The sequence below is a fragment of the Anolis sagrei genome, chromosome 3, assembly GCF_037176765.1.
Source record: "Anolis sagrei isolate rAnoSag1 chromosome 3, rAnoSag1.mat, whole genome shotgun sequence".
Classification (NCBI taxonomy): domain Eukaryota; kingdom Metazoa; phylum Chordata; class Lepidosauria; order Squamata; family Dactyloidae; genus Anolis; species Anolis sagrei.
The window spans coordinates 139878558-139950646 of record NC_090023.1 but is presented as its reverse complement, the minus strand read 5'-3'; positions in this window follow the sequence as shown (position 1 = coordinate 139950646).

The following is a 72089-nucleotide window of genomic DNA, read 5'->3' as shown; positions in this document are numbered from 1 at the left end:
TTACCACTACATTTTTCATAGTTCTCTATAGAGTTAGCTTCCTGAATTTCAGAGTAGGCATTGAACAATTGAACCTTGTGCTCCTAGGTTTCCATCTGCTTATGATGCTACTGGTTTGAGACTTTCCTGTATGCCTGAATTTTAGAGTGTGTCCCCTCTCCTGTTTTAATGGACAAAGTAGGTTAATCTTTTCTCCTTGTAACTATAAAAGCAGAAGTGACAAAGAGAAGATGACACGCTGGAAAAGCAATCATTTTGCAGAACAGATTGAACATCTCTTTCCTGAAATCTGAAATAAAGAATACCTCAAACTGTCTCCAAGGATGATTAAGATAGTGATGATTCAATATAAAAAAACTTTGTATCATGAACAAAATTTTAATAAATATTGCACAAAATTACAGTTTGGATATGTTCATAAGGCGTATATGAAACATAAATGATTTTCATGTTTAGACTTGTGTCTCATTTCCAAGGCATCTCAGTATGTACATATAGGCAGCCCCTGAGTTACAAACATCTGACTTACAAACTACTCATAGTTAAGAACGAAGGTGAGACAGCAGGAAGTGAGAGACAACTACTCCTGAAAGAGTTATAATGGGGAAACAGAGTCTCAATTGAAGCTTTATCACTAATCCTTGTTTCCATAGCAAGCCAAATTTTTCCAAAATCCAATTGTCACAAGGACAGAAAGTGAGGTGAAATCTTCTGAACAGGGGCATAGACAGCAAAACAAGCACCACAAGAGTGTTAACCCTTCCGTATGCTATCCAAAGCATAGGGATATATACACATACACACACATATATCATCTGAAATTAGACTTAAAAATTCCAACTTACATACAAATTCAATTTAATAACAAACCTACAGAACCTATATTGTTTGTAACTTGCAAATGTAAATTTTCTAAAATATGGGGGAAAAAGAGGTTGTCATCCTTTTACAGCCCTAAAAAGCATGTGTATAGCAGACCTGAAGTACTTTACACAGCAAGCTCCTATAGTATAATGATGTACATTGCATGCAAATTAGGAATTGTCACCAAATTTCTAATGCCTAATTCACAACTCACTTGGAGGATCCTGCTCAGGTGAAACATCTTAGAAATTTCAGAAGGGTGGGAACTGCCTTATATCTTGTTCACCTATCCAGCCTATTTTGACTGGCCGTGATTATCCAAGGTTCTGATTGAGAACCCATTAATGGCCTGAATCTGAGCACATAACTTATTGTCTATCAATGTATTGTTCTATCTTAGGTAAAGGTTGTCCCCTGACATTAAGTCCAGTCATGTCTGACTCTGGGGTGTGGTGCTCATCTCCATTTCTAAGCCGAAGAGCCGGCATTGTCCATAGACGCCTCCAAGGTCATGTGGCTGGCATGACTGCATGGAGTGCTGTTACCTTCCTTCCAGAGCGGTACCTATTGATCTACTCACATTTGCATGTTTCCGAACTGCTAGGTTGGCAGAAGCTAGGTTGGCAGAAGCTAGGGCAGGTTCGATTCCATTCCCCGGAATCGAACCTGTGACCTTTCGGTCAACAGGCTCAGCAGCTCAGCATAGCACCATTTAACACTGCCCTAAGGTGCCACAAATGTTTTCCTGTTCAGGTTAAATTTTTGAGGAATCCTGAGAAACACAAATATTTGGATAGGATTATAGATATTATCATCAGATTTCCCACCCATAAACAGTAGGCTTGGTTGATCAGGTTCGTTAGCTTCTAAAATCAGAATGAATTCGTATTTAAATGACTTATAAAACAATTTCGAGCCATGCTGGAATACGTGTGAGGAGTAATAACAAATTGAAACAATTTACCAATTTTTTGGAATTATTTTTGTATGTCTGGTCAAGGTTTACATTATCTCGCAGTTCCCCTGGCGACAAGCCGCGATGAGGAAGGGCGAGGTGGGTGTGGCCACGCCCAGCTCTTCCTGAAGGCCACGCCCCAGTGGCCATCAAGAAGAGCTGGGCGTAGCCATGCCCACCTCATTTCCCTGCCACTTATCGCCATTCGCAGTCACCCACCCAGGATAGGAAAACTGCGAGATTAGTTTTAAAATCTCGCAGTTTCCCTTCCCTGGGTGGGTGACTGCAAACGGTGATGGTTGGCAGGCAGGGGAATGAGGTGGGCGTGGCCACACCCAGTTCTTCCTGAAGGCCATGCCCCCAGTGGCCTTCAAGAAGAGCTGAGCATAGCCATGCCAACCTCATTCCCTTGCCCTTTGCAGTCACACAGAGAAGGGAAACTGCAAGATTTTAAAAGTAATCTTGCAGTTTCCTTTCTCTGTGTGACTGCAAAGAGCGATGGATGGCAGGCAGGGGAATGAGGTGGGCGTGGCCGATAGATGGCAGAGGGAGGAGGTGGGCGTGGCCACGCCCAGCTCTTCTTGACTGCCACTGGGGGAAACTACATCACTGCTTGTCGCCAGGGAGGCCAGGGAAACTGCGAGATTTTAAACTAACTTGGGAGGGCACCTTCCATTAACAAAGTAAACGAAGCTATTCAGTTTTTTGCTATTTTCGATCTTTTTTTCAAGAAAATTTGAGAAATAATTTTAAAATCGAAACGCCAGTGCCCCATATATACAAAACGAGTTTAGAACCATTTTTTTCCCTTGATCAACCAAGCCTAATAAACAGCATTAGGGGAGATTTCACAACTGGGTTTTTTTTCTGATCAGGTGTAAATATATGTTAGGCAAAAGTAATGGGAAGTTGCTGGCAATATCTTAGTGACTAACCACAGAAGGGCAGAATAGAAGAAAGAGCATGAAAAACAATGTTAAAGGCAAAAAGTAACTGCAGAAATTAAAACCACTACAAGAGTATCAAAAAGATTCATCAATGGCATGGTTTCATTGTAATCAACTTCAACAGAGGCTTAGACTAGACTAGACAAAAAAGGGGTGTACAAGAATCAGTGAATCAATGGAACCAACTACTACAGATAAAAATGAAATAAACTGGAAAACTATGAATTTCTTCTGAAAGATTTTACAGTTGAGGAACAAATAAAAGAACACATGATTCAATGGGCAAAAATTATAAGCCGAGCAATAAACCTAAAAGAATGGAAATCACTAAAACAAACAAAACAAAATCACTAAAATTTACAAGGAGTTACACTATCAAAGGTTTTTCCCCAAAAATGATATATAGACAGTATATAACTCCAGAAAAACTTTCAAAGATATATATAATTAACTTTAGCTTTATAACAAACAAATACACAGAAACTTCAAGAAGAATGCATACCATTTATGGAATTTATAAAGAACCAGAAGAAGATGACCACAGTAGGATCTGTTAAGTAAAAATAATAATAATAGTATATAAATATATTTTGTATTATGTATAATGTATATACTTTACATTTAAGAGACTTTGGATAATTGATGTATTAGTGCCCTTTAATTAGAATATAATTGTTTACAATTTTTGTAATTTAGATATTTAACAGACACACAACAAGTCTGTGTTGTGTAAAAAAGAAGAAAGGATGTCAATGTAAAATAATTAGCTTTCATCAACACAATATTAATTTACTAACAAATGAAATTAAATGTTTAGATTTATATGTCAATCGATAAAATTAGATAAAGAACATCAAATAAACTGATAAAAATAATTAAACAAACTTGTAATGTAAAGATGTAGAAGAGAAGGCAGAAAATGGGACAACATAAGGAGACATGGCTACCAGTTTCAACATCAGATGACAAGAGTATGCTCTTTTTAATTATAGAAGGTATATGGAATTTTAAATACTTTAGACTTTAGACAGCGTGTATAATAGTAATTGAGATGAAGATATAGATGTAATAATTATAACAAATACAAGGCTTCTCTTCTTCCCCTCCTCCAACCCCCTTCCTCTTCCTCTGCGACATAGTAGATATTTGCCATCCTGCATTTGCCATCCGTTGGGGACCCCTCCCCCCAGCACCAACTGTCACTCTGGGCCAGAGCGAAGAGAGGGGAGGCCAGGGGACAGCACCATCTTGTCTCCTGCATTTTCCATCCGTTGGGGACTCCTCCCCCCTGCACCAATCTGCCGCTCTGGGCCGGAGTGAAGAAAGCGGGGCCAGGGGACAGTTCCACTTTATCTCCTGTGCTATTCTAATAATATGTTATAATATAATATATAATATATATAATATATTGTATATACATATAATATTTATAATATTGTAATGTAATGCAATATAATACTACTACTAATAATAATTTGATATAATTATATATTTATATTACATGTAATATTACTAATAATATTACAGTATAATTGATATAGTGCAATATAGCAATATTTAAAACTGATATTGTACTATGTTAATAATATATTGTATGTATATATACCTTGTAAGCTGCTCTGAGTCCCCTTCGGGGTGAGAAGGGTGGAATATAAATGCCGTAATTAATTAAATAAATAAATAATAAATATTTGTATAGATTTAATTTACTAACAAGAACTCCATTACCCTCATCCTCTTTTTCATTTGTTTTCTTTGTATGGAAAAAAAATCTGAAAATGCTCAATAGAAACTTACAGGGGGAAAAAAGAAAAGAAAAAAAAACTGTTGAAGGCAAGGTCCTAAAGGCAGACCAAGATGAATCTCAAATAGTTGATATTAGACTAGATGTGGTGCACTTTGCCCAGTGAAAGGGTTTGATTGCTGGAGAGACTGTTTTTGTATCCCAAGGGCACAACTCTCAGCGGTGAGTGAGTCTAGGCAGGGCTCATGATTTCACAGTGAATCCTCAGCCGAGACAAAAGCGAGGGGGAAAAAAGACAGAGAGAAACAGTATGAGGCAAAATTCATTAATCAATACTAAGATTGCAAAGTGTTTGTTTTGTTTTTATTTGCATATACTAGTGTTTGCAATGTAAACTGGCCCTTTCCTAAAGATGATACTTTAGCAAGTAATCATTTTTATCCAGCACAATCCTTGTATGTGACACTGATCTATACGGTTGCGGTCTCCACTTGAAATTGTGATTCAGTTCATGCTTCCTATTATTTGTGAAGCATCTATTTTTGCAGTAGCAAAAAAGAAATGCTCTTTTATTTCAGGCAATTTGTGGCCTTGATGCGTCCTTCTCCCCAACTCTTCTGCCTTGTTGAGAATTTCAGCTAAAGAAGTACTTTGAGGGTTTTCATTTATCATTTGAGGACTAATATTCAATATTGATTTAATGTACTAATAGGTGGGTTGTTTGTTTCCTTTCTTACAGTTTACATGTGATAGAAAGGAGGCAGAATTTTCCAAAGGCCTCCTTTTCACAGCTTTCTCATGTTGAAGTCATTGAAATCTGTTCCTCGTATGGCATCGACAGCAACTGTTTTGCAGATGAGCGACAGGTGGTGGTGCATTTGCTGGAGTGGACCATTTGTTGTGTTATTAAGACAAACTGCGGCATTTGAACGTTGCATACAAGGTAATTCCAGTTCATGGCTACAGTTCTAATCCTGGGAGCCTTCAGGTTTGGATTCAAACTCACAGCATATGCCAGGTGACTTGAAAGCTAAAGAGAGAAAAATGATGGAAGATAAAAGCATTTCAGCTTCATTAAGCAGGCTTATTTCACCGGAGCAATTGCTGGCATGGTCTGGGGAAATCTTAACAAATGCTTGAGCTTTTTCCAGCAGTCAGACATTTGGTGAGCACATTCTCATGCACTCCTAGTGTTTGAGATGGAGAGACTGAGGCCTGAATCCGAGTGAAATCTAAAGCTGAATCTTGACCGTAACCTTTCAGGGTAAAGTTTATAGCATATTAATGTCCACTGTGTCTTTGCATGAACTAAACAATGTAAAATGTGAACAGAGGTATCAATTATCTAAAAATGCATGCACACTAAAATATAAAAATCAAAAACTCTACTTCTCAAAGTATGTAATTAGACCCACAAGGAGAGAAGAGGAAGATGAGGAACTGAGAATATGAACAGAAAACTTGACCTGTTAAGTACTCTTTGTGTTCTTTTTGACACAATCCAAGAATGACTGGAATTATTTTTTATATAGAAGATTCAAAAATTGATACAGAAAGTGAGCGAGTCACAAGATATAAAGGCCAGGATTGAGAAAACAGTGCCCGATTTGAAGCTAACCAGTCAATTTTTTACTGGACTGAGGAACTCTTGAATTTAGCTTTGATACATCAGCTCACTACAGTATGGAAGATGGTTAATGTGGCACAGTATTTTCCTCCTCTCTCACCACAGAACAAGGAACAAATAGGAATGCAGGTAGCAACATGGAAAAACAGTACCTAAGTATCCACGAATTAGGAAGGTGTGTGGAGACAAGGTGTACTTGTAAAAGTTTGCTACATTTCAGCTGAGCTAAGTGGCTAAGTTATTATAAAGAGTTGTCTGCAGTAAGTGGATGAGGGAAATGATGGAATATGACTATAACAGCAAATGACAAGGAGTGGTCCAAATGAGGCTTTTGTTTGGCAGACCCTTCATCTTGTTCACAGGTATTTAATACTAAGTTTGGGGTTTATTCCTGTTCTATGACAGAAAATCCATTCAGGAAGAAAGGATGGGATCTTTTGATTGGTGGTCCCAGGAGGTGTTGAAAGACTTGTCTAGTAACCTCAATGTAGAAAGGTTACATTGATTCAGGCTCATGTTGCATGCAATTGTGTTCAAATTGAAATCTGGAATACACAGTAATCAGCACAAGAGAAGACTGATCCTAATAACTTATGTGATTGTTTCAGGGAAGAATGCCTACTGACACTAACATTTACATTCATATGGTATCCAACAACAACCAGACTGCTAACTGGGGCTGGCTACAGGGAACGTGCAATTCGACAACTATCGGCCAGTTTCCAATCTCCCCTTCTTGGGCAAAGTCTTGGAACGTGTGGTGGCCTCACAACTCCAGGTATTCTTGGTAGACACGGATTATCTAGACCCAGCACAGTCTGGCTTTAGGCCAGGACATGGTACCGAGACAGCCTTGGTCGCCTTAGTGGATGATCTGTGCCGGGAGCTCGACAGGGGGAGTGCGTCCCTGTTGGTGCTGCTTGACCTCTCAGCGGCCTTCGATACCGTCGACCACGGTATCCTTCTGGGACGCCTCGCAGGGATGGGTCTTGGAGGTATTGTTTTGCAGTGGCTCCGGTCATTCCTGGAGGGTCGATCTCAGAAGGTGTTGTTGGGGGACACCTGTTCAACCCCACAACCATTGTCTTGTGGGGTTCCTCAGGGCTCAATATTGTCTCCCATGTTGTTTAACATCTACATGAAGCCGCTGGGGGAGATCATCCGGAGTTTCGGGGTACGGTGTCATCTGTACGCGGATGATGTCCAACTCTGTCACTCCTTTCCACCTGCTACTAAGGAGGCTGTCCAGGTCCTGAACCGGTGCCTGGCCGCTGTGATGGTCTGGATGAGGGCGAACAAATTGAAATTGAATCCAGACAAGACAGAGGTACTCCTGGTCAGTCGCAAGGCCGAACAGGGTATAGGGTTACAGCCTGTGTTGGATGGGGCCGCACTCCCCCTGAAGATGCAGGTTCGCAGCTTGGGTGTGACCCTGGACTCATCGCTGAGCCTGGAACCCCAGGTTTCGGCGGTGACCAGGGGAGCATTTGCACAGCTAAAGCTTGTGCGCCAGTTTCGCCCATACCTTGGGAAGTCTGACTTGGCCACGGTAGTCCACGCTCTGGTTACATCCCGATTAGACTACTGCAACGCTCTCTACGTGGGGTTGCCTTTGAAGACAGCTCGGAAGCTCCAACTAGTCCAACGCTCGGCAGCCATGATTTTAACAGGAGCGGAGCGCAGGGAGCATACAACCCCCCTGTTGCGCCAACTCCACTGGCTACCTATCTGCTACCGGGCTGAATTCAAAGTGCTGGCGTTGACCTTTAAAGCCCTAAACGGTTCCGGCCCAAGCTACCTATCTGACCGCATCTCTGCCTATGAACCCACCAGGAGTTTGAGATCTTCCGGGGAGACCCTGTTCTCGATCCCGCCTGCTTCTCAAGCTCGGCTGGCGGGGACGAGAGATAGGGCCTTCTCGGTGGTGGCTCCTCGGCTGTGGAACACCCTTCCTACGGACATTAGACTAGCACCATCTCTAATGGTATTCCGCAAAAAGGTGAAGACCTGGATGTTTGTGCAGGCGTTTGAGTAATTTAGTGCAATTTGGTAATGGAACATAGGAATGGAACAATGGACGACGAACCTGGACTACGCTTGGATGATGAGAAGATTGGGTACGGTTGTTTTTTGTAATAATTGTGCATTGTAATTGCTTATTGGTAATTTATGGATAATGTGTTAAGTCAATTGTTATATGTTGTATGGAACCACTGCTGTTTCTACTGTTTTTACTGTTTGTGAACCGCCGTGAGTCGCCTTCGGGCTTGAGATACAGCGGTATATAAGCAAAGTAAATAAATAAATAAATAATAAACTCGGTGATCCGGAAGCTCAAGTTGGCACAAAATGCAGCTGCTCAGCTTCTTGCGGGAATTCCGATGAGATGCCACATAACACCAATCTTACTACAGCTGCATTGGTTACCAATTGAGCACCGGATCACTTTCAAAGTGATGGTACTCACCTTTAAGGCCTTGCATGGTCTGGGGCCGATGTATCTGAGGGACCGCCTCACCCCCTACCAACCCCAGAGATCCCTCCGTTCTGAGGACCAAGATCTATTGGAAGTCCCCAGTGTCAAGACCTTGCGTCTAACAGCAACCAGACGCAGAGCCTTCACAGCAGTGGCACCATCACTCTGGAATACTCTGCCACCTGAAGTCCGTGCCTTGCGGGACTTGCCAGCTTTCTGCAGGGCATGTAAGACATACCTGTTTCGACAGGCTTTTAATGTTTGATATTGCTGTTTTTAAATTGTTTTAAATTGCTTTTAAATTTTGTTAGATTTTAGCCATTCTTGTAAGCCGCTCCGAGCCCCAGGGGAGTGGCGGCATATAAGTTTAAATAATAAATAAATAAATAATAAAACTCCTCTGTTGCAACAACTCCACTGGCTGCCAACATGTTTCTGGAAGAATTCAAAGAGCTGGTTTTTTACCTATAAAGCCATATATGGCTTTGGTCCAGGTTATCTGTATCTCTTTCTATGAACCAGGGATACACTGACGATTATGGTCTTATTTGCTACTTTTTGATGAGGAAAACAAGATAATATAGCACATGAAATTCAATACGGCACTGGCCTCATACTAAATACAATAATTGCTATGGAAATGCAATTACAAGATCATGAAATATAACATTCTATTCATTTTCAAAATGGCTGTGAACTTCTGAGTACCCACAGTAGGGAAGCTAAGATGTGTCATTTGTACAGAGCAAAACATAAGACCTTATACTGTTATCCTAAATTTATGTTTTTCTCTCTTCTGGACAGTTGGAGGATCTTTCTAGCTCAGCCAAGCATAAAGAACTGAGAAGTTTTTTTTTTCAAGGCACTGAACACCAACCAGAACATGGTTGATATTTTTATCCGAGTGATTTTGGATGTAGAAGCTGAAATCAAAGTCCACAGACTGTATATTCTCCTATATAAATGTGTGACAACTGGCTTGTTTTTCAAGGACCAGTCACCTTTAATCCTGCCTTCATTCTCTCTGATCAAGTGAAGCATGGATAAGGGAATGAACAATACTCTCTGTCTGCCACATTTGCTGGGTTTGGGAGTATAGGACTTCAATGAAAGTTAAAAAATGAAAATAAAGAAATTACCTGAGCCAGCACCCTTCTGAGAATTTCTAGGTCATCCAGTATTACTCTATGGTTAAATAGATAGATATGGAATTGATGTGCAGTGACCACTGGAATGGTGCGTTTGGTAGTCCCTATGTAGACTTGTCCACAGCTGCATGGTCTACCGCGCAGCTACCGTGTACCATGCAGCTGTAGACAAGTCTACATAGGGACCACCAAACGCAGCGCCCAGACACGCATCAAGGAACATGAAAGGCACTGCAAACTACTCCAACCAGAGAAATCAGCCATAGCAGAGCACCTGATGAACCAACCTGGACACAGTATATTATTTGAGAACATAGAATTGCTGGACCACTCTCACAACCACCATGTCAGACTACACAGAGAAGCCATTGAAATCCACAAGCATGTGGACAATTTTAACAGAAAGGAAGAAACCATGAAAATGAACAAGCTCTGGCTACCAGTATTAAAAAATTCTAAAATTGCAACAGCAAAAACAGCAGAGAGGAAACAATCAGGGACATCTAATTACCTTTCAAGAAGAGTTTGCTCCAGGCACAGTCAGCCCATTGTATGCTAATCAAGGTGGTCAGTTGAAATATTCACACCTAGCCCAACTGACAAAAGTCCTTTGTCTCACCCTGGTCATTCCACAGATATATAAACCCTTTTTCCCAGTTCCAACAGACCTCACCTCTGAGGATGCTTGCCATAGATGCAGGCGAAACGTCAGGAGAAAAATTGCCTCCAGAACATGGCCATATAGCCAGGAAAAAACTACAACAACCCATCCCAAAATTACTTCTCTGGGGTGTGATGGGAGTCGATCTCTGTGATAGCACTGCTTAAAACCACCAAAAAATAGCACATGTGAAGAGGTCCCTAGAGAGGTGTTCTCTTTAGAAATCTTTAGGTCCTTCAGCATGATTGTAGGAAGTTGACCATAGAGTTACACTGGAGAACCCAGTGAGTCCTAAAAGAGAGAATTTTTAATTAAATCTTCCAATAATCAAATCCACTAAAGACATAACAGCAAATGTGGGGAAACAACTATATCATAGAAAAATGTGAGGTCTAGTGCTCCTTTGCACAGCACTAGACAACAATTTGGCATAATGTCCAATTAAATCCAATGCAGCTTTGTAGTGGTAGCATGGGAAGCATGGGAAGAGAGCTTGAACAAATTATTTTTAGGGACTGCAATTCCCAGAATTCCCCAACCATACAACTGGGGATTCTGGAACTTGTAGCCAAAAAGTTTTTTTTATAAGATTTTCATAAAACACTATTAACAAAATACTTTAAAATACCATCATCTCCACAAAAGGGTAAAATGCAATATAAGTTAGGATTTGTTTTAGATTGCCAGCTCCTAAAGTTGTTTTTTTTTTTTCTGTTTCACGGTGTGTCTGGTTGTGCTTGTAAGGATTAAGGGGGGAAAACATTGCAGAGAGAATGAATGGCACTTAAAATGTCACAGTGAATCTTTGTTCTCATAAATGCACATATCATTCCCATAAGGCTTATGAATCAAAGTATAATTATCTCTTTTAAATTAACTTCACTGATCACTTCGATTAACTTGGCAAAAAGATGGCTGATAGGATGAGGATCCCAGTTACTGATTATATGCCCCAAATCATTTGGAATGACAGTGAACAAAATGCTCTATAAGTATCTGGGTGGGAGGGGGAGTATCTACATATTTATTTATTGCATGCAAATCCTGTCATTTCTCCAGGAAGCTTTAAATGCTTTGCATGGCTTCCCCTCTTCTCGTTTATCCTCAAACTTTCTGAGATAAATCTGGCTTTGAGAGATTGTCTGACCCAAAGATTACCCACTGAGTGTCATGCCTCAGTAGTGCTTTGAATCCAGCTCTCCTCACTCCTACTCCAATACTCCACAAGGCATTTCTGCAATGAGTGGTTGCTTATCAGACAACAAGATTCAATGTGTTCCTACTTTTCCTTTTCCTATGAATCTAATCACCTACTTCACAAAACTCTGTCAACTTGTTACATTGCAAGAAGACATAGGGAAAATATACAGACTAGATAAATGTGGAGCCATTTTTATAAATAGGAGGTTAGAGAAATTTACTATGCAGAAGGCAGCCAGCCCTCTTGCAGAGATGACAAAAAGCATAGCACCAATTTGCATTAAAAACATAAACCTTTTTAGGAGGAGCCCAGGTTTAGAAATCCAAGTGTTGCTGGATTAAGTGAATAGGTTGCAGGGGTAAAACCTGTCAATTGCCTAAGAACTCGGGTCATAATTTTTCATCATTCCATGTGTGGGCAGCTGCACAAACAAAACGTACAGTTATTGTTGAATATGTAGTGTACAAAGGTGCAAAGATACAACATAATCCAAGAGAACTAAATTACAGTTAATTGGGTAGTAACAATGAGATACAACAGGATTGCTATTTGGCAAGTGCATGAAATCAAATAATTGGCAAGAAAGGAAACAAGGTTGTAGGCTTGTGCATAATTTCATTTTAATTCATAATTCAGATCAAATTTGTTAAATTTGTGCATATGAATTGAGATTCGAAACATATAGGAAATGAGGGGGGGAGGAATTTAGAAATTGAAATACTCATCAATCATGTTCACTGATGTTCTGTAACATTCGGATATCTCCCAAGGTCAGTTTAATTTTCAGTATAAGCATTAAGCAACTTTGGCATAGCCAAGATAACATAAAGTGCTTTAAAAACAATCATTTTTCTTTGACTCTATTGTTGCCATAATCAAAGACTGGGGGCAGGACTAAACTTAATGGGCAGGAGACTGAGAACAAGCCATCTTAAAAGTAGTTTGAAAATGTGAGGCCCCCAGTGGCAGAGAATGCAAAAGGCCCTGTCCTGAACTACATTTTCCAGAATGCAGTGCTGCTCAGCATCTGAAGGACCCAATGGGACCTGGCATCAGCAGGTGCTATTTCGAGTCAGTCTAATAATAATAAATACAATTATTGAATCTCCAAAGAGGACTAAAGTAAGTATAAGCATTAAGCAACTTTGGCAAAGCCAAGAGAACATGAAGTGCTTTAAAAACTATTCCTTTTACTTTGGCTCGATTGCAAAGGAAAGCACTGTCAGGGACAGGATTAAACTTAATGGGCAGGCGACTGAGAACACAGCAAACTTTAAATCCACCGTATACCATGCAGGAGTCTACTGTATACCATGCAGCTGTGGACAAGTCTACATAGGGACCACCAAAAGCAGTGTCCAAACACGAATCAAGGAACATGAAAGGCACTGCAGACTACTTCAACCAGAGAAGTCAGCCATAGCAGAGCACCTGATGAACCAACCTGGACGTAGCATATTATCTGAGAACACAGAAATGCTTGACCATTCTAACAACTACCATATCAGGCTACACAGAGAAGCCATTGAAATCCACAAGCATGTGGACAATTTCAACAGAAAAAAAGAAACCATGAAAATGAACAAAGCCTGGCTTTGTTGTTCATTCATTCAGTCGTTTCCGACTCTTCGAGATCTCATGGACCAGCCCACGCCAGAGCTCCCTGTTGGCCATCACCACCCCCAGCTCCTTCAAGGTCAATCGAGTCACTTCAAGGATGCCATCCATCTATCTCGCCCTTGGTTGGTCCTTCCTCCTTTTTCCTTCCATTTTCCCCAGCTTCGTTGTCTTCTCTAAGATTTCCTTTCTTCTCATGATGTGGCCAAAGTACTTCATCTTGGCCTCTACTATCCTTCCCTCCAATGAGCAGTCGGGCTTTATTTCCTGAAGTATGGACTGGTTGGATCTTCTGGCGGTCCAAGGCACTCTCAGACCTTTTCTCCGGCACCACAGTTCAAAAGCATCTATCTTCCTTCGCTCAGCCTTCCCTATGATCCAGCTCTCACATCCATAGGTGACTATGGAGAATACCATTGCTTTGACTATGCGGATCTTTGTTGCCAGTTTGATGTCTCTACTCTTCACTATTTTAAAACCTGGCTACCAGTATTTTAAAAAACCCTCTAAAATTATAACAGTAAATAAAGAATAACACTCAAACACAGGGGAACTCCCGTCAAGAAACACTTAGGAACACCTAATCAATTCTCAACAAAGGATTTTCCCAGACAGTAACAAGGCACACCTAAAAACTGTCAGGCCATCAAATGCTAATCAAGGTGGCCAATTAAAACATTCATACCTAGCTCCAACAGAGAAGAGTTCTTTCTCCCACCCTGGACTTTCCACAGATATATAAACCCAATTTCCCTAGTTTCCAACAGACCTCACAACCTCTGAGGATGCCTGACACAGATGCAGATGAAATATCAGGAGAGAATGCTTCTAGAACATGGCCATACAGTCTGAAAAACCTACAACAATCCAATGCAAAAGTTCTTGCTTTAAACTACATTTCCCAGAATGCAGTGCTTCAGCATTGGGCTGAAGCAGCCAGGCAGCAGTTTAGAATCAGTCTAATAATAAAAAATAAAATTATTGAAACTGCAAAGAGAACTAAAACAAGTAATAGTAAAAATCTGTGCTAATTTGAAGTTATGTATCATAAAGACAGACAGACATTAAAGGGGATTGCTGTTGTCGCTTTTGGGGGGATACATTGTTTTTGTCTAAACTTTTAAAAATCCCCCAACCTCTATAAATGTGTGAATCTTTCTGAAACTTGTGAGGATTGATGCCCTGGTTATCTTCTGCATTGTACATAAAATTCAAATAGATCACTTTTGTCAGTTTTTTTAAATGTTGTTTATAAAAACTTTGGATATTCTCAAAAATCCATAGATAAATGAAACATCCTGAAACTCGATGGTCAAAGAGTGGTAAATGTGCTCTACCATTGTAACAAGTTTCATGCCAATAACTTTGAAAACAAGGGAGATAGGAGTCCTTGAAATTTCCCAATAGTAATTTAATTATGTGCATGCACAAATGTAGTTTGGGAAATGAGGAGCCATATGCCTGCCCTAAACTACATTTCCCAAACTGCATTGGCATCAGAAGGCACCAATCAGGATATCAGAGAGTGAGGACTGGTTCTGTTCCTGATGTGGCTGGGGATTCTGGGAATTACAGGTCAGCAATGGATTTGGTGTTAGAGCAAGAGTCAGAAGTTTCTAGACCTGAGCCAGGCTTCCCAAGAGAACCACAGCCATTCTGTTATTGTAATGTGGTAATTGCAGATGTGTCTCCCCCTGGTTCTTCCCCCGTTTCTCCTGAGAGAGATAGAAGGAGGGCAATTTGTCAACAAAGACAAGAAAGTGAAGGGAGGTGCTGTTTCCAGCACCTGCTAATAAGAAGGTCCTGCAGAAAGTTCTCAAGGAAAATGCTACAATTTCTTATATATAAAGGAGGTTTGATTCTGTTGTAGCTCAGAGGAATCTACATCTGGATTCATGCTTTAAGTTTTCTCTCTCAAGTTTTCTCATATGTCTGGTATTCATGGACTTAAATCTCGAATTTTCCAATGTGTTTGTATTCATGGATACATGGTTCAAGTATCAAGATTGTTTCTTGGTTTCCTGTACTTTTGGAATTAGGTTTTAGTTGCTGAGTTAAGTTTTAAGCACTGGTCTCCAGAATTGTAATCCAACACTATGCTGGCAAAATAGCCTCCAAGTAACATATTCTGATTTTGAGAGTCACATAGTGGACAGAATTGTTTTAAAAATAGAGAAGCCCTCGAGGATCAAAGAGTGATCTGCAGCATTTCAGATGGGATAGGTATCATTACAGAAAGATAATTTAATCAATTATTTTCTAATTTGTAAAACCTTGCTCTAAATTAATGCAATGTGGTAAAAGAGGAAAAGGAGAGAGAGAACTTATTTGCATAAATCCACATGTCCAGAAAATTTCAGATTGATAGGTTGGGTGGAGGGGATTGTGGTCAAAAGCTATATAGTTATCTAATTGTATAAAAATAAACTCCCCAATGTTGGCATTTTTAAATTAACATACTCTACCAATTTCTTTAACTAAGCTTAGTGACCTTCATAGAATAAATGATCTTTCAGTGTGAACATACAACTGACATTAACAGTCTCTCTCTTTGCAATAAGATAAGAAATATAATTGAAAACTGTTTTAGGGGGTCTTCATTAGTAGAACGAATTATCTCATGGAAGAATGCTGTGAGAATACATGGGCTTTGCTCTGATTCAAAGAGAAACTTTGTAGTGGTCTGACACTGAAACCCAATAATATTTTAGTTCCAAATGGAATTTTAAAAAACGAATACCGTATATACTCAAGCTGACCTGAATATAAGCCGAGGCATCTAATTTTACCACAAAAAACTGGGAAAACTTATTGACTTGAGAATAAACCAAGGGTGGGAAATGCAGCAGCTACTGGTAATTTTCAAAATAAAAATAGATACCAATAAAATTACATTAGGCATCAATAGGTTAAATATTTTTGAATATTTACATCAAAATGTAATTTAAGATAAGACTGTCCAACTCTGATTAAATCATTATTCTAACCTTCTTCAGTGTAAATATGCTTATGTATCCTTCTAATGATTACCATAGTTTATTTAAACTATACATTTTGGGGAAAATGCTATGTGTATATGAATAAGGAAAATGGGAAAAACTGGCACTGACAGATGAGAGGAAGGTGCGCACTGCAAGAGAGAGGAGGAGAGGAAGGAATAATGGGTTGAAGTACTTTGGCCACATCATGAGGAGACAGGAAAGCCTAGAGAAGACAATTATGCTGGGGAAAGTGGAAGGCAAAAGGAAGAGGGGCCGACCAAGGGCAAGATGGATGGATGGCATCCTTGAAGTGACTGGACTGACCTTGAAGGAGCTGGGGGTGGTAACGGCCGATAGGGAGCTCTGGCGTGGGCTGGTCCATGAGGTCACGAAGAGTCGGAGACGACTGAACGAATGAACAACAACAATGCAGAGAGGTGAAGGTCCTGACAGGAAGGCGTGGAGCTGAAAGAAGTTCTTTCAATCCCACACCTTCCGCCAGGACCCTCACCCAAGTATAAGCCGGGAGGGGCTTTTTTACCCTAAAAAGGGGCTGAAAAATTAGGCTTATACTTGAGTATATACAGTAATTTCCTCTATTTTTGCCGTTCAGAACTGAGTGCCATTTCCTACGTAGCCAAATGGACACCAACCACAAGGTAGCACAAGGTATCAGCATGGACCTAAGGATCGAGGAGGTCCAGTCTAGGTGTAACTGTGTCACTATGTTGGAGGTAATTTGGTGAACCACTTAACATTCACATTTAATCAACTCTTCTCCTAACATTTACCAAAATTATCTGTGCCTCACATACTGACTTACTGACTGAGGGTCCTGGAAGAGAGATACTGTAATTCCTCTTAGATTCACCTATTCCAGGTTCCCTGTGCATAGGCAGGATGTGGAATGACAATGACAGAGATAGACAGTGCATCATAAACAAAGAAAACTGTGAATTTAACAATAGTTCACATCCCACCTTAAAATATAATAGTTTCACCTCACCTTAAAATACATCAGTCCCCATTCCACCCACTTTCTGCCATTTCTCTGTACAGGGACAGCAGTGGACTTGATTCCTCTCCGGTTTCACAAATCTCCATTTCTATACACTTTAAAGAGTAAATCCATCAGAAGCAGTCCTGTGTCATTTGATGGAACCTTTGGGACTCCATTACTTCCCAATCAAAGCCTGGAAATGAGGAGATTAAAAACACAATAGTTTTTTTAAGAGGTGGCTTTTCAATCAGGTCAAGCCAAAATGAGCGTCAAGAAAGTGCCACATTTTAATGTTTCTGAATTATAGGTTTTATAGTTTCAAATTGACACACACACATGACAGCAAAACATCCTCCTCCCCCCTTCTTTCCTGTCTGTAATTTTTCTCTCTCAGCTTATCCTTCAGCACAGCACCTCTGTGTCTCTTTGTACTCCTAAATATCCTTTGTTTTTCTTTGTTTGGTAAACAATTCTTGTGCACTTTTCTTTCTCCCATTTCTGCTGAGATAGCCCAATCTCTATCTCTCACCCAGTCATCTTGTCCTAACAATACTTAACAACATTATCTTTTCACATTTCTTCAGTCTCTTTCCTGTTGCTTCCTTTCAACATCCTTCTTTAATTCTTTCTTTTTTGTGAAATTAACTTTACATTTCATGGTCCCAACACCATCTTTAAAGTGGATGGAACCAATAAGATGATGATCCCTCCACTATTCTCCCTTGTGGGATGAGGTTCATAAAATCCTTGTATGTACCCTGATTCCTTCCATTGCAGCCATCTTGGGTGAGACTTTGTCTATCCATGCTGCTACCAGCTTCCAGCTTCCATTCAGTCTGATGCTCCATTGTTGACAGTCACTTGCTAAGATCCTGCCAGGTTAGGTTAGTTTGAGGTCATGAGAAAAGTTGAGGAAAAGTACCCTAACCCTTCCCACAGCTCATTAGCAGGAGAAAATAAAAAAAAAAATAGAGCAACAACATTAAAGCTTACTTGCGTTATTGTCATATGAGTTTTTATGGAGATAACCCACTTCTTCAGATAATAAATCCCTAGATATAAAGCATAGTTACACAGTTGTGGGAGGGAATATAATAAGAATATAACATTTGGATTGGATTGTTTAATACTTGTTACAGCCAAAGTTTATGAAGTGATTAATATCATATACATTTATCTTCTCTTTCACCCCCAATGTAAACTATTCATGCGGGCACAAGAACCAGTTTAGCATACTGTTATTCCTGAATTTAATCCTTTATCCCAAGCATCACAACTCTGGTGATTCTTAGCTGCAAATAAATAATAATTAATATTGCATTGTTATTGAGAAGGGAAACTGATGTAGAGTTGGGGCAAGATAAAGGGACTAAATTCACCTGAGCCTCTTTTCCCTAAATGCACCTGAGCCTCTTTTTTGCAGCTGGAATTTGTAAAACCCTTCTGGCAGCTCCAGTGTGGAGGGAACACCTTTCCTTCAAGCTGGACATTTTAGGGTAGTTGTGTAATCAGAAAGTCCTGCTAGGACATTAGCAGTGCACTTTCTAACTGTACTATAGAACTCTCTGGAACATGCTTTGAATGGTATGGTTAAACACACAAAACTAGGCAAGACAGCTGTAGCAACTGTAGCTCATGCAAGATAAGGGAGGGGAATGTCACTGGAGATCGCTCAAAGCCCATTTAGTAGATGTAAATTTTGTTTTGGAATCAAATGGAAGAGAAAAGAGGAAAAGCTACAATTGGGAGCTATAACAAGAAGGCCACAACTGCATTTATGCCAGTGAGGAGAGTTTGTTGTTGCTTGCTAAATCATCTAGTTTAGATAAGGAGAGCATAGGTTTTCACAGCCGATTGCTTCTCTGGTTAGTGTTCTGATTCATCCAGATATGAGGATATCTTGGGAATAAACCAGTGATGTGCTATTACGTTCATGTCAATATGTGTCAATTATTTAGCACACAGTGATTCTCATCTTTCAACAGCCTTGAAATGTGGATTTCTGTGAGCAAAGCCTTCAGAGCTGTAATACTGAAATGCATAAGGCTGGGTGAATCCAAATTGACCCCAGTTGCTAGACACAATCAGACAAGTAGAGTGAGATGTTGCTGCTTTTGGTAAGGTGTCAGATTGTGATTTCTCTTGACCTCAGGTCCTTCTCTGTCCTGATCATAAACCATATCAAAAGTGAAAATGAGATTCGTGACTTGAGCTAGCCACATATTTTTCTCACTACTGGTCAATTTGACAGCTAATGCCCAAGGCTGGAGAAAAGGTCACAGACTGAGTTGGAGAAACATTAGTAGGATCTCTGTAGGTACCTAACACATTACTCACATATGGAGATCTTGAGAACTGTACTGTCTGTTTCTTGATTTATTGTACACTTCTGAAAGATGTCATAAGAAGCTCTCATGGGAATTTTACAACTTTATTTCATAAGGTTTAGAAGGCAGAACAGAAGGATGGTAAAAGTAACTGAATGAGTTATGAGATATAGTGGTTGCTTCCTTTCCCATAATCTCAGGACTTTAAAAGTAATATTCAGAATGTGACTGAGTAGCCTTAATTGAGCTTTAAAAATGAATAAAATAAGCTAGTACACTGGCCTGAACATATAATAATAAGATTTTCAAGACTGATGTTTTGGGTTAAAATAAAGATACTTAGGGTGGAAAAACAACTTCAGAGAAATTGAAGAGTCCTCCTGGGGCAGCGCAAATGCCTACTAATTTTTCCATGATGATGGACCAGTTGGAAACCAAGCAACTGAACATGAAGATGATAGCTATCTTCTGCTGGTACTTTTCATGAATGCAGCATATTAGCACCATGACTAACAGCTATCTTTCCACTGATTTGTCGGTCTCTTTTTAGAGATTTGTACTGGCAGCAATCACATTTTATACTAACAATTTTTTTATAGAAAGTGTTTATTACAGACAAACAATTTGGTGTTCTTCAATTTGTCTGAGATGTTCTCACTATCTGCAGAGAAAATTTGTTAGTATTATCATAAAAATTGAGCCCCCAGTGGCACAGTAGGTTAAACCCCTGTGCCTGGAGAACTGAAGACCGACAGGTCACAGGTTTGAATCCAGGGAGAGAACAATATGAGCTCCCTCTGTCAGCCCTAGCTTCCCATGCGGGGACATGATAGAAGCCTCTCACAAGGATGGTAAAACATCCAAACATCTGGGCACTCCCTGGACAACCTCCTTGCAGACAGCCAATTCTCTCACACCAGAAGCAACTTGCAGTTACTCCTGACATGAAAAGAAATAATAAAAAATGCCAGATGAGTAGGTTGTTCCAACAAAAGCTGTCAAAGAACTGTATTTCAGTCCATCTCTCTAAGTTGTATCAATGTGATGTAAGAGCATGACACTTTAGAGGATCAGTAATTTAATCTCATATTTAATTGCTATTCTCTAATCCTGGGCCATATCCCCCGCCCCCAGTAAAGCCTTTTATGTAACTGAGGAAGTGTGCTGGAATAGTCAGAAGTAATCCTTGCATGAATCAGGATTCAAGGAAGACAGCTAAGAGATTCTTGGTTCAGATTCTGTGGGTCTAATAAAAAACCTTGAAGTTCATTTTCATGAATCAGATCAATTCCCTCTGTTGGCAGTATAACATACCAACACAAGTTCCATCATCCTCTTTCAGATTTGTAGTAAGAGCAATGATATTAATGTTAAGTAACAGTATTATGGACTATGACCTGTTTTTCTGGAAATCCTTGTAGTTCAGTGGTTCTCAACCTGTCGGTCCCCAGATGTTTTTTGTCCTTCAACTTCCAGAAATCCTAACAGCTGGTAAACTGGCTGGGATTTCTGGGAGTTGTAGGCCAAAACACCTGGGGACCCACAGGTTGAGAACCACTGTTGTAAACCATGCAAGAGGTAACAGAATATCTTTATGGAAGTTGCTATCTGACATATATCACCTTTACCCATTTTACCTAGATATTGAAGCTTTCATTAACTTGTCTAATTGGAAACTTCATGGCCCATCTATACAGGCCACAAAATTAAACCAATCCCAGATTGTGCCAAAGTGTTTATGTCATTTGACTCCCAAATTATGTCAGTGGTGGAAGTTGAGCCCTCATTGTTTTGGCCAAAAGATCTTTGCCAATGTTTTTTGGCTGTAATAGTGATTATAGAACTCTATGATATGGATAAAAGGGGATGACACCTGTGTTGTTTTTTGTCACCATGGTGGTGGACATGGCACTCCGGAGAACTCTTGGCCATTACTCTGTGCCATTGGCCATGCAAGCAAAGGTGTCTGTGTGACTTGGAGGGGAGAAAGCAGGAAAGCAATCCCACTCCTCTCTCCCCTCTCCAAATCATATGGGCACCATTGTGCTAACATCTTAGCAAAAATAATCAAAATATGCTATCCTCACATTACAAAGCAGCAGTCCTGTAACAATATGTTTCTTTCTTGTTATAAAAACAGGATGTGCAAAGCATAACTGGGTCTTCCAAGAAAGAGTATTATGTACATTACTGTGTTTGCTAACATCTAAGCAAATCTGACATACTGCTTCTCTGTATTGCTTAGGGACTGTTTTTTTTAAAAAAAATAATAATAAGTGAAACAAACTCTCACAAGGAGACATGCTGATCAGAACAGTAAAGCAATGCACCTTATGTCTTGGGATAAAGTTGCATTTCCAGAGAGCCAGAATATTTGAAGCTTTGTGTGTTCTCCCCTTCCTTGGAGTGGTTTCAGAGCAGATGTTAAAAATGTCTTCAGCTTGAAAACACTGCTTTCTGAAATATTTAATGCTATTTTTAAATTTGAAAAACAATCTGCAGCCTTGGATGGCCTTTGAAAAGCATCACAGTAAACACTTTTTTATGCCAAAGAGAAGCTCTTAGACATAACTTTCTCTAGTGAACTCTACAAAACTTTAAGCATACAAGAAGAGATGGAACATAGTACATTTCTCTGCTAAAAGCTAGTTCAAGATGACAAAAGTAATCTCTTCCAATTTATCCAACCAAAGTGGATAACTTTTCTTCTTCTGTCCATTTTTCTTCCTTTGAAAAGCCAGCCAAATCCAATCCATCTTTGTGTTCTCAATGGAATTTAAGTGCCCATCAGATAAGAGGCCATAAACTTGTAAAGCCCATGTTCCAAATCCTGTGAACACAATGTGCAAGTAGAATGGATTTCCACAGGATTTGCCATTAGGATTTACTGTAGCTCAGTGGCAGACCACATGCCTTATATATTGAGGTTCCCTAGTTCAATTCCTGAAATTTCCAAATAAGGCTGGGAAAGAATGCCTGTTTGTCAGTGTCAACAAAACAAAGCTAGTTGAGCCAATGACCAACACAATATAAGCCAGAGTTCTGTGTTCCTGTGCCATGCAGAATAATCTTATGTGATAGAGAGAGAAAAAGGCTGCATTCAACAATGCAGGCCAGAGGCCATATCCAAAGCTTAGAATTGTAGACTGAGGACTTCTTCTCCCTATCACAAATACAGCTTTTGCTGTTGACATTAATGCCTATAGTGTTGTCCATGCCAAACTCTGATAGTGTCAAAATGAATTGTTATGAAGAAGCAGCTGGAATACCAATTTCATCATAAAGTAGTAACTGACAGTTATTACAGTTTCTGAGCATGAAGTGAGCATGGAAAAGATGAAAATTCTCTTGCCTAGAACATCAAACAGCTATCACTAGCAATGTTGAAAAGCTGATGAATAAATATGATCCTCCTATAGCACTGAGTTAGTAGGAACTCAGATGTATTATTGGTAAATTTTCATGATTCTCTGAGACATGTGGAACATGTTGATGACTTGGCCCATCATCACTTGATGAAATCACTTACTACCTACTCATGTTTTCCAACAAAATTCAGTGTTCAGATTAGAGATTCTGGAGAAGTAATTTTGTGATTGGGGTTTTTATGTTTTGAAAAAAAGTAAATGTTATCTATGATGGCCTGGATAGTCATCATAGATAACAATCTATGATGAAGATGCCAGCAGAAGATATGTCAAAAACTTACATAACATTTCTACAAAAACTTTATTGCTTTCCATACTTTAGTGCAAAGACTCCCATCCATAGAATCATAGAGCTGGAAGAGACCTCATGGGCCATCCAGTCCAACCCCCTGTCAAAAAGCAGGAAAATCAAATTCAAAGCAACTCCAACAGATGGCCATCCAGCCTCTGTTTAAAAGCTTCCAAAGAAGGAGCCTCCACAACACTCCAGGACAGAGAGTTCCACTTCTGAATGGTTCTCACAGTTAGGAAGTTCTTCCTAATGTTCAGATGGAATCTCCTTTCTTGTAGTTTGAAGCCATTGTTCCACGTCCTAGTCTCCAGCGCAGCAGAAAACAAACTTGCTCCCTTCTCCCTTATTACTTCCTCTCATGTATTTATACATGGTTATCATGTCTCCTCTCAGCCTTCTCTTCTCCAGGCTAAACATGCCCAGCTCTTTAAGCTGCTCCTCATAGGGCTTGTTCTCCAGACCCTTGATCATTTTAGTCACCCTCCTCTGGACATCATCATGTCATCAAGTTTACTACTTATCTTCTGATGTCCATTCCCTGCTTCCCACTTCCTTGGCCAAGTATGAGGAACTTACCTGTACAAATACCTCCACACATATTTATGCATGCACACATATCCTATTTCATGCATGAAAATTTCAAAAAACAACTGGTTGACACCCTGTTGGTGACATGCACAGCCAGAAGAAGTCATGTTTCTCTATGCCCTTTTTCATTTGAGTGTATAAAAGAATTGCTTGCTGTGCTTTTCACTTACTGTTTTTTAGCAGAGTTGCCTAGAAATTACCTTTTAGTGGGCATGAGACGAAAGGAATGGGGCACCAAGCAGAGTCTAACTATCTTCCTGAAGCTGGAGTTACTGAGAAACACAGATATCTTCCTGAATCTACCAGTAGTCTCTAGAAGATCTCAGGATTGTTCTTAATAGGTTTATAGTTGGTATCATTCTGTCTCTCATCATGAGCTCTGTGTATGAGAAAGCACACACTGGCAAGGTGGCATCACTCAGAGAAAACAAGAATTAGGTGCATGGGGTATTTAAGTTTCCTCCCAGCAGATTAGGATTTGCTTATGGGAAAACAGCTGGGAGAACATCTAAAGGGCACCTACATGTGTTGAGGAATGAAGAAATCAGCTTGACACCAAGCTAGCAGCAATTGGAAAGGGCAGATGGTGTCCCTACAGAGATGTACAAATGTGCAGACTATAAATTTAGAGAGATCTCTCCTCTGAAACACATCTTGTAAGGATGTATTTCAAAGATGCCAAAATTATGCCTGTCAGCACAATATCTTGTGCTCTAAAACACACACACAAAATATCACTGCTTTCTATAGCAAGCAACATCTTTTGCTGATATTGCTTGTTTGTACTAAATATTTTGCTGTACACAATAGAACTGACAAGAAGAAAACCAATTCTTTCAGGAAATCAACAACAGAAAGAAAGAAAGATACTCAAAACTTTATGTCAGAAATGTTCTCTCTCAAGCTTTTTATATTTTACGTTCTTCTTCACTCAAAGTGTATTCCTTTTATTGTAAAACTTAGCTATGTATTTCTGACAGAATTCCACCAGAGATGGATAAAATATGAAAATAGATCTAAGGACCTCATCACATGGGCTTTAAGCCCCATTCTAGGATGCTGCTCAAATGCAGCCAGGATGGAGCCCATCACATGAAAAAGGGCTATTTCCTGCAGGCCTTTGTGTCAGCTTTGTGCATGCTGTTTCTCAGCAGCAAGCTAAGTGGCAGTCTTGAGAATGCAGGTGACTACTTGTGTTTTTAAAGGGTGAACTGGGGCAGCGTGGGATCAAACCAAAGACAGATTGGTTTCTGTGTGGGATGGTAAGGGAGTGATGTGGGACGCTGCCTGATGATTTGTACCACTGCCCGGTGGATTTGTACCACTGCCCCATGGATGCCCCCTCTACCCCCTGTCTTCAGGATCTCTATCTAATGAGGTCCTAAATGTTACTACCACTTTTATGCACTGAAGCCTTCAAAATAGGTTTTTCTTCAACATTGTAGGGTTCCTAGAACAGCTAATGATTATTAACTCTTAAGCGAGCCAATCATCAATGATAACATCATGAAACATAAGAACAATGGAAAAAAAGTAAATGTTCCTACCATACAATATAATAATAAAAATAAAATTTTATTTATATTCCACCCTAGCCATGTTTGAGATGGGGATGGAACTGAGAGCAGGGCCTCCTTCGATGACAACAGTGCCTGGGTTGGTTTGTAGGAGGAGATGCAAGTAGTCAAATAGCCTGGACCCGAGACATTTAGAGCTTCAAAGGTAATGATCAGCACTTTGTATTTAGCCAAGAAGCAGACCAGCAGCCAGTGGAGCTGCCTTAACATGAGAGTGGATCTCTACCTGTACGGGGCTCTAGTTAGTAACCTGGCTGCTGATCTCTAAACCAATTGAAGCTTCCGAACTATCTTCAAAGGCAGCCCCATGTAGAGAATGTTGCAGTATTGAAGATGGGACATGACTAATGCATGGACTAAAGCAGCTGGCTCACAAGTTTTAATTGTGCAAAGGTGCTCCTGGCCACTGTTGACACATGGGATTCCAGGGTCAATGATGAGTTCAGGATCACCCCCGGATTGTGGACTTGTGTCTTCAGGGAGAGTGTGACCTCATCCAATACAGGTTGTAACCATGTTCCACCTTCTGACTGAACAGGAGTACCTCTGTCTTGTCTGGATTTAGTTTTAGCTTGTTGACCCTCATCCAATCCATTACTGATGACAGGCACTGGTTCAGGTATCCTTTGCATTTGGTAGAAAGGAGTAATAGAATTGGTTGTTGTCTGCATAGATTTGATACAGAACTCCAAAACTCCAGATGATCTTTTCCAGTGGTTTCATGTAAATGTTAAATAGCATGGGGAACAGAATTGCATCCTGAGTGGGCCCACAGACCACTGGCCAGGGAGTAGAGCAAGAGTTTCCCCATGTCCATCTTCTGGGTCCGAACCTCCAGGAAGGACCAGAGCCACTTTAAAACAGTGCCACAAGCCCCATTCTGGAGAGATGGCCCAGAAGGATACCATGGTCAATTGTATCAAAAGCCACTGAATATTTTTTAAGGGGTTATTTGGGATTTTAGTATACTTTTTTGTTTCTTCTTTTTTCTCTTTTTTTCTTCATTTCCTCACTTTCCTATACTTTATTGTTCTCACTCTTTCGTTGTAATCTATATAAACATTAATAAAATTCTAATTTAAAAAAAGCCACTGAAAAGTCCAGGAAAACTATTAGGGACACACTTCCCCTATCTAGCTCTTTTCATAGATCATCCACCAAGGCGACCAATGCTGCCTCTGTCCCATAGAAAGGCCTGAAACCAGATTGAGAGTGATTCTGATAATTGGTTTCATCCAAGAACCTTTGGGGTTGTGAGGCCACCACCTTCTCTAGAACCTTGCCTAGAAAGGGGAGAATTGATACTGGTCTATAGTTGTTAAGTTGAATGCTAGTTTCTTCAAAGGAGGTCTTACTACTGCCTCCTTGAGAATACTTGGCATTTGGCCTTGAGTCAAGGAGGCATTCACCAGCACCTTTGCCCACTCTGCCAGTCTCCCCCCCCCCCCTGGATTTTATAAGCCAGGAAAAGTGAGTCATCTAACCTATATTTTAAGGGTTTATGGGAGGACTAGACATTACACTATTCACCCAATTTCTGGATCATTTCATTGCATCAAGATCAAGTGCCTTAACCTGAAAAGTGCCTTAACTTGAAAAATATTTTTTTTATTTTCAGTTTCTAAGGGAAAAACAAGTTTTATTTTTCCTTCTTGCTGAACCATACAGCAACAAACTTTGATGAATGCTAAACCTAGGATGTTAAGTTGAGTACCCAGGAAGGCAGTCCCTCCTGGCTGAGAGTGGTGCTGTTCAATGCCAGGTCAGTTGATGGGAAAGCATAAATTATCCAGGATTTAATCCTTGAAGAACATGCAGACCTGGCTTGTATAATGGAAACCTGGCTGGACGAGGCTGGGGGGGGGGGTAATCTCTCCCAGCTTTGTCCACCAGGTTACTCCGTACAGCATCAGTCGAGACCTGGAGGGCGGGGAGGTGGTGTCGCAATTGTCTATAAGGATTCTATCCCCCTGTCCAGGTGCCCCATCCCACAGTCAACCATATTTGAATGTGTCGGTCTGAGGGTCGGTGACTGGGACAGGATAGGGATTCTGTTAGTGTACCGGCCACCCCGCTGTACTACAGCCCCCCTACCTGAGTTAGCCAGAGTGGTCTCGGGCCTGATGTTGGAGTCTCAATGGCTTATTGTGCTGGGGGACTTCAATGTTCATGCCGAGACCACCCTGTCAAGTGTGGCTCAGGACTTCATGGCCGCCATGGCAACCATGAGCCTGTCCCAAATAGTATTAGGTCCCACCCACAGTGCAGGACACACGTTAGATCTGCTTTTCTGTCAGGGATGGGAAGAAGGTGGCAGGGTGGAGGAGCTGACCATTGCTCCATTGCCATGGACTGACCACCACCTGATCAGGTTTAGACCTACTGTGCCTTTCCACCTCCGCAGGGGTGGTGGACCCACTAAAATGGTCTGCCATAAGAGATCCAGATGGATTCCTGATGGCTCTTGGGGATTTTTCCACCTCCTCAGTAAGTGACCCTGTCAAGGCTCTGGTCTCTCTCTGGGATAGGGAGATGACCAGGGCTATAGATACGATCACTCCAAAATGCCCCCTCTCAAGTAACCGAGCTAAACCAGCTTCTTGGTTCACTGAGGAGCTGGCAGTGATGAAGCGAAATAAAAGGAGGCTAGAGTGTGTGTGGCGGCGGAAGTGGAACAGATCACCCCAGGCACGTCTGGATTCTTCTCTAAGGACCTATGACACAGCAATAAAGGCTGCACAGAAAACATCCATTGCGGCCAATATTGCGTCTGCTAAGAACTGTCCAGCGGAACTGTTCCAAGTTGTCAGAGGACTATTAAATCCTCCGCAGAGCAAGATCCCAGACAATTCGACAGATCGCTGTGAAGAATTTGTTCGGTTCTTCATGGACAAAGTTGCTCTGTCCGTTCCAATTTTGATGCCACTTTAATGGCAGTCTCTGAGGATGTGACACGAGCATCTGCTTGTTCAGTTTTAATGGATTTGTTTCAATTGGTTCAGCTCAAGGACGTAGACAAGATCCTTGGAGAAGCGAGGCCTACCACATGCATCCTAGACCCCTGGCTGATCAAAGAAGCCAGAGGGGGTTTGGCAGAGTGAATTAAGGTGGTGGTTAATGCCTCCTTACAGGAGGGCAAGATTCCAGCCAGCCTAAAACAGGCTGTTATAAAACCGCTGTTGAAAAAGCCATCACTAGATCCCATGCAATTAGTCTACTATCGGCCTGTTTCCAATCTCCCCTACTTGGGCAAAGTCATGGAATGTGTGGTGGCCTCGCAACTCCAGGGGTTCTTGGTAGACACCAGTTATCTTGATCCAGCACAGTCTGGCTTTAGGCCAGGATATGGAACTGAGACAGCCTTGGTTGGCCTAGTAGATGATCTACGCTGGGAGCTAGACAGGGCGAGTGTGTCCCTGTTGGTTCTGCTGGACCTCTCAGCGCCCTTCAATACCGTTGACCACAGTATCCTTCTGAGATGCCTCGCAGAAATGGGACTTGGAGGTACTGCTCTGCAGTGGCTCCAGTACTTTCTGGAGGCTCGGTCCCAGAGGCTGTTATTGGGTGATACCTGTTCGACTCCACAACCGTTCTGGTCCAGCTTACTTGTCTGAATGCATCTGCCTCTACGTTCCACCTCGTAACTTAAGATCATCCGGAGAGGCCCTGCTCTCGCTCCCACCAACATCGCAAATGCGGCTGGTGGGGATGAGAGACAGGGCCTTCTCTGCTGTAGCCCCTCACCTGTGGAACGCGCTTCCAAATGAAATATGATCGACCCCATCCCTCCTGGTGTTCAGGAATAAATTAAAATCTTGGTTTTGGGACTAGGCTTTCGGACAATAAACATAAAGCAGCACTTGGACTGGAAATGGATTGGCAAGACGATATAAATGAGGATACAGTTTTATGGTTCTATCAGTGGGTTTGTGGACTGAATATTGTTTTAATGACTGTTATGATAATTGATTTTAGTTAATTGCTATTGTTTTAACTCTGTATGGATTTATGGTTTTATACTGTGTTATTGATTGTGGCATCGAATTGTTGCCTTTGTTAGCCACTCTGATCCCCTCCCCCCCAGGGGGGTTGAGAAGGGGGGGGTAAAAATGCTGTAAATAAATAAATAATAAATTAATCTTGCCCTTGTCAGAACATTGAGAATGTGTGAAAGCCGATCGATAAGTGAGTTTTAAGTTTGAATATTATTCCAGAAATGCAGAAGAGATTGGTTTGTACCAATTTCCGTTCCCCAGAATCTATGAACATGATTCCAAGACAGCAATGTTATTATTCACAAGCTGACCCAGTCCTGTCAGAATCTTGCATTTAGCCAACTGTTGACTTTAAGCAACAACGGGTTAATAGACAGCTGGTAGCTTCAGAGGAATAAACAAATAGTTAGAAAAAGATAAGATAAATTAAAAGATGTGCTATTCCAGCAAGTGATTTATTTTCTTCTTCTTTTTTTTTAAAAAAATAGCTTATATATAATAATTCTGCTGATTTTTACAGTAACCACAGCTGTTAAAGGGCAATATTTTATATTTGCTGATATTCTTCTCTGATATTATGGATGTTTTATCAGTGCAATTACTCATGCTGTACTGTGGAAACTCTATCTTGAAATGTAAATGTCAATTTTGTAGCTCTTGCTTATTAAAGACACCTATATGTTTAACATCCATAATCTTCACAGTGATAATAATTGTATCTTGTAGAAACCAGAGAACCCTGCTCTGAGGCAAAAGTATAGATGAAGATCATTCTCTGATTTATCTACTTTTGGATTAATAGGATGCCCTTTCTCAAAGGTTCAGGGTGTGTAAAACCAATTACCCATGAAAAGATGCTTCTCCTTCCCCAAAAGGTTCACTATCAACAAAAGCAATGCTTGGAGAAATTAAAATATATAAATAAAAAGAAGCCAAAGAAGAGACCAAAGTGTTGGAAAAGCAAAACAACCAATCAATAAGGAATGTTCTTCTTCAACATATTTCTCTCCCTTATATTTTTGTTCTAGTCATGACACACATACTCCATCAGTGATGTTTGCCATTCACTTTGCAGATAAAAACTTCCACATCAGTGAGTCAGTGAATCTATTTTAGCTTTTAATACAACCACTACAGCTGCTGAGATGTGGAAATGCGTGGGATGGGAAGGATTTGGTCTAAGCAATCTTTATAGCTTCTTTAAAATTCAAACTAAAAGTGACAGTAGATTCTCCACATCACTAAAAAGAAAGCCTTCATCTAACTCTAGAAAATCGATCAGGAGTTTGTTGAAATACATGTGGTTCCCATCCTATCTCTTCAGATTATGGGATTGAGGTTCCTTTGCCATTTATCACCTGGTATCATAATTGTGATCACTGAAACCACACCACCATGCTTCCTCTCTTGTTAAATATATCCATACTCCCATCCTTTCCTCAAAACTGGAGCTTTACTTCTGAATGGAAGATTTGTAATTGCAGAATTAAGTTGTTTCTTTGGGAACATTTAAATAGCTTGTTCTGGGAATAAAATGCAAAGGGATACGCAGACACTTTTTAGTATGTGGAAAATGTGCTTTGTTTTTAAAAGTTAAGTATACAAAATTTTGATGGATGACTTTACAGTCTGGAGGTTGCAACAATAGCCTCCAGCCATTATTCCTCATCAAAACAAGAATTCTCCCAGCAAACTGTCAGTTTGCATTGCAGCCTTTAGCAACAGCATCAAAATAAAGTAAAATAATATAAATTTGCCCATCTATGACCATAAATTAATAACTGCAAAAGAAAACAGAGTACAAAGGCTTACCATTGGGATTATTTTGATTGATATTAGAAGACGCACCCCTGTAACTTCCTAAGGGGAAAAAATGTGTCATTCAAGTAAAACAGGCATCTTGAAACCTGGGTGCCTTAGTTTGTCTCTCAGTTCCTGCAGACAAGTCCTGCTCAAGAGAGTCATAAAACAACTTTAATGGGAATTAGCAATTTGCCAAGTGCATGTTGAGTCATCTAATTGTTGTTTATGATTTAATTACTGTGATAAAAGTACTAAAACAGATTAAAACAGATTTTCAGAGTGGCTGAAAATCCATTAAATTAAGAAAAAAATCACTAAATCCAATTTGATTGCCTATTAAGACCTATTTATTTAGAATTATACAAGAAAACTTCACTGTGAGGATGGGAGACAAAACGGTCTCACTTTTGCATGCACAAACTCCCAAAGAAAATCTATTACATGTTCTTTTAATTTGGATACTTCATTGTTTATTCTCTTACGTATTTCTAATGACATAAATCCTATACAGGAGTTATCTCTCTGTACGTAAATTTATATAGGAGAAAATCTTAATTGGGCAATTGTACCTCCCCCCCCCCCTTGATGTGCAACAGGAAGTTGCTGCTAACTGTGAGAGAAATAAGATTGAACACTGTGAAAACCATCCACTGCATGGCTATCAGTCTCCTCCCAGTAGACTCAAATCAAGGGAAAGCTTCATGAGAACCACCTCTCCTCTTAATGTTCCCCCAGCAATAGCAAGGGTATCCCTCTGGGCAGCTGAACCAGGAAATCCCAATTGTATGTCTCCCCATGAGGATCTGCCTCCAGGGGCAAACCAAGAACACCTGGCTGTGGGACCAAGTCTTTGGGGCAGTGCAATGAGGCAAAATGGTGTCCTGAGATGGCTTTTAAGCAACTTTTAATGTGGATATAAGTGATTTTAATGTTTGTATATATTTATGGTTTTATGTCCTGCCACTGAATGTTTGCTGTATATATGTTGTGCTCCACCCTGAGCCGCCTGCAGGGTGAGGAGGGCAGAATATAAATGTTTTAAATAAATAAATAAATAAACTTGGAAGTCCCTGAACAGACTCAGAAGTGGAATGGATAGATCAAAAGACAGCCAGGCAAAATGGAACTACCTAAAAGCATCCTCCACCTTGTGTGACTGTGGAGCAGAGCAGACAACTCCACATCTGTATGCTTGCCACAATGTCCTGCCTCATGCAGAGGAAGAATTGTTTGAGGTGACAGACAATGTGGTTGCTATTGCCCGTTTTTGGTCAAAAGATATTTAGCCACTGTGCTCCATCTATTTTTATCAGTTTTATACTGATTTATGCAATGCTTTTGATACAAAATAAAAAACTGGGCAATTTCCTAATACTCATATCCAGTAGTAGGCTGCTGTTATTCTAATACAGGGGTCCTTAAACTAAGGCCCGGGGCCCGAATACGGCCCTCCAAGGTCATTTACCCGGCCTTTGCTCAGGGTCAACCTAAGTCTGAAGTGGCTTGAAAGCACACAACAACAGCAACAACAATCCTATCTCATCAGCCAAAATAAGGCCCACACTTCCCATTGAAATACTAATAAGTTTATTTTAACTTCTTCATTTTAATTATTGTATTATTTTAAGTGTTTTTGCATTACAAATAAGATATGTGCATTGTGCATAGGAATTCATTCATGTTTTTTTCAAATTATAATCCGGCCCTCCAACAGTTTGAGGGACTGTGACCTGGTCCTCTGTTTAAAAAGTTTGAGGACCCCTGTTCTAATATATAGCAGAGCCAGCAAGTTCCCAACAAGCATTAGTCACTGATGGATTGGAAGGTAGACACTCTTGCTGGTGTTCCAATATTCATCTTCACAATTCACTAAGAGAATTTTTGTGCATTGAGCTAATTATTAGGGCTGGGTAACCACGGAAAAAATTGTTTCTAAACTCGATTCGTTTTTAGGGGGTTTTTGCGTTTCGTTTTTTAAAAGAATTCCGAAATTTTTCTTTAAAAAAGTTCAAAATATACGAAATTTCGTAAATTATGAAACAATTACGAAACAATTACGAATCGATTTGTTAATGGCGGACGCGATTGCGCAATACGCAAAAAAAAAACCCCATCCAAACGGGACAGGGGGAACTTCTGAAGCTTCCCTCTCCCTCTGTTGTTGACTGTTGGTGTGATAATTTATTTTTTATCACTGATAAAACAAACAACAACCTTAAAACTTGCGCCAGACATACGGAAATAATAACGAAACAATTTCGAAACGATTTTGAAACGATTTCGAAACGATTTCGAACCAATTACGAAACAATTATGAAATAAATTGAAAAATTCGTTTCGATTTTTAGTTGCTCCTGCATGGCTCAATATCGGATCATAAGCTAATTTAAATACGAATCAATAACGAATTACGAAATTAACGAACGAAACCGCCCAGCCCTACTAATTATATATAAAGTTATGTTAAGTAATAGGTGACATGGGATTTGGTTTTCTGTTCCAAGTTCCAAAATGTGTGTTGGCTAGTATAATATTTGCCAAATATCCATTGTGCCATTGGCTGATCTTTGGATAGTAGATAGGCAATTTCTTACCAGGGCCTTACCTGAAACCTTACTATCTTCACTGAACCTACCAGAACTTGTGCTCTAATGGCATCACTTTTTGGAGTCTGGGATTATCTTCATGTCAATACCTCCATTGTTACAGCAGAATAGACAGACCTTTATAAAATAACTTCAACTAGTAGGGGAAGGGAAATTAAGTTAAATAGCCAATTAGCATCACTAGAAAAAAAACTATATGGTAATAGGGATTTGAGACCTAACTATGCAAAATACATGAATGAAGAATTTATAATGTGGGACAAGCTGTTGATTACCTATTGTCCTGCCTATTGTAGCCATGTCAACTATGGTTCTTGGTATACCTATGTGATGGGATTAAAATTATGCAATTTTACCTTCTTTTTAATTTTAAAAGTGTGAATGTGATGAGAAAATTGCATATTAAAGTAGAACTGTTGTTGTCATGTTATGGCCCATTTCCTTTAGGAAAAATAGAAACCGCTTAATTGCAAATGCTTGCTTTCACATACAAGTAGAACAAAAAAGGGTAGTGGAAATAAGACTGAAATGTACATGAAAGGAATGCAGTTGACAATATAAATACCAAAACTGATAGATCACAGCACTTACGGGAACATAAAATCATGCTGAAAACATTGTAATTATAGCTGGTTATTGCAGACCAAAGAAATGAGAGTAGTAAAAGCAATCAGATAAGACATATTACTGAGGAATTTTCCTGAGCCATGCATGATTGCTGCTGGATAATCGTGCAAGCATATTTGTGTGCCCGCGTGTGTATGCATTAACATTGCTCAGTCTAAAATGTAGATATAATGTTGCTTTTCTGTCAAGCTGCTTTGGATCCCCTTTGGAGAGATAAAGCGGTGTATAAATAATAATAATAATAATAATAATAATAATAATAATAATAATAATAATGTTGCAGAATTAAAGTTTTTCCTTTTTATTCATTATTTACTTCTCTGCTTGGGATAAAGATAGAAATATTAAATGCAAGAGACGAAAGGCTATTTCTGTCCTTTCTCCTGTCCTGGGCTATATGTGGACCCATCTCTTTAGAATTTGGCAACAAATGATAAACTTCTGGAAGCTTGCAATAGTGCTAGCTGTCCTCTAGAGCAATGGGCTTGACATTACTTTGTTGCATGCTCCCATTTATTGTTTTCCAAAGTGCACATGGATTTCTAGTCATTTCCAGCTTTGAAAGACTCTAGATCTACTACATTTTCACATGGCAAAATTGAACCCTGGGTATCTGGAATTTATGTATCTCTGTTTTTGTCAAGGAGCCTCTGCTCAAGTTTCAAGCATTGCTCAAGTTTCAAGAGAAGTGATACTGGCATTAGTAGGAGTTTCTCAAACCTATCCAACACGATCTTAAATAGTACACCATTAGTGAGACTGAGCAGCAAAGGGACAGCTCACCCTTAGGGCAAACAGTCTCAGAAAATAGCATTTTAATTAGATGATGGAGATATTTGCTTTGAAAAGAACAGAGGATGGTTCTTGCAGTAGCCCCCCCCCCCCATAATAAAACAATGACTGTCCTTTAGTTAAGAAAATTAGGAAACAGTTAACCTTCTATTCTTGTGATTAATAAAGCTTTGGCCGTAAACACCAGAGACTCTTTCACACTAACCAAATTATACCACTGTGATTTCACATTAACTGCCATGGCTGCATCCTATGAAATCCTCATTTAGTGAGGCAAAAGAAAGTACCTTCTGAGGCATTTTCTAAGATGCTGAACCATATCCCCAAAATAAATTCAGCACCTTGGATAGCACTTAAACATGAAGTATTAATCCCAGAATATCTTTGCTGAACCCTTGACAGAGAAGTCATTGCTTATCCCCATCAAAGAGTGATCTAGTATCTTTTTCTGGGGTTCCCAATTAATTCAAATAAAGGGATAACTATATGCAAAGTTCCAAATCTCCTTGAACTCATGAAAAACAATAATGCCAATACTGTGGGGTTCATTTCTCATTTATTGGAACTCTCTCCCTCTTCTTATTCTCCGTTTGAAGGTCAGGTTAATTTTTTTAAAAAAAGTCTTAATAATAGGCCAAACAGGGAACTGAATTCTCACCAGATGCTTCTTGATGGGCATTGTCAAAGAAAACCTGGATATTCTTCTATCAAAGAAGCATACATGTGATGAAAGCAAAAAAAAAAAAAAACTTTTTTAAGATGTGAAAAACTAGATTGTGAAAATGTACAGTAAATGGATATTCAAAAGATAACCACTTAATGTATCCACTTAATACAGTCTTAAAATAGAGTCAGTCAAGTAGGCCTTGTCCATCTTTAATTAAATTAAAACTAAATAGGCAAGTTGAGATTTCTATCTTTAACTTCAATACTAAAGTATATTTCACAAAGCAAATCAGCATCTCCCATGTTTGCTCATAAACATGAACAACACAGCTGCCGTCTTTCATGAAATAAGGTTAAATCAACTGTTCATACAAACTTTACTGGATTTCAAATGGTGGCAAATGCTAGATAGAATGCTAACATATACTTGTATTATATCAGGCCATGCAAAGGAACAGATAGTAGGAGTATTGATCAGATATGGCAGCAGGTGTGCTTTGGAATGGCAATAAAGACTTCTAAAAAGGAAATTAGAATTATTTACTTGGAAAGAGATATGTTTATTAGTGGTTCAAGGAAACAAAGCTAGTCCTGAAGAGATAAGAAGACATGGGAGATTGTATATTGCCAGATTTGGTAACACTGTGTGAAGAGCCATGCACAGAACTATCAAAGAAAAGGAAATAATGCATTCAGAACAAGCTATATCCGCCATGGTATCCAAACTGCCAAAATGAACACTGTATAGGGTATTTTATATTTATTTCTAAATGCAACTGGTATTTTAAAAGTAACCTTCTCCAGCCAAAGTGTTTAAGAGTAGCGCGCTGTAGGCTAGACTGCTGTGAGCAAACCCTGAGAATAAACACAGAAGGAAAAGTCATGGAGCATGGCACTGAGAAGAGGAAATTGCAGGCATGAACTCATTCATATTTTTATCTCATTTCAAAGGCTGTAGCTCCATGCCTTGTTTCTTTGGACCTAGCTCCACCGAACTCAACAGGGTTTACTTCTGAAAAGATATCTGTAGCTCTGTCCTTTTAGTGCATTAGATCAGAGAAATTGTGATGCCCTGTGGCTATAAACAATAAAGTTAAATTTACTGTTGCATTAGACCATACAGAAGGCAGCTGAAACCTCTGGGAAGTGAGAAAAAGGAGAAGTATCAGAACATGTTAGAAATTATCAGATAGGTAGATGTTACTCTGTTGACTCAGACTGTTAATGGTGCAACTATCGATAAGATGATAACCACGTGAATGAAGGACCTGAAGCACTATCAAAGGTTGGATCTACACTGCCCTATGTCCAATGAAGATGTGATACTAACCAGAATGTACCCCCTTATTCTGTAAAGGTATCCTAAATTCGGGCACTAGCCCAAGTTTAATTTTGTCTTATATTATTTAGTACTTGAACAGGAGACCACCAATGAAAACCAGGTGTTATGGGCTATACGTCAGAGGAAAGAACTAGCAAAAAATACCTTGCCTAAGAAAACCCTATGGAAATCATGGGGCCATCATAAGTTGACAGGTGACTTGAAGATACTTATGGCATATACACTTACACACATACACACACTGTTTCAGTACATATGGAGATGGCCCATGTCTTCCTTTAAGGACACATGCATCTTTGCTAAAGATGCTTGCTTGTCATAAGAGAAAGTTTCAGCTAAACTAATTACTCTGCCAAGGAGTGTGGCCACCTCAGTTAAAGCTAAACAAATAAATGTCTACATCTATAACTCATTCAAGCAGAGGAATCTTACTTACTACATCAATGAGGAGATTATTGATTGAAAAAGCTGCAGTGAAAAGCATCTTCATCGGCTTAGAAAGCAATTCACACCTTTAATTCCTCCAATCTCATTTCTATCATGCTGTTTGTTTACCCACAATACTAATAGAATCTATGAAAGATCCTGATATTTCAATTTCAATGTAATTAATGTAGAACATATAACATCCTTTGGTTCTATAATCAAAATCTATAATCAAAATCATTATGGTGAAATCATTAAAACCATTTTACAAATGTGTGATGGAAGAGATTTTTTCTTACTCATTTACTAATCACTTTGATTACCTCTACAAAAGAGTTCACATTCTGTAATTATAGCTCTGAATTATATGCACAGACCTGTGGCTAAGACAGAAACCAACAAACATAACAACAGCACAACAATGATTCCCAGTCATCTGCATAATGCTGTACATTTAATTTATAAATTCCTCATCCTTATGTTTTGCTAACTTGTGTGAAATCAAGTTATCACCTTTTCCAAACATCATTTAGCTACTACATGTCAATCAAATTCATAGCCCTCTTTTCCCATCATCAGTCTTTCTGAATACTGATCAAGCTGCACTTCTTAAATTCAGATCACCATAAAGTTATTAACAAATGAGAAGTCCTGTTAATTCGGAAAAAGAATCCCAAAATCCACAGAACCTCTCCCTGCACTTATGGAAGAAGCGGAGAAACAGACATAACTTTTGGATTAACATTGTCTATGGGTACATTTGCATTGTAGAATTAATGTAGTCTGACATCACTTTAACTGCCAGAGTTCAATGGAATCATGGGTATTGTAGTTTTATATGTCTGTAGCTTTTTCTGCCAGGGTGTTGGATTGAGTCATGACAATTAAAATGGTATCAAACTGTATTACTTTGGCTCAGCAGCAAGTTCAATGTGACTCAGAACCCTATGAAAAATTATAACGTAACATTTAACTATTTAAACAACAGATTCCTTAAAAAAATGTGTTGCAATTTTATGGTTAATTTAAACTCCGCATCCTCTGTGTTGTCACTTTGTTTCAGGATAACATTTATATTCAAACAATTTTTTTGTATATCTCATAGTTTTTTTCTTTTATGGAGAAATATCTAAATGGGCATCAGCACTGGATGATCTATTTCCTGTTTTTCTTCAAGTTAAGTAACATCATTACTCCAGAGAAGAAAATCATGAAGTCTCCATCTTTTCCCAGAAAAAGATAAAAGTTTACAGACTACTTACACAATGGTGCTCTTTTTCTGAAATGCTCCATATTAAACATATAAAAGAAAAATGCTGTTCGCCTTTAATGCATGTAATGATTTAATAGCAATACTGAGACACATTTAGCAAAAATATTTATATTTGAAAAAACATTCGGTATACCTCATATGATATAAAATAATCCTTTGCCAATATGTCAACAGTCAACTTTCCTTTTTTTGCTGCTTAAAGTTATAAAATGTATGTATCCAGCTGATATTTCATGAGACTATTAATGAAAGCAAAGCATACCTTTCAGCTTCCCATAATCCAACAAACAAAACAAAACCAGGAGCATCAAATATTTCCCCTTTTCATATTACAAACAGGGAAATCCTGATAACACATAATCTATAGCTCAGTGGTTCTTAACCTGTGGGTCGCAGACCACGAGTAGGCCATGAGGATGAAAATCTGGCCTGTGAGCCTCCTTCCTCTTTAGTTATTTTATTTTATTTATTTTATCTCTACTTCTCTTGCGCCACCTGCCACTCCTTTCCTGTAACTGACCATGATATGTGATCCATATCAGTAACTAGAGCTGATGTGGTCTATCCAATGCAATGTTCTGAATCAGCACCCCAAACTGAATATAAAGTTGACCAAAAATTGATTCCTAATCCTTTTGGTCCCTGGTCAAAGTAGTCCATGGTGAAGTGGTCCCTGGTCAAAAAAAGGTTGGTAACCACTGTTATAGATGAAAAATAGACACCAATTTAGAAAGCTACTGAAATATGTAACATTGATACTGTTAAATACCAGATAAATTTTCATGTTAGGGTTCAGCAGCTGTGTAATATTAATTCCCAGTATCAAAGAATGAAATCAAACAAGTGCAAATTGGATGCCAAGTGTCCTTGATTATAATGACCAGAAAGCCTGTCTCTGAAATGGCCAGTAGACGTTCCTTATTATAAGGGAACCCCTTTGAAGTTTAGAAAGGGTTTCCTTTTATATGAACCTCCATAAAAACAGAAATGTGGGCATCATGTAATTTATTAATGTGGACAGCATGCCAGTTTTACAGACAATCACGTAACTAGGCGAACTGAAATCAATACCGTCATTTGGTATTTAAGTAGAACTCAAACTTGCTAATAGCTACTTGCTCATTGTCAACACTGTATGGCATGAATTCCAGCTGTCCTTTTTGCTGTTTGAAAACCTGACACTAATTGCAGACAAATATTTTGTGGATATTCAGGAAACAGCTGAGCACACTGAGAATATTTAGCCAATTGTTGTGAGCACTACTTGTTAAGGACAATTATGATGAGAGTTTTGAGGACAGAAATTTATTCATTCCTCAGATAAATTTATTTCTTCACTGTTTAAGCCATGTTGGGATGTTGGAATTGTTACATGCATATGAGGGCAACAAAATGAAGAAATGAAGATGTATGCTTGATTCTAAACCAAAATGTTTAACATTGAGATGCAAATATCACAATCCTAAACTTAGATTATACTTCAAATTGGGATGTGGTCATTATGAAACTGCCCTTGGAGATGGCACAGATGCTGCAAGTAGTGCAATATCAGAATCTCAACTTGCTGACAGAAGTGATATAATACTGGTTCCAAAGTTATTGTGTTGGCTACCCATATGCTACCAGTCAGTGCTGCTGTAGAATTATTATTATTATTATTAAACTTTATTTGTACCCCGCTAGCATCTCCCGAAGGACTCGATACGGCTTACATAGGCCAAGGCCTCAAAACACAATACAACAATACATCACCTAAAGCAAATTAAAAACAGTTAAGCAATATTAACAACAAGCAATACACAATACATCAAGACACTATAAAACTGGGCCGGGCCAGAGTAAAAGTGCTGATGTGGCAGGAGGTATGTAGGATTATAAGGTAAGTGCAGTGTGCGGTGTGCAGCAATCTTAGTTCTACTAAAGTGCTTCTGGGACTTGGTATTGGAGATTCCTATTCTGGGAAGGTACATCGGAACAGCCAGGCCTTCAAGTTCTTTCTAAAGACTGCCAATGTAGGGGCCTGTCTAAGATCTTTTGGGAGGGTGTTCCAGAGTCGGGGGACCACCACAGAAAAGGCCCTGTCTCGAGTCCCCACCAAGTGCACCTGTGACGCAGGCAGGATCACGAGCAGGGCCTCTCCAGATGAACGAAGTGAATGTGTGGGTTCATAGATGGAGATGCGGTCACGCAGGTAGGATGGTCCCAAACCATTTGGCTCAGTATTGTAAGCTTCTATCTGTCAGTCTGTCTATCTATTTATCATCACTTATCTATTTATTTTAGCATCTGTCTATTATATGTCTTGACGTCTGCTTCACGGCTCTCAGCTTTCATCCAGTCACACCACAAAGCTGCAGTCCTTCAATATATAGTATATTGTTACACCACATCTTAAGTCATGGGATCCAGTTATGAATACCACTGTTTGCTCTGCTTGCTGCTCTGTTTCTTACTTTGTGGACTTGGATTCCCATTGTCCTCTTGGTCATGCATATGGCACTTGCATCATATCGTTAGTTAAAAGTTATCTCTAAACCATCATAGCAGTGAAGAACATCCTGTATTACAAATTGAGTGGTCCAAGAAAACCCCTATTAATAATCTTATTCCTTAATATTTGGGGGGGGGGGGGTTGAAAATTCGAACCCCTTAGACAAATTATTAGACAACCCTGTAGCAGAGATGCAAAGAAATGTTTTTTTAAAAATACATGCCTTTCTGATCTGTAAGTGTGTTGTCTTATCAGTTTTCCTTTGCTGCCCAAGAGATCTGTAGCTATATCTGCAAACTGCCAGGCCACCTTTTCTATCCAGATTTCTATCTAAACTTTTTCATGTCAGCCAAAGGGCTTATACAATTCCTCTGCTTCACACATGGAAATACTTCTCCACCCCATCCTGATTTCTGAGTTATCTTTTCACCCTTTATCCTGATACTTTAAATCACTGTTCATTGTAGAAATTCACCCAGGCTTATGGTATATCAATACTATCAGCTGACAGTTTCAGGAGAAGAAGAAAAATGTGTTCTGATGTTGCTTACCAAAGACCAGTTCTCACTACAAAACAATCCCCCCCCCCATCCCCTGATGCCAGAATATATATATGAATGATGCTTCCATACTAAAGAGCACATTGACTAATATTACTGCAGTAAAGCAGGAACAGTTTCTCAAATTCCTTAAGTCAAATCTATCATGTTGTACCACAAGACGCCCAAACCAGTTCTGGTCTTTGGGTGCCTGTTTCATTCCTTATTCTAAGGTGAGTCAATATCTATATTTTTTGTGGCAACTTGTGTTTGTATTTTTTAAAATTCTACAGTTTGTTTCTCTGCTATTCCAACTCCTGGTATACAACCCACAATTTTCAGACCCAGCTGGGTATGTAAGTGGAATTCTAGGTCTATAACACTGTGTAATTATTACATTCTATAGCCTTTATATACTCATTGTGTATCCTTTGATTCACCTAGTGGGAGAAAGGAGGGACAAAAATTAAAACAAACAAACACATGCTGTCAAACCTGTGTTGGTATATAGTTATTGTGAGATACAAAACATATTTTGAATAGGTGCTCTCTTTTAAGCAGTTTTGTATAAACCCAGACAATTTCAACACAAATGGCCCTGGTGTTGTCTCCATCTGCCACCCAGAGCTTGTCTATATCAGCCTGGAAATCCATAGTGCATCAGAATTCAGCAACACAGTGAAAATGAGATGGATCAGGACTGTGTCCCCAACCATTAATGACTCTAGCAAATGGCGGGAGTTGAATTTCAATTTCTAGGGAAAATGTCCTTCAGCCAGGTGTCACTTCTGTTCACCACCTCCAAGGACCATCCTTGTACTAGCACCAAGATCCTGGGGGCTACCTCAAATTCTTTGGCTGTGCATCTCAGCCAATCTTAAGTGGAAGGTCATCTTGAGGACGCTTCCTCCCAAACCTTTATGTTTTTGAAGAGTGAGAAGCCCTCATTCTAGCCCCAATGGGAACCCCATTTGCAGCCCCCTCCCCAAGTCACAAAATTTAGAGAAACTGTTATGGAAGTCCACCCTTCACCCACAAAGATGGATGCCATGGTGCCTACCAAGACTATGTAACCTTTTACATGCCACCAAAAGGGGCAGGCATCCGCCTAGACTCTTTTTCCCACCAGACTGCCTACTATGTCCTTGATTCCTTCCTTGAAATCATCCAAGAAGAATGCATTACCTTCCACTAACCAAATAAAGATTTCCTAATATAATGGCTAAGTCTTAAAATCTGAGCCTGTGGTCTGAACCCAAATGGAGCCCTCTAAACTCACTTGCAAAGACTTAAAGCCTAACATGAGTACTAAAAATTGGGAGGCCTCAAAATCCTGTATACTGGAAAAAACTTAAAGCTTAACATGAGGTGTAAAACAAAATTGAGCCCTCCAAATATACTGGCAAAGGCATAAAACCTGAATGAGGCTTGAAACCAAATAAAGTCTTTCAAATATACTGTCAGAGGCTTACAACATAACACCCCCAAACAAAATGGCATCCTCCAGCAAAGGCATAAAGCTAAACATGAGTCCTGAAACAAAATGAAGGCCTTGTAGTATAATGGCAAAGATCTAAAGTCTGAGTTGAGGCCTAAAATGAAAGGAAAGCCCCCAAATATACTAGAAAGATTTAAAACCTAACATGAGGCCTGATACCAAATGGAGGCCTCCCAATATATTGACAAAAGCTTTAAAAGCCTAAGATGAAACCTGCAATAAAACGAAGGCCTTCAAATATACTGGCCAAAGTTTAAAGTTTAACATGCGTCCTGCAAAAAAAAAAAAAAGAGTCCTCCAAATATACTAGGAGAGGCTTAAAGCCAAGTCAGAGACCTAAAACAAAATGAAGACCTCTCAAATATTCCTGCAAAGGCTTAAAGTCTGGCATGAGGTTTGAACCCAAATGGGATCCTTCAGATATACTGGCAGAAGCTTACAACCTAACATGAGACCTGAAACAAAATGAAGACCTCCCAGCATACTGGTCAATGTCTAGAGCCTAACTCGAGGAGGCCTTCAAAATATACTGTCAAGATTTAAAACCTAACATGAGGCCTGCAATGAAATGGGGATCTCCCAATCCACTGGCAAGAACTTAACACATAACATGATTCCTGCAACAAAATGTAGACCTTAAGTATTGTAGAAGTGGAGGGTGCATGTGTGATGACACAATTAATGAGTGGGATTGATTTCCTGTGCCTTCCTCTGAGGCTGAGAGAGTATGACTCTCTCCAGACAACAATTCATCAAGCATTATTTTAAATGAAGGAGTTGTCTGCAACCTTTCTCTGTGGCCCAACATTCCTGACTTGAGGCTGAGAGAGTGTGACTCACCTGGGCAACAATTTATTAAGAGTTTATTCTTTAAAAATGGGTTATATGAGTCTATACTGACCATGTAATGCAGTGCAGATGAGTCCTGATTGATCTTGGAAGCTAAGCAAGGTCACCATTGGTTAGATCCTGGTTGGGAGACCAGTAATGAAGACTAGGTACTGTAGTTTATTTCAGAGGAAGGTGTATTGCTTGCCTAAACTTACAGGTAAGATGTAGCAGAATATCAGGGATAAAATGGCTTCATATTTTGTTAATCTAAAAATGATTATGGATGTTTTGTTTGTTTTTGGACAATTGAAGTATGTAAGATATGCATTATGCAAACCTGCAGATGCTATTGGACTTTAATGCCATTCTAACCATGCTGGCTATGAAGCCGAACAGCACGGTTTTGGGGGTCCTGCCCTTTAAGCAGGGACTGGCAGAAGCCACCAATTAGGGTCTGCCAAACCTGGCAAGCTTTAGAAGCCAATACAATTTTTTCCCTTTTTCCCAAATGAATCTTGCTAGGATGAAGCAATGTTGTCATCCTTTGCCAGCTGGCAAAAGATGATGACTGCAGTAATCTGCTGAAGAAGCCGGCATACCCAATTATAGAGAAATACACTTTTATTACATTTTTTCAGTTTGAATTTCCCGTGCCTGCCCCCTGAGCTGGCTTCGCTGTAATTGGTCAGGGGAATCCTTGATGTCAGCAGGCTGGGAGGTGCTCATGCATCTCAGCCAATGAGAGCTCGGGTGCTGCTTTGGCCACTCAGCCATTGTGTTAGAGGAGGCGCAGCAGCAGGAATGCTGGCTAGAGTTCTTAAAAAGGTCACCTTGCTTCATATTTTATACATATAAATTCATACAAAATTGTTGGTAGTGCATGGGTACACACAGGGGATGCACAGGGAGTAAGGAGCCCTTTACCTGAAGGAAGAAATGTGCAAGGATGCTTTTGGGAAACATGAAGGATGGAGGGAAGGGGTCCTTGTCATCTAGGACTTCATATGGGAAACATGGGGTTCAGTAAGGCACTGATCAGCTAGAGTCCATGAAAAAGGAGAGATTCATTCATAAAAAGGAATCCAATTCATAAAAATTGATCAGAAAGGCCTGAAAAAGGCCTGGGGTTCATAGTGACACAAAAAGGGGTCCTGGGGTCAGCAGCCACCAACCAGGCACCGCTCAAGGTGACTCACACAGTGAGGAGGAAGGCATAGGCCAGTGTGGTGTGGGACCACGAGACCACAAAAAAATTCTGGGGTATCCACAAAGGTCCTTTGGATGGGGCAAAAAGGTGGATTTGGAGGGCACAGGGGTCCTTTCAGCAGAAAGCGAGATAGCAGTTGGTCTTAAAATTAGACAGAGAAGAAAATATCATTGGTCCAGAAGACATTGGTTAAGCTGTGGATACGGAAACCCAGATGGGACTCGGTATCCGTGGTTTTAAGGACCATAGCGCCCTACTCCCTGGTACAATGCTGAAGCATCCCAGCCAGGCCTGTGAGGCTTTGCAGCTCAAGAGAGAGAAAGTTCATTTATTAGTCAGAGAAGGACACAGTGTATCATCCAGGGAGCTGAAGGATAGGGAAAGAGATACTTTTTTATTAGGGGCTTTGTTACAAAGTGGCCAGAGGAGACTGAAAGGGAGAAAAGGAGGAACTCTTGTTGGAGCTGCGGCTGGTGCAAGTCCTTGGTTGGAGTTTAGATTACACTCATGCAGTGGTGAGATCCAGGATATGTGGAACTCCCTGCTGCAACTGGCAGTGGCTAGATCAGTTTGAAAGCAGGGGCCTTTGTGTTCAATGACAGCTTGGGCTTGAGACCCAGCATCTGAGTGACCATATGATTTCCATCCCTTATATATCGTCTTGATATATGAAGGAACCAGCAGAGTGATGCCCTGGTAAACAAAGTGTGGCAAAAGAGGAGGGAGTCATGGGAGAAGAAGGGCTGGTCTAAGTGTTAACAGGCCATCTATAACTTGTCCAAGCCCTTGTCAGTCTAAATTAGTTCTTTGGATCTGAGCTGTTATTCTTGTCATTGCTGCTGCTGTTGTCCCACTTCCTCCTTTGACTCGACTTTCCAAACATGATATCAAGAAACTTGTTTCAGGCAGCAGCCCTTCCTCTTCTTTCAAAACGATTTAACTAGATAACCTTTTGTGTGAAACATATACAGCAAGTGCAAATGCCGTTTTCAGAAAGGTCATTTCAGATTTGGAAACGTTTTCACTATGGACAATGCATTATGAACCGTCAAGTCCAGAAGCAATTTTCAGCACCACTAACAATGGGATATAAAACTCCAGTCATTCACAGGAAGATGGCAACCTGGTGACATTTGAAGACTGACTATTGGGTCACTAAGTTATTGCAGGAGACTGCCTGCTGTGCGGAATGAGCAATGGGTTTCTTTTCTTTTCTTTCTCTCCATCCCTTCTTTTCTTTCTTCACCTTTACCCTCCATTCTTTCTTCTTCCTACTTAACGGGATGAATTTCTGAAACAGGTGAAAAAAGAAGTTCAGAACATTTTAGAAAATGATTGCAATTCCTCTGCTGTGTGGTAACATTTCCCCATGTAGCTGGATAAGAGCTGAAATATATCAAATTAATAAATCCCTATGAAACTAATAATCTCACATTTGCAGTAGAGTTGTATGTGACAGATGTTTTTATCTTTCCTTTCCTACGAGCCACTAACATTATGTTTTATATTCCAGATGTATGTCCTTGCTCTTCAAAAGGACCGCAGTTTTCACGACACCGTTAAGCAATAAATTTATAAAAATACTTTCTTCTAAAGTTCCTGCTTGTTTCATAATCCCTCTTCTATATCTTTAGTCTCTCTAAGATATATTGACCTGTCAGTGTGGGGGTCAGGAGATGAAAACACTTTGTAGTCGACTACAAGTGCCTTTTGTTTAACTTAGAAAAATAAGGTACAGTGCCAAGGGAGTGATGAAATTGAGGATATATATAGAGCCACAAAGGCATAAAAATGGTAAACACTCTGTAATGCTACTCTTCCTTAAGATGAGGATGCAGTATCCTGGTGTATGTTTACTCCAGTTATTCACCAATGAACCATCTTTATTAAAACATATAAAGAACCGGAAGAAACAACACTCAGGGGCCTGACTGTAAAAATTAGCTGCTGTCTTCCATCTGAGCTGCTGCTGTATTATAGAATCATCTGGTTTATGACCTTGAAATGTGATGCACTTTATCTGACCCTGGATTACTGTCGCTTTAAACTTCATTTAACTTTTTTTACTTTACCTGGAAAGATATCAGGGGATCTTGAGACCTGAGTGCCCCCAAAATAATCATTCTGAAACACACACACAGAGAGAGACATATAACCCATATACTCACCCTCTCTCTCTATGTGTGTGTGTGTGTGTGTGTGTGGCATCATTTTCACATTCTATTTGTAGAAATATCAGAAAGCATAAAAGATAGTGAGATATAGTGAGTAAGCTATTAGCATGTGTGTATGTACATGAAGGCCTTCTTGATGTGTTTTTATTCTGTATCTTCAAGCCTATTTATGGCGAGCCTATTGTCTTGGCAGTATTTCTTTAGAGTGGGTTTGGCTTTGTCTCCCTCTGAGACTGACAGTATGAATTTCCAAAGTCATCCAGTGGTATTCCATGGCCAAGACGTGAATTTTATTTTTCAGTCATTTTCTAATTATCAACCACTACACCACAAGGACAACAACTAAAAAATAAACTCATTAAACACTCCATACTGTTATTGCCATGACCCAGAGTTAGTTTTCAAATGACTTTTCAGTAAAAATCAGAGAGGATTTTTATCATAGTGAATGCATCAGAAACAGCATTCTTCTCAAAATAAGGGTTTGTGATTTAAAGAATGCTATTGCATTAATTGTGAGTTTTCCATAGGCATTTGCTCAACCACTCCAGAATACAGAGCAAGATAGGATTTTGGAATGATTTACCAGGTGGTTCTTATAAAGTAAACTGCCCATGTAATAGTAATTTTGTTTATTTTTATTCATTTGTATCAGGTCTCTAAGGACCCTTCCAGACATGACTAAATCCTGGGAGGAATTGGAATATTATATCCCAATCTCTCCCGGGATGTAGGGCCCTCTAGACAGGCAAAAAAATCTAAGAGGAATTGGGATTTTAAATCCCACTTCCTCTTGCATTGGAGGTCACACAGCTGGCTTAAGCCCCAGGATTTTGTAGGGGGGTGTCCAGATACACCTGCTGATCCAAGATCAACAAGGATAGGCATTGGCACTGCCAGAGCACCCCCCCCCCCGCGCTCTTCACTTACTTGGAGAAGATCCCAACAACGTTTGATGCGTCCCTCCCTCCTCCCTCCTTTAGAGAACCCAAAAGAATTTTGCTGTTTCTTGTGTGTTGTGAACCGCTGTGAGTCGCCTTTGGGCTGAGAACAGCGGTATAGATGTAAATAAATAAATAAATAAATAGGTAGGGGAGGGGGGTTTCTCCTCCAAGGCCTCCTGTTGGATCGTCCAGGGAAGAGAAAGAGAGGCAATGGCTGCCAGCATGCATAGAAGGCTTCATCTGGTAAGTTGAGAGAGAAATGGAGGGGGGGGGGCAGGAGGGAGTACAGGCAGGAGGGAAGGAAGGAAAACCTATATTTGTGACCACATCCCCCCACATGAACATGCTTGTTAAGATCTGTTGGGGAGGTCCTCCTCTCTGTCCCACCACCATCACAAGCATGGTTGGTGAGGATGAGGGAGAGGGCCTTCTTGGTGGTGCCCTCCCCGACTTTGAAACGCCCTCCCCAGGAAAATTAGGCAGGCCCCCCCACTGTCCTCCTTCTGTAGGGATCTGAAGACTTGGATGTTCAAACAAGACTTTGAGAACATCTAGCCCCAATGGTCCACAATCAACGACACAGCAATGCACTTTCATGCCTTGCCCTGTTTCTTAGCTACAATTTGCACTACCCTATTCTCTTGTCTTGTTTACATGTCTTATGGTAGTTGTCACCATAGGTGTGAAGTCCCAGCCTAGATTTGCTCCTCTGTTCATTTCTTTGTTTGCTTTCTAGGGTGGGCTGTTCCATTTTGCTGAGTTTTAGTGGTGGAGCTTAGGATCCTCCTAGAAACCTAGCTCTGATGGTTTAGCCCTGCTGTTTCAGAGCTTGGTGGAAAGATTTTCCCTCCATTCTTTCTTTGGCAGAGTTTTAGAACTGTTAGGCCAGAAAGTGTCTGGACTGGCTTGGCAATCTAAAACAGTCATTTTAAGCACTACTTGCCATAGAGATTACAGCCTTGAACTTAAAGATCAGAGATTATAGCTGTACATGCCAAAGATTAGAGCAGTACATGCTAAGAGATTATAGATGTATGTGCCACAAAGATTAAAGTTGTACATGCCAAAGATCATAGCTGTACATGACAAAGATTAGGGTTGTAAATGTCAGAGATCAAAGCAGTACATGTTAAAGATCAGAGATTATAGCTGTACATGCAAAGAAGCATAGTTGTACATGCCTTAAAGACTGTACTCTGTACTTACCTCATAGTTACCACATCCTTGTATTTACTTCAGAATTTATACCTTATATCTGTACTTCACCATTCCAATTCTGTATCATTTCAATAATCAAACTGCTTCTGTGTAATACTTTGTTTTGATTCACCTTTTTAGAGCTCTGACAGGAATTCTCTGTTTGTTCCAGTAAACTTATTTGGTTAATTTTAATCTTGTTTCTAGAGTCTTATTTTAAAGAAATAAAGTACATAAAGGGCAAACTGATAGCCACTGAGGAAAATAGCAAGGCACACATAGTTTTCCTTCAATTCCCGGCGTGCCATCACAATAGGTCATTGGGTATTGTTTTGAGTTTTAAATTGCTGTTTTTATATGCTATAGTTTTTATTTTGTATTGTACTGTGTGCTTATTTTATGCTTTATCTCGGCACTTTGTGCCATACGTAAGCCACCCCAAGTCCCTTTGGGTAGATAGAGATGGGGTACAAAAATAAAGTTGTTATTATTATTAGTAGTAGAATTATTATTATTATTATTATTATTATTATTATTATTATTATTGTGTTATTGTTGTTGTTTTATGTCTCATTTATTTACAAAGATGCAAGTGACATTTTGCCAATCATACATTTGTATCATCTTCACTAGATTAGATATAGCAATCAATTGAATATACCAAAATGTTGAGTGTCCATTCAACAATTTTTGAATGAGTCTACTGTAGTTAGGACTAATAAGCAAGGAGCCAGCCATTCTTGGCAGCTATTTATCTTCCTGTTTTCTCAATATTCTAGAGCATTTGTTCCTAGCCAAAAGGTGAGCTAAAAGCAAAACAATGCAAACATTTCATTGAGATTGTGATAATAAACATAGATATAATCAGGCATTCACCTAATTTTTATATGATGGCGATTTTTTTCTGGAACAGAAGTCTATTTTTTGCATGATGATGATAGCAAAAGCCCTAACATTATAGTGCAGTAGCAGTGTAGTCTAAGGGTACTATTTGTGTGTTTGTTTATGTTTTAGTAATCTGCCTCGAGCTGTGAGGAGAGGAGGGCAAGAATTAAAACTTATTATTATTATTATTATTATTATTATTATTATTATTATTAGAAACACGACAAGATGAGTCCACAGCTGTCACTCTGCTGGCTGTTGTATTGGATCAAACGTCGGACACTTCCCAAGCGTCTAGGACTGTGTGTATCGGTGAATAATGAGTGCAGATACCAGTAAGGTGGTCTTTTGCAGCTGGCAGATGGTAATTTTGTCAGTGCCGATTGTGTTTAAGTGCAGGCAAAGGTCTTTAGGCACTGCACCCAGTGTGTCGATCACCACTGGGACCATCCTCTTTAATTATTTAATCTTCTATAATCTTCTATAATAATTTAAAGATTTAAAGATTTATTATTTGTATTATTACTTGAAACACAACAAGATTAGTACACAGCAAACAAGATCACTATGCTGGTTGTTGTATTGGATCACACGTTGGACACTTCCCAAGTATTATTATTCCTCCATTTGCTTGCTTCAGACAAGAACATACTCCACACATACTCACAGTTCCTTGCACTGGAGGAGCTTAGCAGCAAGATAAGAATGATGTCAAGTGACTGTCTGAAGGTTGGAAGAAGAAATCATGAGAGTGGCACTCCTCTGCTTCACAGGAGAAAACATGGCATAAAGCTGTAGCTTATCTCACTTTGTACCTTATCTTTTTCTCTCTCCTCCCCATGCTACACCTCCCACCACCTTCTTTTTCCTTACCATGTGCTTACCATATGCCAGTTTCTTTTAATCTGTTGTCCTCATTTTTCACTTCCATACGTTGCCTTGGACCCTTTGCATGCACCGTTCTATTGCTCTTGCACTCCTCCACTTGGACCTCCTTAATTCCTCCCTTACCTTGTGCCACCACTCCATCCTCTGTTTCTCCTTACACTCTGTTACTCCCATTCTTACATTTCTGTTTTTCCCTCCTTCTGCAACTCCTCCCTCCCTTGCTTTTTCCCCTTGGCCACTTGGAAATCTTGCCTTACCTCCCCTTCTTACTACTATCAACTCATAGTGTTGTATTCCTCTTTTTCCTGTGCTTGAATCCACCTGCTGCTCTTTTTCTCTTTACTCCCAGTTTTATCTTGCCATTGTGCCAAGCTTCTCTTCCTTGAAACTTCAGCTCCCCCTTTAGCCCTCTCCCCCCCCCCACACACACCTTATTTCACTTCTGCTGCTGCCTGTCTTGATGTTTCTACAAGAGAATAAGCAATGGGAGAGGGAGGTGCATGGGGAAAGGAGGTAGTACCATAGAAAGCAATGAAAAGTGGGGGGAGAGGAGAGAAATAAAAACAAAGTAACTGAAGAAAATGTGACAGCGATAGAGGACAATGCTTTGGACAGTGGGAGAACCCTAACTGCCCTTCATAAAATGCCAAAATAATATTTTGTGTACATCTAAAAATAATGCATGGTTAAAAATATCATCCTGCATTGTTGAAAAATTCACTGTTTTATTTATTGCAGCCCCTTTCCTTTTCTCCAATGCTTGATGTGTGGTCTGTGAAAGTTCTGCAAAACAGGCTTTACTTAGACTTCCCTAAAGAACCAGAAATGTGAAATGAGAGTGAATAGGCCATCGATGTCAATCATAGTTGTAAGGCTTTATTTGTTGCTTAAACATACTTTGTCGCAAGACAATTGAAAATGGTGGTTGCACTTTTTGCTCAATCACTGTGCTATTACAAGGGCTAAGGCCTGCTTCTAAAAGGAAATTTTGGAATCATGATGAATCAAGTAAACACCAGGTAAGATTTGGAAAAACTTGAAAAAATTTGGACAACTGTGTGGTATGTAAACGAGACATTTACAAAAAATGAGCTTGCCCTTTTACTATCTTAAAAATCCTGCAATTGTTGTAAACATATATAAGTGAACTTGTCTTTGCAACCTGAATATTCTTCTTTCATTGGCTTTTAAAACTTCTAGGAGATATCTATTCTTTGCTGCAGTTGTTGGTGTTCTTCAACCAAGCTCTTGCTATTGCATTCCTATTTGAAATTCAGAAGCAGGCCCATATTTTCATGAAAATGTGTCCCCATGCTGCAGTCTAACTGAGTATGCAAACAACTAACTACTTCTATAATTGGCAATTTGTATGCATAATTAGAATAAATGCACCTTGAATTATAGCAGTACCTGCACATGCCTTTCTTTTCTGAGCATGTAGATCTGATTCATGCCCTTCTGTGAACATGTATCTGTTCTTAGATGAGGTTTGTGCTTTGAAACTCAAGGATTAAAAGTAAGAGATGTTGTTTAAAGAGGATTCGTAGGTCTCACCCTAGATTTTCATGTGTGTTAGTTTATCAATGTAATTTCAGCAATAAACACCATCCCCCCCCCTTCCCGGACTGCTTTTCTAGCCATGCTTTGTTATATTTTGCTTCCTTAATTTAACATCATATTTTGATATATGGTATGTTGTCTTAGTCTGTTGCTTTTTAAATAAAAAACTCTAAGTAACTGAGAGCCCCCCCTCCTGCAACATATCACATTATTGGATCACATAATGCCTGAATTTTAATAGCAGGTAGGAGCCTCTGGTGGCGCAGTGGGTTAAACACCTGGGAACCCACAGGTTGGGAACCACTAGCTTAGAAAGAATCTGCTAGCAATTCTAATGTTAAGAATATTACTTAAGAATGTTAGGAAAAGTAGCATGGCTTATTAGATAAAGCTTTTCTAATCTTTGGTAAGCTAGAAAGTAGTAAGAAGTCCATATTTCGGTAGCTGCAGCCCTGCATTTACAAGATCTAAGCAGAGCTGTTAATAATAGGATGCCTTGGAGGTCTCTCCTTCATGGAGCCATAAGTACAAGCTGACTTGATAGTAAATCATAACAATACTTTTTTGTTTGTTTGTATTCGATAAATGTATAATTTGTTTCACCAAAGGATCATTTCACATCAGTGAATCCTCCCTTCAACCTGGTTTGGTCAAGACTTCAATGCTTTAGCCCCTCCAGAACAACATAATATTCAAATCAACAATGAGAACTAAAATGACTCTCCTGTTTGTTCTGATCCCCCTTTGGAGCTCTTCCCTCTATATCAATGGTTCTCAACCTTCGTAATGCCGTGACCCCTTAATACAGTGCCTCACGTTGTGGTGACCCCCAACCAGAAAATTATTATTATTGCTACTTCCTAATTATAATTGTGTTACTGTTATGAATCATAATGTAAAAATCTGAAATGCAGGATGTATTTTCATTCACTGGACCAAATTTGGCACAAATACCCAAAAACAGCACTCCATGCCATCATGCCAGCCACATGACCTTGGAGGTGTCTATGAACAACACCGGCTCTTTGGCCTAGAAATTGAGCACCAACTCCCAGAGTTGGACACGACTGGACTTAATGTCAGGGGAAAACTTTTACCATACGTTATCCAATATGCCCAAATTTGAATACTGGTGGGGTTGGAGGGAAAATTGATTATGTCATTTGGGAGTTGTAGTTGCTGGGATTTATAGTTCACCTACAATTAAAGAGCATTTTGAACTCCAGCAATGATGGAATTGGACCAAACTTGGCACACAGAATGTTGTGCCTCAGAATAGATTCACCTTGCTTTCTCTGACAAAACCAGCCAATCTTGAGAAGTAGGAAGTTTATTGAAAGTAAAAAGTAAAAATGGATTGGAGAAGAGCAAACAGGTTTTCTGCCAAATAGACACATGAAAGAAAACATACGCAACGTCCTAGATCTTTTGGAATATTATGAGATGAACCATCAAAAAGAATTCGCCATTCTATCAATAGATGCAGAGAAAGCTTTTGATAATTTGAATTGGGATTTCTTCAAAATACTAATACAAGAATTGGACATGGGGGAAAAATTTAATAATGCAATTAATGCGATCTACGAATTCCAAAAAGCCAAAGTGAAAATAAATGGCCAAATGACACAAGAATTTGAAATAGCAAAGGGTACCAGGCAAGGGTGCCCACTATCCCCATTGATTTTCATAATGGCAGTGGAGATCCTAATGAAGAAAATCAGAGAAGATGAAAAGATAAAAGGAGCGAAAATTGGAAAATTTGAATATAAGATACGAGCATTTGCGGACGATTTATTAGGAACAATTGAGGACCCGGAGAAAAATTTACAAAATTGGATAACCAAAATAGAACAATTTGGAAAAGTGGCAGGTTTTAAAATGAATATGAAGAAAACAAAACTCTTATTTAAGAATGTGGAAAAGGAGAAACAAGTAAAGATACAACAACAAGTGGGGATAGAGAGTGTTAAGAAAATTAGATACCTCGGAGTCTGGATTACAGCGAGAAATGGTCAACTTCTGAAGAATAATTACGAAATAGTTTGGAAGAAAATTCAAAAAGATGTACAAAAATGGAATTCTTTAAACCTATCACTTCTTGGCCGGATATCTTTAATAAAGATGAATGTTTTACCAAAACTTATATTTCTATTTCAAAATATTCCGATAATAAGAAATCAAACCCTATTCAAAAAATGGAAGAAGGACTTATTGAAATTTGTCTGGAAAGGAAAAAGGCCAAGAATAAACTATATAAACCTGATAGATAAAAAATCTAGAGGAGGGTTGGGATTTCCTGATTTGAAGACTTATCATGAGGCATGTGCTCTGTCATGGATAAGAGACTGGATGACGTTAGACAAAGAAAAATGTTTAAATTTAGAAGGTCATGACCTGAGAGTAGGATGGCACGCATATGTTTGGTATAACAGAGAACTAAAAGAAAAAAACTTCGGTAATCATTTTGTGCGAGCCTCCCTACTGAGGACATGGCTGAGGTACAAAGCCCTCTTTTATAAAAACACACCACTATGGGTCTCAGCAATGGAGGCACATCAAAGAAGATTGTTAGGATGGAGGGTTTGGCCAAGATATAAGGACATCCTGGTAAAAGGGAAAATGGAGATTAAATCTTTTGAACAACTCAAGAACTCTTATGGCAATATAACTTGGTTACATTACTTACAAATTAAAGAATATTTCAAACAAGATCAAAAAATTGGTTTTGACTGGGAAGAAAACACATGGGATAAAGTATTAAAAATACAAAAAAAAAATAGTGACAATACTCTATAATAAATTGGTCCAATGGCAAACGGAAACTGAACAGGTGAAAACATGTATGATTAAGTGGGCCGAAAACTTAAGACGACCCATTCAGTTTAGAGAATGGGAGCAAATATGGAACAAAAAGTTGAAATATACGTATGCCATGGACCTGAAAGAAAATTGGTATAAAATGTTTTATAGATGGTATTTGACACCGAATAAACTTAGCCATATGTATCAAAATGTCTCAGATAAATGTTGGAAATGTGGGGAACAAACAGGTACATTCTACCATATGTGGTGGACCTGTAAGGATACAACTAAGTTCTGGGCTTCTATCCATGAAGAAACACAAAAGATGTTGAAGAAGAGGTTCAAAAAGAAACCTGAATATTACTTATTGGGATTTACAGATTTGGATTTTAAACTGGATGAGAATGAAGACAAATTATTTACATACTACACTACAGCGGCAAGGACTGTTTTTGCCAAATACTGGAAGAATGATCAAACACCGACCATCGAAGAATGGTTGGAGAAAGTTAAAGAAATAAGAGACATGGACGAATTAACTTTTTTGATGAGAAGAAATACTGGAAAATCGCTAAAGAGAACAGACTGGACCCTTTTCTATGACTACGAAAAGAAACTTAAAGATAAAAGTATTAGAGGATAAGAATAGATAAGTAGGTTGGAGAAGTAGAGTGAGAAGATCCTGAGGTTGGAGTGGAAGTCATTTTAGATTAGTTTAGGTGTTTTTTTTTCTGTTGTGTTTTTGTGCTACCCTTCCTTCTTTCCTATCCTCTTGTTATTGTTCCCCCTCTTTCCCTGTGTTGATTTATAAAATGTTTAATAAAAATTATTTGAAAAAAAAAAACAATCAAAGTAAAAGCAGTAAAAATTCAGTGGTTACAAGATAAAAAGTTCATTATAATCCTTTGGAGTTTAAGCCGGAGACATGAAGCAAAGCAAGAAGCCAAGACCAGGAAGCAGCTTAAGGTTACATGAAGCAAGCCATTTCTAAATCCCTAGCCCCCGGACTGGAGCTACTGCAAGCCATATTGCAACGTTGAAACTAACACAGGATCCATGTCCAGGCAGATTACTTATACGTTACACATCAAAACAGCAAACATCAAACAAGCCTTAACTAGCAGTTTTCCCACAGATGAGGTCAACACTTCTCTGCCAGCCGCGCACTCCTTCGCACCACCTGTCCTGCGCGGCCTTGCAACCCAGGAACCGTCTGACCTTGCTTCCCAGCAACTGTCTTATCACCCACATTCCAATCTTGTGAAAACATTGAAGACACAGACCTGTCTCTAAATTGCCTGTCTCTAAATTCATGGGAAGAAAACTGAGAGCCCACATCTGCACTATCATTCCCAGCACTCTCCTCACTCCCATTCCCATCAAGTTGGTGCTGAACCACAACACAGAACTCCAAAGGCCCCCGCCTGCTCCGCACCCCCGCCGGCCGGCGGGAGAGCAGAGCGGGCCAGGGCGCCTGGAGCAAGGCCTTGCTCCAAAGGCCCTCGCCTGCTCCACACCCCCGCCGGCCGGCAGGAGAGCGTAGCAGGCAAGGGTGCCTGGCCGCCATTTTGGAGGGGGCGTGGCCAGCCAATGCGGCTTTGCGACACCCAGAAAATGGCCAAACGACCCCCCGAGGGGTCGCGACCCCCAGGTTGAGAACCACTGCTCTATATGTTTATTGAATAAGTGTTGGAGGAGTGGTACTGCATGCTATTGCCATATCAGAACAATTAAAATCTTTAGACCAGATTGTATTTCAATAATTCTCTAGAAAAAACTCAGAAAAATTGTTTTATTCTACCAGCTGTTGGGATTTCTGGGAGTTGAAGGCCAAAACATCTGGGGACCCACAGGTTGAGAACAACTGCTCTAGATATTCTAGATTTCTTGTCACAGAATCTCTTATCATTGATCAAGCTAGCTGGTACTTTTGAAAGTTTACATCCCAATTACCCAGAGGACAGAAACTTGAGAATGCTTTGTATGATAGTCCTTAAAATACATAAAGGAATACCCAAGCCACATTGTACATTGATCACCAATGTCCATCTTTATTAGAGGAGGCTACATAGACAAAATCTAATTCCTGTTGGATCTGCCAAATAACCGATTAATACTATTTTCAACTTCCTGGTAGAAATAGGGGGAAACCATATGTTCAGCTGTTCACACCATGCACTTCCTAGCTTGAATAGTCAGAATCTTTTGAATAGAGTAATTTCACAATTTCAGCTGCAAGTAATCACATGCCCAGTACTCAAAGTGTATTGGATTGCAATGACTGATGTACACCTGTAAATTTACCCATTTTTAAGTTGTCATAGCAGGTGTAGGTTTTAAGTATTCTTTCCCAATCTGATTAACATCCCATACTAGATCATGCTTTGTGAAAAAAAATCATTTACACCTCTGTAGCATCTATTATATAACACCATCCAAATAAAAAGGATTATATTTAAATTTCACTCTATAACATAACGCTATTAACTCTTCATAAAGTAATGCCAAGCAGAACTGAATGCAGTGGACATGCAATGTTTGTCTTTTCCTATTAACAAAAAGACAAACATTTCATATCCATTGAATTCTATTTTGTTTGAGTACATTTATGCATTTGAAAACGACCTGAATAATGTGGTGGACATTTCTCTCTATTATACATGAGTTAACAGTTGTCTTGCCCTGAGCACATCTTTATTTCCAAGGTACATATTCAAGAGCCTGACCTTTAAAATGAAAAAGTAAGACAATTTAACTCAGTTTTATTCATGGATCGTAGTTAGGGTAGAGAAGCATTGCATGATTGACGCCGAAAGAAATATTAGCTTGTACAGTTCTATAGGCAATAGTCTGGGGCAAAGAAATTTCACATTAAAATCTTGTTAAAGAACTACAATCATTCATTAAGGGTTATATCATTATAAAAATACATCATGGCTATAAACCACTTCCTGGGGACTCCGTTTTGCAAATTTGATGTGCCCTTTATGCTTGGAAATTAGGTAAAAGTAGAAGTGATTTATGTGTCAAAATGTGAGGCATTTCAGGAAGCAAAATATACGTAATTATGAAACAGCTTCCCCAATCTTTTATCCATTCCTCAGTGATTGACAGACCAAACAATTTTGTTTTGTTTTTAGTTTTATTAGGCATTATCTTTGTTGCATTAACATAAGTGAGATCATAATTCTCAACCCAGCAGTAGCCTAAGAAAAATAATGCTTCAAATGGTAGAAAGGTTACTGGATAAATATTATGCTAAACCAAGATATTTTAAGTGGGAAAATGTATCCCTTTAGGTGTTGTTAGGCTTCCATCACCCCTAGCTTGTATAGTAAATGGTGAGGAATCAGAGGCTTCGATCCTATTGTTAATCCCATTTAGAGTAGTTAAAGGTGACCTAAGAAGATCTGATTGATTTGACTGCAGAGCAAGGTTGAGCAAAGGGGTAAAAGTTACAGATTATTATCAGATGTTGTTGGATGTCAGATTCCTAGTACTGTGTTTGGGGTGAGTCCTATTTTTTTTTTTACTCATGTAGCCTTATTTATTTATTTATTTATTTATTTCGCGCATTTCTACCTCGGCCTTCTCAACCCCCAAGGGGGGGACTCAGTGCGACTTACAAAAGACACAACTCGATGCCAACACAACAATAAGATAAAACATACATCAACAGCAATTATAAAACATTTAAAACAATTATACATCACAATCAATAAAACCAATCTAATGCTCAACGTTCGCCAGCTCAGAATCCGTAAGTTCATTTCACATTGTCAAATCCTATCAATTCTAGTTGTCATTGTCCTTTGTCTATCTGCCAGATTACCCAAAGGCCTGGTCCCATATCCATGTTTTTAGTTTCCTTCTAAAAGAGAGGAGGGATGTCGATGACCTAATTTCCCCAGGGAGTGAATTCCACAGGCGAGGGGCCACCACCGAGAAGGCCCTGCTCCTCTTCCCCTCCAATCTCACTTGTGGTAGAGGTGGGGTCAAGAGCAGGGCCTCCCCAGAAGATCTTAAACTCCGAGGTGGGACATAGAGGGAGATGCGTTCAGACAGATACGCTGGGCCAGAGCCGTATAGGGTTTTGTAGGTCAGAACCAGCACTTTGAATTGAGCTCAGAACTGGATCGGCAACCAGTGGAGCTGACATAACAGAGGGGTGGTATGCTCCCTGTATGAAGCTCTGGTGAGAAATCTGGCTGCCGCCCGCTGGACTAATTGAAGTTTCCGAACAGTCTTCAAAGGCAACCCCACATAGAGTGCGTTGCAGTAATCTATTCGGGATGTAACAAGAGCATGGACCAGATCTGACTTCCCAAGGTACGGGCGCAACTGGTGCGCAAGTTTTAATTGTGCAAAAGCTCTCCCGGCCACCGCTGAGACCTGGGGTTCTAGGCTCAGCAATGAGTCCAGGATCACTCCCAAGCAGCGAACCTGCGTCTTCAGGGGGAGTGTAACCCCCTGCGTCTTCAGGGGGAGTGTAACCCCACAGGCTGTAGCCCTATGCCCTGTTTGGCCTTATGACTGACCAGTAGGACCTCTGTCTTGTCTGGATTCAATTTCAATTTGTTAGCCTTACCCATAAGCAACAAAGCACACAGTTGCCCGTGTCTTGTATGACTTAGTGTAATAGTAGTTGCACATATGAAACTATGCTATATATGGCCATCCACAGAACGCTGTAGAGCTGCTTCATGCCTGATGGAGAGCTGGTTATGTCCTGTACTAATTCACAAAATGACTGCATCATCCTCTGATGCTCACCGGGCACTTCTGGAAATCCCAGCAGATGGTGTACAGGGACATAATCAGATGCTTCTCCAATTTCCTCTACTGTTGACAAGCACAGATTTGCAGGGAAGAGGGGCTAAAGGATCTCTACAATCTCTTCACAGCATCAAGAGGAATGGAATACCAAATGCTGAAGTCAAAAAATAAGACACATTCAAACATAAGATTGGCCTATGCTTCTGCATCCCACTAACAGCTTGCCAACTAATGGCAGGTAAAACTTCCATACAATGGTATTTTTATTTTGGTGTGACATTTAGGGCCCTTCTAGACAGGCCATATACTCCAGGATCTGATCCCAAGTTTTTTGCTTATCCCAGATTATCTGGCGGTGTGGACTCATATAATCCAGTTTAAAGCAGAAAACCTAGTATCAGATCCTGGGATATAGGGCCTGTCTGAAAGGGCCCTTAATCACTTGAGCCCTGAAAGTAAAGGTTTATTTCTACTAGATCTAAAAATATGCCCAGCTCAATATATGACCCCAGGATGCAAGTTACATATTTTAAAAAATTCTGAACTGATATAGAGACTGATATAGTAGATTATATTTATTGTCTTGCTATAATGCATGATTTACTTATTAAGAATTATATCTTACCTTGCAAGTTAACATGGGAGTTATCAGTAATTTAAAATAAAACAAAAGCATATAGCAGTTTCTGTGTAAAGTATGTGTCAGAATAAATATATAAAGTATGTGTCAGAATAAAACAGGTTGAGAGCACATTATAAATGTGAAGCAATAGAAAACTTTCCTGGTCCCAGATAAATGTTAAAGTGTGTGCTAGGTAAACGTGTCCAGTGGGAGTATTTTAAAGGTAAGATGTCACCACTGAAAAGGTCCTTATTTTCTGATAACTTTCTGACATACCTGTAATGAGAGATGATACCAAAGCAGTAATGCCTCATGCCTATAATAAATACCTACATACACATCTCAGAGAAAGTAAGATCATATAAAAATGCTGTGTGATATAACACATTGACTACTACTTTCACCACTTGTAAGCCATCAGATTCATGAATATTATGCTTCACCTTGTACCATTTGATTGGGGTAAACCAGAAAATGTCATTCATGCCAAGACACATCCCAGACCCATTTTGGCCACATTTGTGCCAAGCTCTTATTATAATAGCCAGAAACAGTTGTTTCTTTATCAAGGTTAATTTCTGTTTCACAGCTGTCCTACATGAGGAAATATGAAGAGGACACTTTCAGGCTCCTTATCTTCTAGTGCCTGAGTGGACAGGGGAAAAAAGGGAGAATTGATTCAGACAAATTGAATAGGAGATTGGAGAATAACAATTTCTAGAACAGTGGAATAAGGGATGGCTTTCGTCAGTTAAATCTTTGATTGGTTCTTTGCTTTCTTTTAAAGGATGCTGAATATGTAATAGATGGAAAATTTTACTCATTCACATGTACTGAAATCATTTACTAACGCTGTACCAAAAACTATCCTTCAGCTTCTTTGGAGCTTATTTCACTTTTCTACCTTTTTCTCAGGATACAGAACTTATAACATATTGTTGACAACTATTTTCACCACATTTAAGCCATTGGATTCATTAATACTATGCTTGCCCTCGTATCATTTGATTGCTTCATTGATGTAAACCAGAAATGATCTCAGGGTACAGTAGATTCTCCTTTTACTGTCCTTTCAGTGGTCTGAGCCTTTGATATAGCTCAAAGATCAAATAGCCTACCTATGCCACAACACTCTGATAAGGGCTATGAACAAATGTTGTAGAATAGTAATGTTAGGTATTAAAGATGATGGAGGTTAAAATAGTTTTAGAATTCAGCCTCCATTAGAAGCCAATTAGAATATATGTTTTTATGCATAATACAACCTTTTTGTTTTTATGTGCTTTCGATTCAATACTGACTTATGGAAATGCTTTCCTAGGGATTCCTTGGAAAGATGTTTTCAGATTAAGTGGAAAAATGTGACTTGCCCAAGGTCACCAAGTGGTTTTCCATGGTCGATTAGGAGTTTGAACCTTGATTTCCCAGAGTTCCAGATTTTCAGTGTTCAAATCACTACACAATACTAGTTTAATTCATATCCCTACACATATTTATTGATAGACTAGCTTTCATTGGCAGACTGAAATGGATAGCTCTACCTCTCATTGAAGTTAGTGGCATTCCATCAGATATTGCTTTGGAACAGGAAGTCCCATTGTTTGAGAAGAAAGCTGGCTGCACAATATTTGATTTTACCTAAATTCTGTGCCAACTGATTGCTAAATGGGATATACTATGGTTAGCACCTGGACAGTTTCACTGCAAATAAACACACGGCATGCAAAACAGAGTTTAGATGCTAAACATTGTGGAAGAAGAGGTGATTCTTCTCATACAGTTTACATTCCTCCTTCTCTTCTTGTATTTCATTTTCTGAACATACGGAGGTGTACAAATGTTTGATGTAGTGCAACCCACTATACCTAGAGAAGAGTCTCTCTCCCTGATGTCAGCGGAAAAATATCAATATATATAGATAGGGTAGAAAATGGGGAAAATGTAGGAGTATGTAGGAGGGAAATATTGTTTCAAATGTATGTGGCTCACTGAGATTACTGTGTTAACTACTGATTTTGAAAACTGCCTTTACTCCCACTTTCTGTCTTGCGCCTTGTAATTTTCTATTGCTACAATGAATTTGACCCCAAGATCGTCTGTTAAGAGTGTGACCCTTAACAACTGCAATTTACTGACATTTTCTGGAATTTGAAACATAAAAAGCACTATGTATAACAATATAAAATATGCAAGACCACTGATATGAATCACCACTACTGCAACCAATGTATTCAGTTGTTCTGTGGATGTGTTTATGCCCTCTTCTATATTCCTGGGTGGGCAAGTGTATATAATACTGTGCCCATGTTGCAATGTGTTAATCCTGGTATGTCAAAGCATTTTCATCAAGCCCCATGATGTCAGTTTCAGTGCTTGACATTTTTCCCCTCTCTGCAATTTTCTCCCTGTGCTGTATCAAATCTGAGAAACAGAAAGCTCTCAAAACTCATGACTTCAGGCAAGAGTAAAAGTGTATGTTTTCATGAGGAAAATTGTCAAAGTCCCTTTACATTTGAGCAGTAGGTATTCCAAGATCAAATAAGTGGGCAACACAGATTTGAGTGCTACAGATTTGAATGACAACACCAGTGATTTGTGGGTTTCCTTCAAATTCAACTAAAAGACAATTTTACCCACACACATATCTATCTATCTATCTATCTATCTATCTATCTATCTATTCATCCAATGAAGTATATTAACGTACATGTGCAGAATGCTTAATAAGTTGCTACTAGCAAAGGTATTAGTTAAAGGCAAAGGTTTCTGAACATATATAGCTATTACACAGTAGCACTAGCTATGTAGTCCCGACTAGCTTGCTAGATCCATGTACTATAATCCCAACTAGCTTGCTAGATCCATGTACTAAGCAATAGGCCTGGGTAACAACGGAAAAATTTGTTTCTAAAATCGATTTGTATTTGGGGGTTTTTTTTGTTTCGATATTTAAAATAATTACAAAATTTTCCTTTTAAAAAGTTCAATATTTACGAAATTTTGTAAATGGTAAAAAATTAACGAATCGATTTCCGAAACAATAACGAATCAATTCGTTAATGGCGGACGCGACCGCGAAATACACTAAAAAACCTCCAAAACCTTCTGAAGCTTCCCTCTCCCTCTGTTGATGACTGTTGGTGTGATATTATAATTTTTTTCCACTAATTAAACCATAAAACTGGCCCAGACATGCGGAAATAATAACGAAACGACCTCAAAACAATAACGAAACGAATACAATATCGAAATACGAAGCATTTACCAAACGTTTTTGAAAATTCGTTTTTTTTAATAATTGCTCCAGAATGGTTCGTTATCGTTTTGTAATTGAAAAAATTAACGAATTATTAACGAATTACGAATTAACAAAACGAAACCGATCAGCCCTACTAAGCAACTATTACTGTATAAACAAATATATGCAATTAATGTGTGCAAATCCAAGGCAGAAAGTTGTAACTAATTTATTTCACATTAGTTTCAATGGGTTTCCACTAAGCATGAATAAGGACCTCATCAAACTTACCAATTTAATCATCCTAGAATGCTTGCCAGCCAGTTGAGGGATGGATGGGCACACAGCCCATCATATGACATCCCTCAACTTCTGGTGAAGGCCCTGCCATCAACCAGTGTGGAAGCATCCTAGGATGCTTCCTTGTCAACATGGAAAGACTTCCCCTGTGTGATGCGAGAAGTGTCACCATGTCAGAGTGGCACATGGGACAAAAGGATCACCCCACAAGCCTGCCGTTTCCACACACTTTCTGGTGAAACAGTACCATGTGTGTTTGTGTGAAAAGGTTCATTCTCTTGCTCTAACTCATTGTGCTGTTTACCTCTCATGTTAAACTTTATTTTCTACTGATATAACTCAGTGGGCAAATCAAAGCATAAAGCAATTGTTCTTCTCCCACACAAAGTATGCAGAATTAATGAAGATAAATATATTTGAAATTAAAATTAATTGTTTTCATGTAAGTGATTTGTTATCTCCCATGGCACGTATGATTTTTCTAGTGGCAATGTATTTGTTTTCTTCTTCCCATAAGAAATCATAAAAAATGGAAGGGGAAATGGAAAGCAAAATAGGTCTTGTCCTCAGATCTTTACCCTTGCAGAAAACACCTGTCAGATAACATCTGAATCTATTGTTACTCAGAAAGTTCCTCATTAATAATGAGAGGAAATAGATGGTGGAGGAGCATCTCATATATTTTTTTGCCCATGAAAAGATTTAATACTGACCTAATTGCACATTTCTCATCTTAATTATATGCATATGCCTCTGATGAACAAAAGAAATATGGGAACTAATTTGCAAAACCTGACTCATGTGCAACCACACATCATTGAGTAAACAGCTGAAATAGTATTCATTTGCTCTGGGCAAATGTATACTAAACTAAGTCCCACCAATAACCTTGAGAGCTACCTGTAACAGCTGGTTAGAGCACAAAGTGACATTAACATCTCGAGTGCTCCCAGGCTGCTACTGCTTCTCTTTGTCCCTATCAATGTGCTCTTCAGCCAAGCTACTGTAAGCTGTATGTGACACACAGACTCAAGGGGTTGACTGTTCTGTGTGGTCTACAATTCACTTCTTTGGCAGCTTTTCCACTCTGGAGACTAGGGAGCTACTGTTTTTAGTACAGCTGCAGGAACTGCAAGGGAGACAAGAAATAAATGTACCATATGAACAACAGAGCATACCATCCCAAGGGAAGAAAGGAAAGGAAGGTTGAACCTGAAATATTCTGAAATAATGTAGCACAACTAGTACATTCATTTACTGTCATATGGCTGTTTTCTTCCATGAAATACATTGTGATTTTGCATCCTGTACATCCATTTATGTGGCAATCAAACATCTGGAGGATCTACATGTCCAAAATTTGTTTATCATCACAATAAAAATCCTATCTTTGTTCTCGGTAGGTCAAGTATTCTGAACAATCATTGACATACGCATCAAGTGATTTAGTGATCAGAGAAAAGGGTGGTTTTCTTTTCACAACATAAATGTTTTTACTTATTTCCAATGTATGAGAAAGAACTAGATTGAAATCCTAACCTTATTTATGGTGTGATTTCTAAGAAATATGCAATCGTGCCCAGTATGATTAATAAAAACAAAAATATTATTACCAGTATCATTTTATCATCATCATTATGAGCATATTGTTTTACTCTGCATTGTAATCAGTCTTGTGACTCATTCTTGGAGAAAGGCAAATCATTGAATAAATGACACAATCTTGTGAAATTTCTTTCAAAATTCTTATGAAAATCCCCTTTAAAAGTATCATTCTAAATTAAAAATATCTTCTAAATGAACTATAAATCATTATTTGTTAGCTAGACTCTTCCTTGATACATTGTTTTGATATATGGCTTTGTTGTACTCTCGTTACTCTATGTAATGACTTCCAGCCAACTTTGTTATCTGTAATTTGATACTGAAAAAGCTTTTAGGCTTGAATTCCAATCCAGCAATGGTGATCACAAAATTGCCATCCTTTATCATGCACTTCCCTCTGTGCCTTTGCATAAAGTTGAACAATGCCAAGGGAAGCATCACCAATGAAGCACTTATATCTTTAGAATACAGATGGCAGGCACAGAAGGACAGAGGCTGAGCCTAACTGGATAGAGAACATCTGGTATGAATTTGTCCACCTAGATGACTCTGTTGAAACATCGCATTCATACAATTTGCTTGCTTTTATTTTCTATTTTATATAGATTTGCAATTGGAACCTGCTCATCTATTTCCGATTTTTATTCTTCTTTCTTCCAATGTGCACATAATTACTTAATGCTCTCTTAGCAGCAATGGGAGTTAAATTATCCTTTCATAATTTTCTGAATGCTTTAGAACTTAACACATATTATCCATTCTTAAACATCTTTATCTACAAAAGTATTTCAATAGTGACACTATTCTCATATCACAAATTTGCTTAAATTTATTTGAAACTCCTATATTTAACATCTTCCTAACTTGGAACTTTATCATTTGGACTGAAGGAGATCCCCTTTGGTCGGGCAAAACATGGCCTATCATTGTTCTATGGAGCACTTAAAAACTCATCTGTTTAAAACAATGAATATAAAGCTTGTGACTCATATGCAAAGAGGGTCTGTATGCAACGGGCAGATGTCTACGGGGCTTCTGCCTATCACCCTCTGGTAATCACTCTTACATAGTCTGAGGAGATAAAAACCATGGAGTTGTAGACATGGAACAAAGCTAGTCCCAAGTCTTGGAGCATGAGGTGATCTTTCAACTCCAGAGATTTCTGGATGAAATGGATTTTCTTGAACAATTTCAATCTGGTTTCAGGCCTAGTTATGGAACACAAACAGGTTTGGTCACCTTGGTGGATGACCTATGAAAAGAGCTAGACAGGGGAGTGTGTCCCTGTTGATTCTCCTCGATCTCTCAGCAGCTTTTGATACCATTGACCACAGTATCCTTCTGGGTCATCTCACTGGGATGGGTCTGTCTTACAGTGGCTCCAGTCCTTCCTGGAGGATCATACCCAGAGGTGGTGCTGGGTGACTCCTGTTCTAACTTCTGGCTCTTGACCTGTGGGGTTCCTCAGGGTTCCATTTTGCCCCCCCCCCACCCCCAAATGCTGTTTAACATATACATGAAAACGAAACGCTGTGAGAGGTCATCTGGAGTTTTGGAGTACGGTGCTACCTATATGCAGAAGACACCCAACTCTACTGCTCCTAATGCCAAAGAAGCTGTTCTGACCCCAAACCAGTGCCTGTCATTGGTAATGGACTGGATGAGGGCAAACAAATTGAAACTTAATCCAGACAAGACAGAGTTATTTCTGGTCAGTTAGAAGGCAGATGGGAATAGGGATTCAACTTGTGGTGGATGGGGTTATACTCCCTCTGAAGATACAGGCCTGCAGTTTGGGGGTTCTCCTGGACTTGGCACTGAACCTGGAGGCCCAGGTATCGGTGGTGGCTGGGAGGACACAATTAAAACTTGTGCACCTACTGTGCTTGTTTCTTGAGAAGTCAGATCTGGCCAAGGTGGTAATATGCCTTAGTTACATCCCACTTGTATTATTGTAATACACTCTATATGGGGCTGTCTCTGAAGAGGGCTTGGAAACTTCAACTGGTCCAAAAAGCTGCAGACAGGTTGATAACTGGAACTGGCTACAGGGAGCGGACAACCCCCTGTTGCAGTAGCTCCACGGGCAGCCAGTCTGTTTCTGGGCACAATTCAAAGTGCTGGTTATGATCTTTAAAGCCCTAGATGGTGCAGGCCCAGGCTATTTAATTGACCACATCCCACATGAATCTGCCCTGGCCCTGAAATCTTCAGAAGAGGCCCTTTTCTTGGTCTCAAGCTCAGTTGGTGGGAACAAGAGAAAGGGACTTATCGATGGCTGCCCCTCAACTCTGGAACTCCCTGCCCAAGGAAGCGAAAATGATCCTCTCCCTGTTGTCCTTCCAGAGGCAGGCTAAAACCTATTTAATCAAATAGGCTTTCAAAGATGAAGGTGTTTAAGATCAATTCAGGGGGTGCTGTGGTTTTGAACTTTGAATTTGTTTGAATAGATTTTAACTGTGAATTTTTAAAGTAATATTTATATTTAATCCTGATTTAATGTTTGTACATTTGTATATTTTAATTGTTGTGCTAGCAGGGTATAAATAATAATAATAATAATAATAATAATAATAATAATAATGATGATGATGATGATGATGATGATGATGATGATGTATAGACATTTGCTCCCTTTCAAATTTAAACAGGATTTTTTTTTTTGCATTTGAAACCTCTGGAAACTGCAGCAATAGAGGGTGAAGCAACCTGTGACAATTTTGTAGGGCAAACAAGATAGTTAAGTGGTAATTGCTATCATAAATATATCCTAAATATAACAATGATACTCTTTCCTTGTCAGCAGAAAGGAGAGTTTTTGAAAGAACATCAAATTTTGTACTTTAATGGTAGGTTCACCTTCTTTCAAGATGACCAGGGATCCAGGAGATCATTCTATACCCTGCCTCTTTCAATGTCCAGCTTTTGCTAAGAGGATGCTCCCCTGCTTAAATGCTTGCTTGCAAGACATATTTATCAAGCCTAGCTTGTAGCAAGTTCAGACTTTGAATGTGTTTCCATTTCATATTGCAGCAAGCCACTAGGAATATTGATATTGGTTTCTTCTAATACATTTGGAGCAGCAAGTGTTGGGTAATCATCAAATGAAGAGAATAGTTATATATATTCTGGGAAAATGCATAGCAGGGCATAGTAAGGAGAATTGTATTGTACTTGGGAGTTTTGAAACATTGAACCTGATTCATAATAGGCATGTAATTTCCCCCTCCCCTGTAAGAAAATATTTCAAAACAGGGTGCTCCCCTGTAAGAAAATATTTCAAAACAGGGTTAGGCAAAAAAGGTGCCTAAAAGCTATATGCAATTAGGCACCTTTTCTGTGCAAAAATTTCATGTGGTTGTTTTGCACTAAAAACAGCATTTTCATCACAGGAAACAGCTTTTTTTCTGAAAATAAAATAATATTTTAATATAGAAATATTTATTCCTTCAAAAATAGTGCTGTTTTCTACTCAAATTCACTGTGTGTAAATTATAAACAGATTAAATATTCAACTGCTAGTTGTTCTGCACAAAAACACATTAATATTGCTGTGTTGAAATATTATTTACTAGGGCTGGGCGGTTTCGTTTCGTAATTTCGTAATTCGTTAAAAAATTCGTTATTTTTTTGGTTATGAAGCGATAACGAACCATTCAGGAGCATCTAAAAAACGAAACAATTTTTCAATTCTATTCATATTTTCAAATATTCTTTACAAACAACAGCTATAAAACTTGCCCCAGACATGCGGAAATAATAACGAAACGATTTCGAAACGATTTCGAAACGAATACGAAACAAATACGAAGCAATTACGAAACGAATTTTTCAATTTGTTTCGTAATTGCTTCGTATTAGTTTCGTATTCATTTCGAAATCGTTTCGAAATCATTTCATTATTATTTCCACATGTCTGGGGCAAGTTTTATAGCTGTTGTTTGTTTAATCAGTGAAAAAAAAATATAAATATCACACCAATAGTCAACAACAGAGGGAGAGGGAAGCTTCAGAAGTTCCCCCTGTCCCATATGGAGGTTTTTTAGCGTATTGCGCGGTCACGTCCGCCATTAACGAATCGATTCGTATTCGTTTCATATTCGTTTCGTATTCGTTTCGTAATTTTACAAAATTTCGTAAATATCGAACTTTTTTAAAGAAAAATTTCGGAATTCTTTTAAATATCGAAACGCAAAAAACCCCAAAAAAAACGAATCGAGTTTGGAAACAAATTTTTCCGTGGTTGCCCAGCCCTATTATTTACCACATAAAAATGCTGGTTTTGGTTTTAAAAAACCACATGCATATTTTGTGCAGAATTACTCTCAAATTGCTTTTTTATATTCTTGTTACTCCATTATTCTTCTTGTCAGAGTTTCCGAATATTTAAAAAAGTGTTTCTTTACCATTTTATAAATATTTTCAAAGATTCTTTACACCATAATACAGAAGAAATTGAATAAAGCCTTCTAATAGAAAAGGAATGTTTGCATCTTTACATACGTAAACCTTTTGACAAACAGATTGTGTATTGAATAGACCACAAATCTCTTATTATCATTGTAATAAGAGCCTGGAGAACACACACACAAGCAGACATGAATCACAGTGAAGAATAAGAAATCTAGCGGCTGATTATGTAGCAGAAAATCACTGAGCACCAGGAAGCATTTCAGGAGTGTCTTATACTTGTTTTAATCAAGGAAAAACCTATAAAAATCAGTGGTGATTTCTTTTAATGAGATTTAATTAGGAGAAAAAGTGCCATCGGCACTGTTGGCATTGAGCGGGGTGGATTAACAATGATGAAATCCCTCAGCTACAAAAAAAATGAGTTTCACATACACACACTTACCAAGAAAGCATCATATTCTGATCTTGTAGCTTAAGAACCAAGTGTTAGCACAGCACAGGTGCTGAGTTTGAACTGTGAACCAAGATATCTCTAGCTGAAATCTCTTCTCTCTGACATAATATCTAGATGGCTTTGGGCAAGTCACTATGCCACCAGACTGCAAAATAAAAGTAATAATAGTTTGCAACTTTATAACATTGGTTTAAATATTACTGTAATAGTGTATGTGTAGCCAATGTGAAGCACACAAAACTCTGTTTACTGCTCAAAGCAGATGCAAGGATATCACTACCTATTCTTACTACAGAGGCTGACTAAACCTGCTTTAAAATTAAGTTGGTGAGAGACATTGTGACATTGTAAACTCCCTGCTCTAGCAGCAAGAAATAAAGCACACTGAACTGTGTTCTCGTTTTTGCCCATTCCCCTGACTTTCACTGCTGTTTTACCCATTGTCTAGTTTAGGTGGAATAATCTTGTAATCTTTGCCTTAAGATGGATCTACTTTGCCCAAAATACCAGGATCTTAACCCAGATTATCTGGCAGGGTAGACTCATATAATTCAGTTCAAAGCAGATAATCTGGGATCAGATCCTGGGGTGTAGGGCAGTGTAGATCCAGTCAGAGATACTCCAAAGCTGCCACATATTGGACTGTCTTGTTGTTGCTGTGTCTGTTCTTGTTGCTAGAGTAGAGTGCAGATGGCAGAAATC